The sequence below is a fragment of the Wyeomyia smithii genome, chromosome 3 (genome assembly GCF_029784165.1).
Source record: "Wyeomyia smithii strain HCP4-BCI-WySm-NY-G18 chromosome 3, ASM2978416v1, whole genome shotgun sequence".
In the NCBI taxonomy this organism is placed as follows: domain Eukaryota; kingdom Metazoa; phylum Arthropoda; class Insecta; order Diptera; family Culicidae; genus Wyeomyia; species Wyeomyia smithii.
Window position 1 is genome coordinate 277011107 of NC_073696.1, and position 72089 is coordinate 277083195.

Here is a 72089-nt window from a genome sequence, read left to right on the forward strand (position 1 = left end):
GATTTCAGAATAAAAAATATTAGAAACATTGATAGAAATATTTTAAGCGCAAACATAGAATATAACCAAACGAGAGATGAAATCTTAATCGTTAACATACATGCACCAAATAATAATGCTAATACGTTTTATGCAGACCTAGGAAATTATGTGGCAAGAAACCCGAAAAGACAAAATATGATTATCCTAGGGGATTTCAACTCTCAAATTGGTAGAAATGATATAGAAAGTAATGAAATGGAAATGTTAGGAAAATATATAGGACATGATGAAACAAATGAAAATGGAGAATTTATGAAAATGTTTTTAAGAATGCACAAATTCAAAATTATTTCAATGAGATATGGAAAATCCCTACTAACGACTTGGACTAATGGGAATTCGACATCACAAATAGATCATATTTTAGTAGATATAAAGTCAGAGTTAAGGATTAAACAAATTAGGGCATCATGGACGCATCTAAAAACCGACCACAAATTGCTAATTGCTAGCATTAAAATTCGAAATAGTTCTAAATGTAACAAGAGCAACAAAAACCGAATGAAACTGCAGCCCAACACATTACAACAAGAACAAACTCAAAAGAAATACCATGAAATTCTAAACAAACAACCAACAATAAATGTAGAAAATCTTGAAATAACTGAAGCATATGAAAAATTAGTTAAAAAGATCAACGATAGTGCTAAAAAAATATTAAAAACAAAAGGGAACCCAATAACACCTAAAAGAAAAGCAGCAAAAGAATCACTAATGAAAGCAAAAGCTAAAATTAGACGAGCAATAGAAAAAGGAATAGATACCCAGTTGTTTAGAAAAGAAATGGAAATTAAAAAACAAGAACTTAAAAAGAGAATAAACGATCATAACGAAACCGAAATCATAAAGTTTTTCAACGGATTGAACGATTTCGAAATAGGAGAACGAATAAAAAGAACATATCAATATTTGAAAAAATTTAAACAGACGAGAAAATCAAAAAACCCTATAATACCAATGTCAAAATGGATGAACGTGATGGAAAAATCAACAGGAAATCCGATGATAATACCAGCAGATAAAGAAAAACTAACTTCACATCCAACGAAAAATGAAATACTAAATATAATAAGAAATTTGGCTAATGGAAGAGCGGCAGGAAAAGATGGACTAAGAAATGAATATTTAAAATATGCTAATGAACAAACAATAGATGAAATGTGGCAAATAATGAAGAGGGTATGGGAAACGAATGTAATACCAGAACTTTGGAGAGAAACTTTACAGATACCGATACCGAAAAAGAAAAAGACAGAAAAAACATCTGACTTCAGGAGAATAACACTATGTAACCTTGGTTACAAAATATATGCAACATGGCTAGTAGAAGGACTTAGAGAGTACGCAGGAAACCCTGGATACCACCAAGCAGCATTCGTTAATAATAGGTCTACGGACGATCAGATGTACTATGCTAGAAGATATTTAGAAGCTTATTGGAATAGTGGTCAAACATTAATAGTAGGCTCATTAGACATAAACAAAGCATTCGATAATGTCAAATTAGAATCTATAGAACATATATTACAAGAATTGAATGTACCGCAACATATTATCAATAGAGTTAGACAAGCGATAAATTTTGAGCGTACAAGTATTTTATGGGAAGGCATAGAAAGCAATCAAACAATAAAATCTAGAGGAATAAAACAAGGCTGTCCAATGTCCCCGTATATATTCACTTTGATTATTCAAAAAATATTAAAACAGATTAAAGAAAAGATAGGAACATTAAATATCTTAGAATTGCATGACAAAGGTCTCCCAATTATCCTAGCCTATGCAGATGATTTATTACTGATAACTAAAAATGTAGATGAACTTGAAAAAATAATTATATTATTAAAAGTAGAATTAAGTAAAGTAGGATTAGAATTAAATACAGTTAAAAGTAAAATATTAATAAGGGAGCCTAATTCAGACAGAAATATTCCTGACATTATTGAAATAGATAACGATAAATATGAAGTCATACAAACATTAAGATACCTTGGAACATATTTTACGGAGACATTGGATAGACCAAATACAACAAGAATTAGATGTAGACAAGCTCTCAACACCACAAGGGTAGTTTTAGAGTTTATGAAAAAATTTCAACCAAGCTGGTATATAGCAAAATTAATATACAAGACTGTTATATCACCGGCAATAACCTACGGCCTCAAATCAGCGGCATGGGTTAAAAAGAATAGAACATCGGTTGCTAGATACGAATTGCAAATTATTAGGGAATTATTAAAATTAGCTAGGGATAGGCCAAAAGGTAGAATGAGGGTTTCAAAATTATTAAATGGTAAAACAGCAGTGAATAGAGCAAGAGTAATGAGGCTGAAATACTGGGCACACATACAAAGAAGAGAACAAGGACACCCATTAAAATCAGCTGAAAGATTGGAATTTACGGGAAAAAAGAGAGGACGACCCGCGAAAACATGGAATGACACGATTAGGGAAGACAAAAACAAACTAATGGAAATATCAGAAACAGAATGGCACGAACTAGCGAAAAATAAAACAGAATTTAAGAAAAAAGTGGAAGAAATTTACAATACTATAGGAAGTGAAGAAGAATCCAGCTCAGAAATCGAATAATAAACATGACATGAGATTTATACCAAGACGGCCGAATAAAAAAAATTAAAATAAAACAGATTAAATATACAGACAAAAATTAATGTGTATATAGATATAAAAAGAAATTGGAATAAATATAATTTTATGCAAGTGTGTATGTATACAATCTTAATACCTTAATCGAAGGACGTAAAACGCCCGTCATTATTTATTCATCTAATTAAATTTTTATTTACTCAAAGATATTTTTACACTTTTCACTTCCATTTCAAAAAAGAAAACATATATATATATATATATATATATATATATATATATATATATATATATATATATATATATATATATATATATATATATATATATATATATATATATATATATATATATATATATATATATATATATATATATATATATATATATATACACAGGGTAATTTACCAATTCTCGTCAGTCATGTCATGTTTTAAAATGTCATCCTTCTCCAGTAAGCTGCCTAATTTCATCTATCAATTTTCTGGCATACTTTCCTACTTTTATCTTATTGAAAAATTAAGAAAAGACACAAATAGTTCAACGGAGCTTCTAAATTTAAGTGTGAAAAAGCCACTCTTACAGTTCCTTTTGGTCAACACATTTCCGAAGCGAGGATCTGCCATTGTAAGGTTTGGGATCTTACACGAGGATATATCAATGGGGTCAGTTGGTAGGTTAACCGTAGGCCGTTTGAGTATGAGGAACTCAAGCGCAGCAGTGTACGTTTGGGATCGAGACCGTATGATAGCAGTCAGTTGGAGCTTGATCTGCTTCGTGGTTTCGTGTTTTCTGGGATGTGTTTCGTTATAATCGTATCGTATCTTTAGTGTGATTCATTTAATTAATTTTAGTTATACTGTAGTGTAAGTAAATATGATAAATTTAAGAACTTAGGTTGAGGTTTAGATCAGGGTTTAGTTTAACTAATTCTAGATTTAATATTAAGCTTTAAGTGAATAATAGTTTAGATGCATTTTGAATAATTATGATACAGATTTTAGTTAGACTTTTGGTTGATTTATGATTCAACATGAATTTCAAAACCCTCTTTTGTATATTTTGGTCACTATATGGACTCTATTGGTCACTATTTTAATGCAAAAGTCACTAAAGTCACTATTATTTTGATACTAGCCCTGATATTTCACGAGAAAATCGTAACCAAATATCGCCAGCGCCGAAGATGTGTTGTGTGAAAGTTTTCTTCGGCCGGGAAAAATATCTAGATGTGTGAAAGTGGCAGTTTAAATTTTGTCAAAAAACAATAAAAATGATTGAGTTTTTTAATGGAGTGATTCATTCATGCGAACAGAAAAACTTCAACGCCAAAGGTAAGTTAATACACATTGAGTTTCTGAGTGGAATAAAAGCAGTAGAGCTTGGCAAACTGAATCCTGCCCACAATACATATCACATGATGAAGCCGTCAGTTACCCTATATATATATATATATATATATATATATATATATATATATATATATATATATATATATATATATATATATATATATATATATATATATATATATATATATATATATATATATATATATATATATATATTAAATACGGGTCAATTCTTTTGATATTGATTTGTCAAATGAATTGAAAGTCTGAGAATAATAATAGATTCTATTAGATTCTAATATTATTTTGAGGCGGGGCTTACCGAATGGAAATTGACTTCGGAATGCGCTGCAAGTACTCAGTCATTCTGCAAAGGGTCTTTGGAAGGTCGGTAGAGCTAACACCTTCTAGGTTCCGAAAACAAGACAGACGCAGAAACAAGAATTAACAGCATTGTCTTTTTTCACCCTATCACTGCCAGACAGTGGAATCTAGAAGGTCATACATACATACATACATACATGTGTGCCAAAATCGAACCGTGCCAAAAGTAAAACAATCTCAAATCAAACAGAGCCTCAAAAGAAAATATATAAAATTATTGTAGTCCTACGTCAACTATGCGGTCGTGTCTTGAATACCACCCTCCTACTTTTTTCTCATCAAATCCAAAATGAAATCTGAATCATCTCTTTAATATTACTTCTAATCAAAAAGTTAAATAGCATTTTAAGAATATAAAGATTTATGACGAAAGGAAACAGTCACGCGTTTTGATAATTTCGCAACACAACAAATAACTTCTTGTTACTCAAATCTTGTTACTCTCAAATATTCTTCGTAAAAAAGTCAATTTTGATGCAAGGGCCTTGCGATCGCTTTCCTGTCGCCAATAACCACCAGGCTACAACACACTTTCGAAAGTCAGACGAAACAAAGTACAGTAATAATACACTGGTTTGTGAACATGCCACAGGTAGGAAAATATTGGATACTAGCCAACTTCTCAATTATTTTGGATATTTGCTGCCTTCCCAAATGCATTTTTTGACAATCGGCTTCCGTAGGGACCTTGTTTAGGGTGTTTACCACCACAAGGAACTGTTTTCTCGATTTTGGTAAAAATTGCATATTAGCCAATTTTTGAATTATGGGCAGCTGGGGTCTCTGCCGGGCCCGGGCCATAGTAGTCTGAATGAAAAGTTGGGCCTGGGTTCCGGTCTGCTCGAAAATCGGAACGGGCTCGTTCCGGTCTGAATTGAGTCCGGTCCGACTGGCTCCGTTCCGATTCCGGTCCGGACATTGGGAACAAAAGTTTCCACTTTTTCGACAGCGTTATTTCAGTGAAAAAAGCAATCATAAGGTCTTTTATACATGTCAGCCTCAGCAAATGTTTGATTGTAACAGACAAGCATAAGAATTTTCACTCACTCGCAATATTTCATACAAATGTGTTCTTTGATTTAACACGTATCTTCCAATCAAGTTCACTTGCGTGTAAGTTTTCCATAGAAACGCTGTTGATTGTTTTTCACTTCTGACTGTTGCGAAAACCATATTTACGAAGGGACTAAATTATTCCAACACGATAATATCTATTGTATCCAAGTTCGCTTGCATTCAATAGTATTGCGAGAAGCTTCGAAAAGTTATCGTCAGTGATAAAAAATTATGAATCCAAATGAACGTGCGATAGCGTTCAGCTTTTTGCTCGTCTAAGCAAATAGGTATCGCCAATGCCCAAGGGAATTGTAGCATTTTACATGAGCATGTATTTGACCACCAAATCATAAGGGTGCATCGCGACTAAAGCATGACAAATCCTATCTAGCTGCAAACAACAGTTGAAAGAATCGTTGCAATCGCGCGAGTGCCTTCAACAACTCGTCCTAAGGAAATTATGAGGCACGCATATTTGGCACGAATTTGCCGTAAGAGTTAACGGCTCCACACGTCTACAGGTGCAGGCATTTGTCTGATCGCTTCGACCTTTCCTGGGTTCGGCTGAACCTCGTGTTTATCTATTAGGTGTCCCAGGTTCTCTAAACGAATGGTGAATCCAAACTCTCTTGGACGTTCGAAAACTCGAAAACGGTCGGTACGCTCACCGACGACGATGTCATTGATCTGCCAGCATCGCATCGCCGACTTGTTGGAATGCTCCTAGCGCAGCTTTCACGCCGAGTTTGTCCTTGTAAATGTAAATCAAATTATACGCAAATCTTATTGACACGACAAGACATGTTGTACTCTGTCGGAGACTTTGTGGTCTGTTAGCAACGGTAGCGCTTACTAATCACTGATTCGGCTGCTTCAAATAAAGCCGTTAGCTCATTAACGACTTGCTGAAAGTTACCCCATTTCCGACGGAGAGAAATCAGATTTTACCTCAAAAAGTGACCTTCAAACTCTTATTACTCAGCAACTACATGTACAATTGACACAAACTGGGTTGCGTTTTGTAGATCGATCTGTTCTCAAACCATAATTATTATTATTATTCAAAATCTCCTATTGAAACTGCTGCTATTGCTTCGACAATATTATTACAAACTGTAGCCACTAAATACGCGTATTTTACTTTTAATAAAAGAAATTAAGAATATTCTCCCCAGTACAGTCTAACGTTTAGGTTATTTGCAAGCTATTTTTCATACAGCATAACTTTGTTTAAGTTTGTACATTTCTATAACAAATTTTGTTACCAGCATCAGGCACAACTTACTACAGCACATGGATAAAAAATGGATATTTCGCTATGATTTTTCTCTGCAATATCGAAATTACAAACAGCTCCCAAAAACGTTTACTGATCCATACTTGGCCACATATCAATGCCGTTCCACAATTCATAATGCCGATATTGGCCAAATGTTAACAACACCATGGTAACATGTTAACGTTGATGCAAAACATGAAAAGTACGGAGTTTTTCGGGATGTTATTAGATATCGCCTGAGATATGTGGAAACACAAAACTGGCTTCGGATAAGAAAGGATGTACAGTCATACCTCGATATAAGGCAACCTAGATATAACGTAACTTTTTTCAATTTCCCAAAATTGAAGTACAACAATTATTTTTAAGGTGTATAATGTTCCGAGTAAATGTTTTAAGTATTTTTGGTTTTGAGTATTTATGGCCAAAACCGGTGATTTCACCCTATAATTGTTAAGCTGTAATCGAAGATAATGCCATACGGCATCACGAGCCAGGAATAGGTTGAAATCTCAGTGCGTCTTGAACTGTCAGATCTGATTATTATACTGTTGGCAGCTAGGAACTCGGATGCTCTCTCTAAATCAGTACCTAACTGGTGGTAAGTTTTTCTCAGCTTCTAGTAGACCGATCGGGCTGGAATTTTTTTTTTTTTCAGTATATAGAAAGATATTATCTATTATAATTCCGAAAATTGCCAAAATGGCGGCCATTTTAGTAAAAAAATTGTTTTTTTTTTCATGAAAGATCACTATTTAAAAAATCATAAAACATTGAAAAACTCAGATATCAAAAAACGGCTACGTAACAAGTTAGATAATCCATTTTTACATGTTAAAAAAAAATTCAGCGAAATCGGTTCAGTAGATGCTGAGAAAAATTTACCACCAGTTGAAAAAACATGGTTTCGAGAAAAACACTGCCAATAGCGTAATACTCACTATATTTGCACCCACGGTACACAAAATACATCTTCAAATATACCCTAATCCATAGCCGAAATGCCCGAACACCTTACCTTTCTCTAAACATCCGAAAAAAATATCACGAAAATTCATTATTTTTCAACTTTCCAGTGTAGGGTCCCCCCTTAACTTGACGTTTTTCAGGTCTTAGTGAAATAGTTTGACGAATGTAGGACGGTAAAAGGTTTTGCTTTATACTTTTTGATATTTCTAGCAATTAAAGATTGTTCCACTTGCTCTTTTGCCAAACAATGAAATAGTAATTTTGTTTATTGTTTAAATTGAGCTAGAAAATGAGTGAAAATCGCTTCTAAAGGCTAAAAAGGTAACAAATATCAGTAGTGTGAAATTACTGAAATTTTTTGACGTGGAACTACGTCTTTGTTTACTATACTGGGATGCATTCTGTAAAATTGGAAATGAAACTGGCAAATGTTACGTCAGATTTCAAACGATAATAACAGCATAACCACATGATGGATAACAATAACCAATATGTTGTTGGATAGATAAAATGTAGAACAATTTTGTAATATGCTAGTTATCACTCTAAATTCATTGCTAAGCGGTAAAATTCATAAAAAGTTTCAATGACAAATTCACGAGAATAATGAACCATTTACATGCGTGCATTCCAAGCACAGACGACGTAAATGGACACCATCCGTTCCCTGTGATATTCTCTGTATAAATATCGAAATAAAAATTGACAGAGTCTCCCCGTCCCAATAGGTCAATTTATTTTTGCTTGAGCTTAGACTAATATGATGTCTCGAAGGTAGAAGTTTTCCGAAAAGTTTGAAACAATCCCCATTCTTGAACAATTTCTAAACCTGCTTTTAGAACCAAAAAAAAAACTGATGTCTTGAAAGAAAACATGCCGAAAAAAGCAACGGTACCAGTGGAGCAAAGAACCGCAGGTCTCTCGTCGTCTATGAATGTAGCGGTAATCTTCTATTCGTACATTTCAGCGGTACACTTCTATTCGTACTGCAGCGGTAATATTCGTAGTGCCGTAGTGACGTTTTTTCGGTTGCTTGTGGACTGGTCTTTGACTGCCTATAGCTTCAAAGTTTGTGTTTTGTCAGTGTGTCTTTTAAAGATTACCTGAAAGTTATTTTCCATCAGTCTTTCTCAAGACTACCTACTTTTGAATTTAACATTTGTTTTAACTTTTTTTCGTATCACCTGAAATGGCTGGACGGAAAAAGAAACCTTGCATCGCTGCGGGGAGGAAAAGAGAGGCATCTCTTTCTGACACTTCGAGTGTCTGTAGTGATAATCCTTTTGATATTTTGCCTGAGCAAGAAGCTGGTGAAATGGAAGTTATTAATAATGAAACTATACAAAATATAAAATCTTTAAAAAAGGAGAAAGTTCCACCTATTGTGGTAACTATTTCTTCTGAATTTAATATATTCAAAAAGGAACTTTCAACGTTTGTTTCTGACGTTAAAGTTACCTATCAAATTGGCCGTAGAGGTGAATGCCGCTTATTAGCCGACTCAGTAAAGGGTCGTGATCGTTTTGTTCAGTATTTAACTGACAAGATGTACAAATTTTTTACATATGACACCAAGAACGCCAAGCCGTTCAAGGTTGTCTTGAAAGGTCTCACCAACGATCAAACCGTTGATGAGATCAAACTTACTTTAACAGAATTACTTGGCATAGCCCCTACCCAAGTAATTCTAATGAAACAAAAATCACGAGGCGAAAACAGTCAGAGAACTGGAATTTCCCTTGTTAATTATTTAATTCATTTTAACCGCAATGAGGTTAACAACTTAAAATTTTTTGAAAAAGCACATGCTTTGTATAATGTGCGTGTAAAGTGGGAAATTTATAGGAAGTATGGCGGAGGTGAAAAGCATATCACCCAATGCCGTACTTGCCAACGTTATGGCCATGGTTCCAAATTCTGTAACATGGACCAAAAATGTCTTAATTGTGGAGACTCTTCTCACAAAAAGGACACATGTCCTGTGAAAGAGAGTAAAAATTTTCGCTGTGCGAATTGTAACGGCAACCATATGTCAAATTTTTATCAATGCCCAGCCCGTTTAGCAATTGTTAAGGCAAGGCAAGGTAAACAAAATTCAATTTCTCAATTAAAACCAACTTCAAAACAAAATTCTCCAAGCGTACCAGTGACGCATAGTTTACCTACTCCTTTGCATACCCGTTTAACTTATGCACAGGTTACAGGTCGTTCGAACATTATACCGCCTAGTGTTGGTAGTTCGAAAATGACCGTTAATATGGGTAAGCAAAACACGCTAGAAAATAATTGTACACCTATCACTCCAGCTAATATTGCTGCCGAAAATATTTTTTCTAATGTCAACTGCCTGGGGCCTATTACGGCAGGTAAACTTTCTTTTTTGCAACAGGCAATGTTCGATCTTATGAACGCCATGTTGCAGGCAAAATCAATGTTTGAAGCCATTCAAATAGGCACAAATTTTACTATTAAAATTGTTTCTAATTTAAAATTTAGCAATGTTTTAAATAAAACAATTAAAATATTAAATTGGAATGCTCGCTCATTGAAGGCCAATGAGAATGAGCTTTTTAATTTTTTAACAGTAAATAATGTGCATATTGCAATTATTACTGAAACATTTTTGAAACCTAACATAAAATTTAAATATGATCCCAATTACGTGGTTCATAGATATGATAGGATTCAGGGTTCCGGCGGTGGAGTTGCAATTGTTATTCATCGCCGAATCAAACATCGTGCACTTCCCCATCTTGAGACGAAAGTTATTGAGACTTTGGGAATTGAAGTTCAAACTGAACTTGGGATTTTATTTATTGCCGCAGCATATTTACCATTTCAATGCACACGCGAGCTCAAAAATTATTTTAAAGGTGATCTACAAAAACTCACCAGAAATCGTTCGAAATTTTTCATAATCGGCGATTTTAACGCTAAACATCGTTCATGGAATAATTCTCAAAGTAATTCCAATGGCAAAATTTTATTCAATGATTGTTCTTCAGGATACTATTCTATTTTGTCTCCGAATAGTCCTACATGCTTTTCTTCTGTAAGAAACCCTTCAACAATTGATTTGGTGCTAACAGATCAAAGTCATGTATGTAGTGATTTGATCACAATGCTGACTTTGATTCTGACCATCTTCCAATAACTTTTTCTTTATCCCATGAATCAGTTTTAAACCCTATGAGCTCTGTTTTTAATTATAACAAGGCTAATTGGGAAAGTTACAAAACTCATATTGAGAGAAATTTCAATAATGGAAAATGTGCAATTGTAGATGCCAGGAATTATTCTGTTCCAAAGGCTCAAGTGAAATTTGATTCACCAATAATTGACGAAAATCTTCAACTTCTAATTCGTTTGAAGAATGTCCGCAGACGTCAATATCAACGTTCTCGTGACCCTGTTTTTGAAACTATTTATAAAGATTTACTATTTATAAAGAAAGAGATTAAGCATAGATTTACTCTTCTGAGAAATCAAAATTTTGAGACTAAAGTTGAAAAATTGAAACCATATTCAAAACCATTTTGGAAGCTGTCGAAGATTCTTAAGAAACCTTCAAAGCCTATTCCAGTTTTAAAAGATGGTGAACGTTTTCTTGTATCCAATGAACAAAAGGCTCAAAGACTTGCTCAGCAGTTTGAGAGTGTTCATAACTCAAATTTGAATTTTGTGAGTCCAATTGAAAATGAAGTCACACGTCAATTTGATTTAATTTCTTCCCAGAATTTTTTACCTGCAGAAATAATTGAAACTAACTTGAATGAGATTAAATCAATTATTAAAAATTTCAAAAATATGAAAGCACCTGGTGACGATGGAATTAATATACTAATCAAACATCTCCCTGAGAGTACAATGGAATTTTTAGTGAAAATTTTCAATTGCTGCTTCAAAATTGCATATTTTCCCAAATTATGGAAAAATGCAAAAATTACTCCTATTTTAAAACCGGATAAGAACCCAGCTGAAGTTTCCAGTTATCGATCAATCAGTTTGCTTTCTTCAATAAGTAAACTGTTTGAGAGAATTATTCTTAACAGAATGATGACACACATCAACGAAAATTCAATTATTGCAAATGAACAGTTTGGATTTCGCCATGGGCATTCCACAACTCATCAATTGCTCCGAGTTACTAATATGTTACGAGCTAACAAATCTGAAAGTTATTCCACTGGAGCTGCTTTTTTAGACATAGAGAAAGCATTCGTCAGTGTTTGGCATAAAGGTTTGATTGCGAAATTGCAAACTTTTAATTTTCCAATTTTCCTAATCAAAATTTTAAAAATTATCTTACTGATCGAACTCTGCAGGTTGTCTATCAGAATTCAAAATCTGATAGATTTCCTGTCAGAGCAGGTGTACCTCAAGGTTCAGTCTTGGGTCCAGTCCTGTACAACATATTCACTTCAGATCTTCCTGATTTGCCTCCAGGATGCACAAAGTCATTGTTCTGCGATGACACAAGCATTTTCGTAAAAGGAAAAAGTCTTCGTGTCATATGCAGTCGATTGCAGAAAAGTTTAGATATTTTTTCTTCCTACTTGCAAAAGTGGAAAATCTCTCCCAATGCTTCTAAAACTCAAATGATAATTTTTCCGCATAAGCCTAGGGCTTCCTTCCTCAAGCCAAACAATAATCACGTTGTCAAGATGAATGGGGTTATTTTAAGTTGGTCCGACAAGGTTAAGTACTTGGGACTAATTTATGATAAAAAACTTATTTTCAAAGAGCACATTGAGAGTATACAAGCCAAGTGCAACAAATATACGAGATGTTTATATCCTCTCATTAACAGGAATTCTAAACTTTGTTTAAAGAACAAACTTTTGATTTACAAACAAATTTTTAGACCAGCAATGCTTTATGCTGTACCGATCTGGTCAAGTTGCTGTTCAACAAGGAAGAAAACGCTCCAAAGGATTCAGAATAAAATTCTGAAAATGATTTTGAAGCGTCCTCCTTGGTTTGGTACACTCGAATTACATAGACTTACTAGTGTTGAACCATTAGAAGCTATGTCAAATAAAATTATTAACAATTTTCGACAAAAATCGTTGCAATCCTCAACTGCTACGATAAGCTCTCTTTATAGCCAATAAGTTAGCAATTTAGTTAGTTGTAAGTTTACTTCCCCTTTTCTGACAAGTAGGTTTAAATCCCTACGAATGATAAGTCCCAATTGCGAAAGCAAACAAATCCTAACAATTAAAATTACAAATTTCTAACAGTGTTGAGAAGTCACCATTTGTGATTGGACACACATACTCATTATTTACTAATATTTATCATAAATACTTTAGCTTAGTAGCTTCCCCCCTTAAATCCCCCCTTAAAAAAAAAAAAAAAAAAAAGGTTGAAATCTCTGGGAGTCTCAGGCATGATTAAACTCATAAAGCGTTCGTGTTCAGCTACTCTCAACTTCCGGACTAATAACCTCACTTTGGCTGCTTATATCTTTAGTTAACCACTAATAGTTGTGAATAAGTATAACTCACTTTATTACTGTTTGGAAAACGATAAATATATTTTAATTACTTATAGATAGTCTGTATAATTTAACTTAGTCAAATAGCGATATATGGACTACTCAACAATTATCTATCGATAGATACAGGGGGTAGACAAAATGATTGAGACAGGCAGAATTTTGTCAATTTTTAAATAGCCAGAACTTCACGAAAAACGAATCAATTCTGATGAAACCGGTTTCATTTTACTGGAAAACTATTCTAGTTTCCAAAAATTAGGGAATTTGACGGGACCAACGGACACCGGGAATAATCCGGATTTTAGGAGTGTATGTCAAAATGTGGATTCTTGCAACGCTTATAACTTTTTCTGACATCTCGTTTCTTTTAGGTTTATATGTTTACAATAAACTAGAATTCATTCCGAGTTCATTGGTACCCAAAGGTTGAAAATCTGTCGAAGAACCATCGAGATATGAATTAATTAAGTATGGGTGTTGTTTTTATCAGTTTTTCTCTTGTTACGTACCATTTTCCTTGGGCACCCTAGCATAACTCAATGAAATTTTGTGGCCTTATTGAACGAAGCAACTTTGCAAACATTTTTTTGAAAATTTATTGGGAAAGGTTTGAAGTATTTAGGTCTTTTTCTTATAACTCAACATCGGAATATATATAGTTTTGTAAGCTGTCAGTGGTCACGCACACGCCAAACGCAAGCTACTAAAATTGCCTTCTTTCCTAGCAAACTATGATCCTGAAGTACACCAAAGTTTGTTATTTTTTCGTGTGTGGAAACGCAAACACTACTATCGTGACGACAAGTGACCATTGATTGCATTTAGTCCTCTACACACCTCCTCTCACCTGGGAAGCGTGAGAAAATCAGAGTGAACTGAGTCTTAACTTTTTTAGGCCCACGTGTTATTATTCGCACATGGGTGAATATTCTGATCCAGTGGCATCGACAAAAACGGCCAAAAATATAATGTTTCGCTATAGACAGAGGAAGATGATTTTGGGATGTGAAAGGAACGCAGTGTCATAAATATTCAGCATGTCACAGAGATTTGAAATTCACCAAACAACTATTTGTTGATTATGAACGTCAATCTATAGTTACATATGCAACTAGTCCTGTAACATCATACAGCTTTATAGAAATTAGGTTATTAAGTGACGGCACAAGACAGTACTCGACTATGAAAAAGTCAAGTGCAACATGGGTTATTCAAAACAAGACCAAAATACTGTGTGCTTCAACGTAATCCTTCAACTATACTCCGACGTTTAAACTGTACGGATAAAGTGATAATTCACTTGCCGATATATGGAAATATCACCAGTCATAACGACATTAAATCATAAGATATTACGTCATTGCTTTATAAATACAGATACAGAATAAGATTACACTATTTGTCATTTTTTTTTAAATGGTGTCAAATTTGATCACCGATTTTTATTTTAGATGTTTGAACGCCATGTAGTTTTCGATTTTTTCTAAATCAAACATAGTTGCTGTCCTTCAAATTCGCTGAATATATTTAACAGTAGGCAAACCCTTTCATTAACCATGCATTTGTTTGTAATAGTTTTGAACTGTCACCATTTGTGGCAGAACACACAATACTAATTCTGAATAGATATTTTAGTACATAAATAAATCATTACAAACTCCCCCCCCCCCCTATAAAAAAAAAACCATGCATTTGTTCATTTGTGCTGAAAGAAGAACAAAGCAAATTCCGAAATCGGCTTAAAAAAACGCGTAAATTCCGAAGTTCGCGTTAAAAATATACTTCATTTGCTAAAAGTTTTTTAACCATTTCTGTTAGAAAATAAAATCGAAAAACAATAAACAGCAGTATTATTTCCACCTACGAATCGAATGATATTGATATCAAGGAAAAATATAAAACGATTAGGCCAAATCAGTGAATATTCAGTAATTGGATTAAGTAAACTCATCGGACACTCTAAATAAGCGGACACTCTAAATTATTCTAAACAATCTGCGTAAAATCTGAAATTCGCGTATAAAAACGCGTAAATGCCGAAATCCGCCTAAAAAATTTCTTAGTGTGTTTCCCGTTGGCACTCTCATACAGATTTAAGGCTTGCACCACGCATTTCAGGTTTAACACCAGGAACAAGGTCTCTATGATGGAACGCGGGGGACAGAGTTTTCATGCGCGAAATTGATCATGTGTGAGGTTACATCGGAGTATCTCAGAGTGTTTTTATCTTCCCAATAATGATTAGGAGACGTCAGTATCATGATATTCTAGGCTTTGCTATGACTATCAGAAAGTACGGAGACAAACTTTTGCACGTGTGAATGCTTTCTGGAGTTCGGTATTTTCACATGGACAACTATTTTGCAAACCGTTACTTTTTTCTCAATTACATTCGTTTTAATTTGTTTTGTAAGTTTTACTTGAAACCTAACATCATACAGTTGAAAAATTGGACTCTTATTTAAGTTATACAGTTTAAACGAAAATTTATAAATTATTAACAAATTTTCGAAAACGGGATAACAATGGAAAGAAAAGTTCTGTGCAGTGGCTCCGTATGAGAGGGAAGTTGTTGATTCGTTTTCAAATAAACAACCAATCCAAGCGTTTTCATGGTATACTGACAGAAGGATGTTTCTCACAGTTAAGGTTAAGAGTTGAGTTAAAATTAGCGTTGACCATCTACATCGAAATGGCGAATTGTCATAGTTGAATCTTGATTCCAAGCTAGATTTTTTGAAGAAGGTGATTCATTCTAGAATAAATTCCAGCATTTATAGTAAATTTATTAGTCCAACATGCATTTTAAAAGTGGCTAGCCACTACGGGCCAACTAGTATCTGAATAATGACGAAATAAAGAGAATGATTGTCAATGGATTACTTCTAGTAAATTATCTGAACTTTTATTTAAAAATATTGAAAAATTTAATTTCAGATCCTACACTGAAAAAACATAAATTTTGAAAAACAAAAAGGGGCCATCCACATACCATGTAGAAAGCTTTGGGGGGGGTCTGTGCAATGTCCACGGTCCATACAAAATTTTTAGAATTTATATGGGCAGTTGTCCACGCAGCGGGGGGGGGGGGGGGGGGTTACAATCGTTAAAAAACTGTTCATTGGTATGTGGATGGCCCCAAAGTTATTTTAAAAATATCGGTTATTTTAGATTTTTTTTTAAATGAAGATTTTTAGATAGACAATTTAGTTACCTAAAACTTTTCAGAACAAACCACAGTGCAAACTCTTAAAAAAAAAGTTTTTCCTACAAAAACTTTTTCGTGTACTATGTACCCAACAGCAGAAAAACTGCAAAAAACATACTTAAATTATTCATATCTCGATGGTTTTTCGACGGATTTTCAACCTTTGGGTACCAATGAACCTTGAATAATTTCTAGTTTATTGTCTACATATAAACCTAAAAGAAACAATATGTCAGAAAAAGTTACAAGCGTTACAAGAATGCACATTTTGACACACACTCCTAAATTCCGAAATATTCCCGGTGTCCGTTGGTTCCGTCGAATTCCCTGATAATTTTTAGAAACTAGAATAGTTTGACAATAAAATGAAACTGGTTTCATCAATAATGATTCATTTTTCGTGAAGTTCTGACTATTTAAAGATAGACAAAATTTTGCCTGTCTCAAACATTTTGTCTACCCCCCGTAGATAAACTGGTTGCACTGCCCGCGCAACTAAGTAAAACATAACAAAAGAATCTAACTGACCACATGGTTGTTTTTCCACAGTTGATTCTTCTCTATTGCTGTTGGTGAAACGACTGGAAAGAGAATTGTTTACCAAAACAGTATTGTTGTGATAACCTCACAAGTATGGCATTAGTGCGCGAATATTAATTAGTGTTTATTTTTCCAGATATTTAAACACATCTAACCTGGCAGAGTCTGTCCCGAATAACTCATCATATCGCGAAAACCAGTCCGCGAACGTCATGCCTTCCTCTGCGTCATATCGGAAGACTAATATTAGCACCGATCGAATCCGGAGGTCTTCGGACTCTCCGTAATCTGTAGGTAATCTAATATTCTGGATAGCATCTCGATTCTGGTGCATAAGCAGTTGATGTTGTTCCTGGGCCCCACGTTGGTTGGCGAGCAGCTGATTTGTCACCGTCCTGGAGTTGTCATGACTTCTGTGATAGGTCAAACCGCGTGGGAAACCGTGGTTTTTATTTTGCCATTTTTGCGACGTGTACGTAAACGAAAACACGAAATTCGAGACGCCACTGTTATATTTCAGGGCACTGAAATTAATTCTAAACGAACAAACTTTATACTACTAACCGCATAACTAACGAATTAAAATATTTCACGTTTATTAACAGCAGGTACCTATAAAACAATATGGTCGAATTAACTCATGAGGATTTTGTTGCTGATCGGGCATCTGTCGTAGTGACAGTCCTGCTGTCATAAGGGAGCCCAGCGGGCAAACAGGAAAAAGTTAACTGGGATCTAGTTTCCAGTTGCTTCCAACAAAAACTTAAAAACAAATTACTAGCGTTGCACTGAATAATAAGGCTGGGAAAAAGTTTTTTTGTGGAAACTACCAAATTTTTAGTTTACAGAATAATGGTTTTAACTTGAGCTTGTCTAGGTTGAACGCCGTACAACGCTCTTGTTTTGGCATCATAAGAAAACTTCGTCGGGAAGCCGGTTTTTTTTGGCAGCTGTAGAAAAAAAATTCCAAATTTTTAGTTGCCACCCGTTAGAACTCTTGATTGTCGAAGAATGGTCTTACCTTGATCTCGGGATAGCACTGGTTAGCCATTCTGAAAAACAAAATATCATGGGTAAAGTCAGTTTGCTTTCCAATGATTCATGCTATAAAGTAGATGTAAAGATATTTTTTGTAATGAAAACATCTTTCACAGTTAGGTCTTTAAAAAGTAGCATAACCGTCAAATTGTCCTCTGTATTTCTTATGCATTGATTGCTACAAAGTAAATCGTTTGTAACATTTTCTGGTTCATCCTCTGCTTTCGTCGGCTTCCAGATTCATCATCCGTTCCATACTCATCTTCTTCGAAGGATGAAGATTCTGACTCATCTTTACTATTAGTTTCGGTGTTCTGTGTAATTATCGTGCGTTTTCAGTGATTGTATGGGTCTTTGAGAACACTCATCTAGAGTTGTAAGTTGCATAGTCTGCGCTCCACCTCCATTTTCATGACGTTTCAGCTCCAAGTGTTTGTATCTCAAAAGATCTTCAAGTTATTTTTTGTTTTGTTCACGGATACTCCCCTTGATTACATTGGGATATGATTCCTGAAAGTTTTTATAAAGGCCACCTGTTGACCGTTTCATTGTTCGTTTGTTGCTCATGGAACATGAAATGTAAACACTTGGAGTCATAAATTTACGTACGATTGTTCTAAACACGCGTTTGCCGTTGAGGTTGTACAAAGAATGTAAGTAACGAACGAACTTTAGAGAAAACTCAGCATTTGCCAAAATACTTTCGAAAGCCTGAAAGTATTGTTTGTCTTCTTTTTGACCATATTTTCGTCGCAACAAATTTAGCCGTGAAATGTGTTACCTTACTGAGAAATCGTTCTTGAAGTTCAACTTCTCATTAATTTTACTGAGTTCTATTACAAGAATGGAAAATTTTCCGTCGAATTCATTTAATTGGGCTTGGATTTTCTGCAGCTCAGAGGCGATTATTTGATGATCACATTCTTAAATCACCGTTGGAGAAGCATTGCCCAGTTCTACGTTATTTTGCATGCCTAGGTCATGTTCGTCATGTTTACTAAGGTTGTAGTTGATGTATCGGCCACGTCAGCATCCTTGCTGTTATCAGTGATCACGAAATCATTAGCAAGTTGTGCATTTTGCTGTCCACCTGACCCCATCACAACAGGAACACTGATCTGCTGAGAAATCTACAAATGAATTTATAATAACTTATAATTTATGATGTTTTCCAGAATTGATGGTACTAACCTGTGAAACTGGCGTATTCTCTTGTGGAAAAGGTGTTGTTTGAAGGTTGCAGTGAATACATGGAAGCCTGTCGACCACCGTGAGCACCGATTTTAACGTACATTCTTGATGATAAAACAGTTCGTTTTTATGAGAAGATTATTTAAAAATGTGAAGGTACATTGTAACACTATTGAATATGCAATCGACTCCCTTTACTTAGCAGAATAACTGCGCCTGGGACCTTTCACAGTCTTTACCGTCAGCACCGAAGTCTGCCGTCACCAGAGCTTTGCTTTCCTTTTACCGAAGGGGACCACGTTAGGCCGATGCAAGGTCATCTCTCCTTACAGTTTCTTGCCTACGTTTACCTTTCCGGCTGGGCGCGAAGGTAAAACCCAGTGATGATATATGGGATGATGTTGCGAGAGAGAAAAAAAAAAACCCAAAAAGGAAATCCCATTCCTTCCTCCGACCGTTTACATCTGCGCTACTGGGCTAAGTTCAACGATTTTAAGAGTTTTTTTTTCTTCACTTATTCATTTGTTCTCGTCCTGAGCAAAGGGTGGCGGCGTTGTTTTCCACATCCAAAGTTCGTTGATCCGGGAGTGCGTTGACCGGTCGGCAGCATCCTTAGGATTGTGCGTTTGTGGTTCCCACAGGTTGTATTTGCTGGGGTTTGTTCTGAATTCGGAATCAAAACCATTGAATTGAAGCGCCTTTTTTCGAGTGGCTTACGGGTTCACGGTTATTTTTCCTCCTTGATCCGCTTCACTTTATCGCTGATGATCTGATATCCTCCCATTATTTTCAAACTTTTCATCCTCCGTTTTTTTTTTTTTGGCACAGCTGCCGAAAATAACACGCTAGGGTCCAAAAGTTTAGTGCCAAATAATGAAATAACCTACTTCTGTATCACCCCTTGCACACCCTTGCCTAATGCGTACCGCAATAACAATTTTAGTTTCTCGAGTTTTTTTGGAAAAAATGAACTTTTTATTATCGATTTTCGGCTGATGCAATCGAATGACGTCAGCAGAAAATCAGTTACTGCTGCTGCTGATGATGATGCTGATATTGGGCTTGCCTAGCGGAAGGGGTCTGTGCGTCTGTCTGTCTGCTGTCAAATTGTGCGCACGACGCGGCTTACTACGATTCGGTTCGGGTTGCGCGCTGTGTTTTGCAGCTTCCCCCTTTTATTCCGCTCGTGTTTTTTTTTTCTCTCGTCTGCGCTTGTAGCGCGCAACCAGGAAGGTTTGAACCCCTTATTTTAAAGTGCTGTCTGCTGCTGTTCGTCGGGCCCCTGGCGTACGGAAACCCCTTTTTTCGAGGTTTGGGTGAAACTTTAGGATTAACGCAATTCCGTTCCGTGTGCGGCGCCGATGCCTGCGGGGTAAATCCGTACTTTTTAACGGTTTTGTGCTGCCGCGTGGTGATGAATTTTGTGAGATTGGAAAGGACGGAATCCAGTTTGCTTTGTTAGAATGATATTGTAGTTTTTTTCACTCTTCTTCTTTCTTCTCCTAAACAAGGCTGGCGCGGCATTAAAAATTGGCGGATCACGCAGACAAATCTGTGAATTGAAATAAATTGTAACTGGTTGAGTGTATGATGGGATGTGTATTTTACAACGACTTCTCATATGTTTTTTTATTCTGTTCTTCCGTTCACTGGTAAAACCTGATGGTCGGAGATGTTTTGTTGAAAGCTTTGCAGCTGTCGTTAAATAATCGGGTGCAATATGCTTGGAAATGAGTTTTTTTTTCTAGTCACAACCAGTTTGAACGACTGATGAAGTGCTTTTGAATTGGCTTGATATTATAATTTACTGTCTGATGACAGACAGTCAGAGAGAATTACTTACTTCAATGCATTTTTGGTTACACTCTAAACATTTATAGTTTTCGTTGTAGAAAGATCAATGATGATTATCTCAAAGTGTTATGATTTTTCTATAAATGACGTAAGTGCCATTTTTCGATTATGGGTTTATGCAAAATTGTTCGTTACTCAAATGCCTATCACAGGCAAACAGACGTGCTAAGTCTAAACGCTGACAAACTACCCTGAAAAAAAGGGATGTTTTTCTAATAATAGATTGTGTAAAAAATTATTAAATTTAGGAGAAAGTCCTTATTGATGAGGTTTATCTTATCAGTACAAACAGAATCAAAGGCTCCTCTTATGTCTAGGAATACAGAAGCCATTTGTTTTTTTTTTTCGAGCATTTGGATTTCTGTTGAAAGTAATGCAAGACTATCATTTGTTCCTCTAGTTCTACGATAGCCAATGACCTAAACGATATAAAACCATCGTTTCAAATAATTTACGAATACAGGAAAGCACCGCAATTGGACGATATGAATTATGATTAGAAACAGGTTTGCCAGGTTTTTGGATCGCAATCACCCTTACTTGTCTCCAATTATGTAGAGTGTTTGTTTAGTTTAAAAAAAAATCTGTATAAATCTAACAACAGTCTTTCGGCATTGTCTGGTAGATTTTTCAGTTAATATAATTTAATGGATCCATCACTGATTGTTAAAAAAAACATCACGAATAATGTTTTGAGTGGGAACAGTATCTCAATATACTTTTTTCGCGAAATTTAATATCCATTGGTTTGAATAATCTCACTTTCATTAGCCACAACTCAATTTCTGATACTCTAAACAGTGTTTTAAAGAGCTCTTTAGCATGGCTAGCTCTTTAAAGCTCAATTTCGAATCGTCGTCAATAACCACATTTTTTGCTTTGATCAAGTTTTTGAACATGGATTTTAGCTTCGTGTATCGTACAAAGTCTTAGATTTTTCTTTCCCGAAAAACTTCATACGTATTCGACTTTTAACGTAAATTTGTGAGCACTCTACGTCCAAGGAGTAGGAGGAGGTCGTCTTTTAGTTGAAACGCCATGATATTTCTTCCTTTGGGCTAGGGGCCGTTCCTAAACCACGTGGTCATATTTTGATCACTTTTTATTTGATCACGTACCCCTCCGTGGTCTTTCGTAGTCTTTTGACCAACCCCTCCCCCTCCCCTTTCGACTTTAACCACGTGGTCTTTTCGTTTGTCAAGTGCCAAAAATTTACTTAAATTTTTACATTTTTATTATCAAACTTTCAGTACATTCTATATTTCTAAAATGCAAAAGCTTGCATTCTTGACTTGTTGGCAACAATAAATTTTAAGTCAGGGAAAAAGAAGACGTGGTCACTGCGTTTGCAATTCAATGAATTATATGTAAAAATTTGACCTAAAGCTAGTTTTTGAGGCAAACTATACAATATACGGTATTAAAGTCTTCAGAAAAGTTGTGTATCTTGATGATATCATAAACTTTGAATATGCCAACTCGATTAGATGCGAATCAAACACTATACCTATATCGAAAAAGATTTTGGTCCCTCTTTTTTCAGTTTGGTCCCATTGTGCGACAGCGTGATTAATGACGATTCATGGCGAGTACATAAATTGGAGGAAAGCTTAGAACAAGAAGGCCCTTGTATGTGCTCAAGCTCTTAGACAGTTAGGGTCTACAAAACGCAACACCTGAACCTGATGTGTACCTGGATCCACCGGCAGTTTTCTTATCGGACGATCTACTGGAAGACCCACAACATCTTTTTGAGCGAACTCTTTGAGACACATCGAAGTAGATACTAGTTCCTCGGGCTTCAAGGACCCGAAGGCTACCATTGAGGTACGGTTTGTGAGTCTGTACTAGAACGAGACGGTTTGGAGAGGATAGTAACGGAAACGTACCGAAGCGTCAATGTGGGATTGGGATCATGTTATCATTGTTAATAAAGTTATATATATTTATATATATATATATATATATATATATATATATATATATATATATATATATATATATATATATATATATATATATATATATATATATATATATATATATATATATATATATATATATATATATATATATATTTTTATTTTTTTTTTTTTTGTTTCAGGTGAAGGGGAAATTTGCATCCAAACCCCTGAGGTGACCAACCTCAGGGAGTGTGGGGTTGGTTTGAATCAGTGACCGGACCCACTAAAACCCCTTCAGTCTCCAGCCCATAATACTCCCCGGGAGCACCGCTAGGTATTGCTTCGGGGAGCGGCTTTTGTGCTCTGTGCACCCTCTTGGTTCTTTAGGTCTTTTTGCTAACTTAGCTAACTAACCTGGAGACTGGCCGTTAGCTAACACTGGCGTGTCGGTGGTCAACCTGTCGCCTGTTTTGCAATTCTAAAACTATTTGAGAGGCGGCTGTACAAACCGCCCTCCAAATGTTTGGGTCTTTACACATCCTCCGAACTAGGTTGTCCGGAGTGGTGTCTGGCCCGCTCACTACCATCATGTCGCTCCGCGCATGCACAAAACGAGGGCACACGAAGAAGACATGCTCAGCAGTCTCTTCCGCTTCCGCGCACTCGGGACACATGGGGGACCCCGCATGCCCGAATCTGTGTAGATACTGCCTAAAGCAACCATGGCCTGACAGAATCTGTGTCAGATGGAAGTTTACTTCTCCATGGCGCCTCCCGACCCATCCGGATACATCCGGAATAAGTCGATGCGTCCATCTACCCTTCACGGAATTGGACCACTCCTGCTGCCATCTGATCATCGAGAATGATCTTCTGGTACCTCGTACGCCCCTTGTGTCACGTTGATCGAAGCATTCTACGTCCTCCTTAATGGCTATGCTGATAGGCATCATGCCGGACAGGACGCAGATTGCGTCGTATGACACAGTTCGATACGCGCTCGCAACCCTCAGGCACATGAGCCTGTAGGTACTTTCCAACTTACCCCGATGTTTACTAGTACCTAGTGCTTTGGACCACACTGGCCGGCCGTATCTCAGTATGGACGAAGTCACGCTAGCTAGAAGTTTCCGCTTGCTGCCGTACACTGCTGAGCTATTGGACATCATGCGAGATAATGCTGCAATAGCCATTGAAGCCCTCTTACAGGCATATTCGACATGGCTCCCGAAGGCGAGCTTGTCATCGATCATCACCCCCAGCAGCTTCAGGAAGCGCTTAGAGGCGATGGTGCAATTCCCGACACTGATCAACGCCTGTTGCTTCGACTTGCGGTTATTGACAACTGAAATCTCCGTCTTATGATGCGCAAGCTCCAGTTTTTTGGAGCGCATCCAGTCCTCGACGACGCTTATAGAGTGCGAAGCCGTCAACTCAACCTCCTCGATCGACTCGCCGTAGACCTCAAGTGTGATGTCGTCCGCAAACCCAACGATCACAACCCCTTGGGGGAGCTTTAGTTTCAGCACTTCATCGTACATGATATTCCACAGTACCGGGCCCAGGATGGAACCTTGTAAAACCCCTGCGGTAATTGGGACACATTTTTGACCCTCGTCTGTGCTGTAAACTAGCACACGATTCTGGAAATAATTTTCCAGAATCCTGTACAAAGATACCGGAATGTCTAGTTTCCGAAGCGAGTGGGCTATGGAATCCCAGCTAACACCATTTTTTCACGCATTTTTCACGTCCAACGTGACGATTGCGCAATAGCGAATGCCCCATCTTTTACGCTGGAGTGCTACCTCTGCTGTTTTGGTGACGGACAGAATAGCATCCACCGTAGACTTGCCTTTTCGGAAGCCGAACTGGTTACTCGACAGACCGTTTGCACTTTCGGTGTACCTAACCAGTCTATTGAGAATAACCTTCTCGAGCACCTTACCCGCCGTATCGAGCAGACATATCGGTCTGTATGCCGACGGGTCACCAGGTGGTTTCCCTGTCTTCGGCAATAAGACCAGCTTCTGTCGCTTCCATCTCTCTGGGAATGTACAGTCATCCAGGCACTTCTGCATGACTTCCCGGAATAGTCTGGGGGCCTCTTTGATGGCCTTCTTCACAGCCAGATTCGGAATCCCATCCAATCCCGGTGCCTTGCTCACCTTCAGGGAGTTGGCGATCGCGATGAGTTCCTCGTTCGTAACCGTTTCCGCCTCCTCTGCCTCGGCACGGCTAACGCCGTCACTCATATATTGGGTGTTCGGCAGGTTGGCCGACCACCTCTGGTCTGAGTTTGAGATACTGGAACGTCGGTGAAGTGACTCGCCAGCTGGAGGCCAAGGATTTGGCTCGTGGCGTGGAAAGAGTCCCTCTATGATCCGCTCAAGCATCGCTGGTGATTTTTCTGCGGGCGCCATCGCACCCTTAGTCTTGGCCATCACCATCCTATAGGCGTTACCCCACGGGTTAGTGTTGGCACTAGCGCACAGTCTTTCGAAGCACGCACGTTTACTAGCTTTTATTGCTCTCTTAAGCGCCGCTTTTGCGGAACTGAATGCCCCTCGACGATCTTCCCTTTCTTCGTCGGTTCGCGCACGTTGAATCCTTCTTCTCGCTTGAAGACACGCTCTGCGGAGGTCCGCTATCGCGTCGGTCCACCAGTAGACTGGTGGCCTTCCATGCCTAGGCTGGCGGTTCCTAGGCATAGTGGCGTCGCACGCCCGCGAAAGTAATGCAACAAGTTGATCAGCGCTCAGGTTACGAGTTCTGCTCGCCTCGTGTTCTAGTCTAATTGCTTCCGCAAATACCTCTTCGTTGAAGTGTGATATCCTCCAACCGCGAGGAGCTGGAGTGTTAATTCTACTCGCCACATGCGGTCTCGTTTTACAGTCTACGCTATAACAGACCGCCAGGTGGTCGCTATGAGTGTAGCCATCGTCTACCCTCCAGTTCGTGATCAATCCTGGACTACAGAATGTCACATCGATGATCGTCTCCACGCCGTTTCTACTGAAGGTGCTCTTCAAGCCGACGTTGGCCAGATCTATGTTGAGCTTCGCCAAAGCCTCCAACAAGATCCGGCCTCTCTGGTTTGTGCGTCGACTTCCCCACTCAGTTGCCCATGCGTTGAAGTCGCACGCCACTACCAACGGTGATAGACCGATCAGCTCCACGGTGGCTCGGTCGATCATCCTTGCGAACTGCTCGGTAGACCAACGAGGCGGAGCATAGCAGCTGCAGTAGTACACTCCGTTCACCTTGGCAACCGCGTATCCTTCGTTTGAAGTTGACACTATCTCTTGAACCGGGAACCTGCTCGTCGTCCATATTGCCGCCATACCGGACCCGTCCGAAATCCAGTTACCGTTTCCGGAAGGAATTCGGTATGGGTCCGAGATTATGGCGATGTCCGACAACGACTCAGTGACTGCTTGGTATAGCAGTTGCTGTGCCGCGAAGCAGTGGTTCAAATTTAGCTGTGTCACTCTCGCGCCCGTGGCTTGCTAGTCGGCTTACCGGCCGTGCACCTCGGGCCTCCCATTATGTGCTTTGCGTCACGCTTCCCGGCGCACGCCAAGCACTTCGGGGGCTCTCCGCAGTCTTTGCTTTTGTGGCCTGCAGCACCGCACCGCCTGCATAAGGAGCTCCTGTCGGGCCCCTTGCAGCTAAAGGACTTGTGTCCTTGCTCGAAGCATCGAAAGCAGACCTCCGGCGGCTGGTAGATGCTGAGTGGGCACATTGACCAGCCCACTTTGAGCCTCGCTACCTTTAGCGCCTGGTTTGCGTCTACTGACGGAAGCCTGACAGTGGCGGTCTGGGTTCCTACTGGGCCTTTGCGCAGTCGAACTGACTCTGGTGCCACAACCACTTCGCACTGCTCCTTGAGGGCATCCACGACTTCGCATGCCTCGGTGACTTCGTCCAGGTATTTAAGTTGTAGGGTTACCTGCGACGTGAGTGCCCGAACCTGCACTCTATCTCCAAGCGCCTCTTGGGCCAATGCCCGATAGGCTGGGCCCTTGTTTCTGGCTTCCTTGCGGAGCTCGACGATCATTTCTCCCTTGCGGGATCGGCGGATGCTACGCACATCTGCCCCCAGATCTTTGAGCTTCGCATCGCCTCTCATTGCCTTAAGGACTTCCGAGTACTTTGACTCTTCTGTCTTAAGGATGAGTGCGTCGCCCTTATTTTTAACTTTCTTCGTCGCAGGATTTGTAACCGGGTGCGGTTTTTTGGCCACCACTTTTTGGTTCCTACTCCTTCCCGGAACCGTTACCCACGGGCTACCGGGAGCCTTCTGCTCCTTGGCTGCCACCGTGGGCGTTGCTTGCGCCACTCCTACACCGGTCTGAGGGCTGTTTGCGATCAAACGCTTCTTGGTGCCCCCGGGGGCCGTCTCTCCCGGGGTCTGTCGCGTTCGTTTGGCAGCTGGTCCTGCCGCGAAAACCGCCGCAAACGTGCTGGCGTCCGTTTGGACCGACTTCGTCGCCAGCTCGGTCACCTTCGTCTCCTCTTTCTCCGCAGCCGCAGCTTTCGTTTCGAGCTCGGCATGCTCCTTTTTCGCAGCATCGACGGAAGACCGAAGCATGTAGAGGGCCTGCTTCAAGTACTTCGTTGCATTGCTGCGACTTTTCGCAAACTCGATTATAGCATCGAGCTGCTCAGACAGGGCCACTACCCTCGGTAGCGTGTCCCGCTGTCTTCCGACCGCCTTTAATAGCTGTGGACCAGCCACCGCGATGTCTTGCGTAGATCCGGTAGGCGTACTGCCTTTACCGTCTTCGCAGGCGACCTTCACTGCATCCGTCTCCACTTTTCTAGGCGGAGACCGCTGGATGCCACCTCGCGCAAATGGGTTTTCCAACCCATCTGCCCCCATCTCCAGAGTTTTTTTTTGCTGCATTTTTGTTTATTGGGTCCCCCTACCAGCCGCTATCCTTATCCATAATGGAGTAGTCGCCTAAATGGTCCCAAGGTAGTCTATGCCGGAGCAGTGAGGCCATGGCTAGGGGCGGCTGCCATAGCGCCTCATGGGCAACTATGACACCCCCGACCGGCGCAAGTCAGGAAAAGACATCTGATCCTACTCCTGCCGGGTTCCCACCAGGCAATGGACTCGGAACGTACTGGAAGGCCTGCCAGGTTTTACGGGACGGAGACCCCTGCACCGGTTGTACTCTCGCCGTTTCAAGCCGTTATCACACGACATTACTAAGGGAGCTCGGCGCAGGTGCCAGCCCAAAATCATGGTACGAAAACGAAATCCGACTCTTATCCTATAGTGATGCGACCAGTTGCCGTAGTTGGGAACATTACTGGCATCAGTCCCAATGGGCGGTATAGTGCATTTGGGTGGTGGGAGCGGCACTACTCGCTCCGTCGGAGCTGCTTCCGGCCAGTGTGGCTTTTGCGAGAATTCAGCGGCCCAGTGCCTGAATCTCGCCACGACCTAGGCTAGCTCCCGCTGATGGTCCGGGACTGCTTGCTAGCAGTGAGCACTTCCGTGGCCTTCGGTAATCGCCAATTACCGACCCGTGGTGGCATACAGCTCTGCCAAATATATATATATATATATATATATATATATATATATATATATATATATATATATATATATATATATATATATATATATATATATATATATATATATATATATATATATATATATATATATATATATATATATATATATATATATATATATATATATATATTGTAATCATGAATCCCGTACTTGTAATAGCATGTAGCGCAACACAAAGATACGTAAGCTGTAATTCATTCAGGTACATCATGGAAGTTTTACCACTGAGAGACTGTAAAAGTACGAATTAAAAACCCTGAAAACTATTCGCTCTAATTTATTTTGAAGGAAATTTTTCAGCATGATTTTTTCAGATTATATTTTTCCGAACTGACACATAATATTTTATCGCAAATTTAAATATTAGTTTAAGTTCGTATATATAAAACTTTTCAACTCAACCTAAACATTTTTTCGATTCTATTAGACGTTAAAAGAAATTTATAGAAATATTTTAAATGTCGTAAATCGTTACTTTTAAAGTGTAGAATCTCTGTCCGTTTATTCCATCTCCGGTGTCGCCTTTCGGTTGCAGTTTGATTACCTGAACCAGTTGCAGTCGTAGCAGGCCGAGGGTAACAACTCGCAGAAAGCGAAAGGCCCTTTTGCGAGGAAGCAAACGCAACCACCAAACTAAACAACAATACACTGCAGTAATGAAGCGAAGGGAGAGCGCACAAAAAAAAAACTTTAAAACGCGCCTCATACCTTCGTGGCTACACCGGTTTTAATACTGTGCTGTGCGTAACACTCAGCTGCAACCCGTTTCGAATGCTTTTTTTCTCATTTAATTTTACCACGTAGAAAACCGAACAGCAACAGCAGAAGGGATGATGAGCTGTGCTTTCCGTCAGTGAAAAATTCGCACCCCTTTGCGGATCACAGAGCAGACCGTCAGTTCGATTAGAAGCAGTAGTGCGTGCGCATCTCCTTCCGCGCTTTCTCGGTAACTCTTCGGTACGGTAACAACACACAGTAGGCCGGTTGGAAAAATTTTGCTCTCGTTGTGCGACGCAAGCAAGGACCAAAATCCACCCACCCATTGGCTCACCCACCCACTCGCGTGCCGTACGCTAGACAACGAACGAAAGAGAAAGTGAATGCCGTGTGTGGCTGTGTGTGTATACTGACCCTCACACACGGGCGCCCACCATCAGCGTGTGGCAGCCAGCGGCCGGCCGTATTTTCACCGGACAAGATGGCTGCGTTACCGGTACGCGTACGGTGGGAGCAACAACAAAAATTAGAGGGCAAACATTTGCGATCACTTTTGATCGTCAGCAGCGCCCAAACATTCCAGCATAATTTCGGCTTCTAAACGATTCGTCCGGTTGTTTTATTTCACTAACTGTGAAGAATGAGTAGAAAATTTGGGTGTTTTACTTAATCAAAGATTAGAGGAAAACTAAGACAAAACAAAAGCATATCTGAAGTGTCATTTAGTCGATTTTGTCAATGTCATTTCGGACCTCATCGAGAACGAAGGAGGCGCTGGTGGACGACCGACGTTCGCTTCATGCGCGTATTGTTGGCTACCGGGAGCGACGACGAAGATGGCGTCCGTGAAGTGGAAATTTAGTGTTTGGTTAATGTGTGTTTTGCGGGGCTTTCCGGTGCACTTTGGATAGTTAATCGGTGCCAAATCTGGTGTATTTCCGGCGGACTAAACGGGGTAGAACTGGAGGCAGGCTTCAAGTGAAAGATGCTGTGTTTTTTGTGTGTGCAGAAAATTAACAATGCAAATGGGAATGAAAAACGCAATCCACGTGCTGTTTAGCGAAAGGTAAACATCTTTAAAATTGCTGGAATAAGTTCCAAATAAAATCGGCAGTAGGTTTACAAAGTTGTGAATAATTGCAGCAGCAACATTTTTGGCGAAAAATATTGTTTTAAAGTGCGATTCTGTGTTGCTAAAAAGTATTTTTGCATTCGTTTGGTTGTAGGGTAAAATAACATGTAATCGACTCGTGACTAACTTGAACTCAGCAGTAATTCTGCTTTGTTCCTTGTTCAGGTGTAAAATACTGCTCTTTTAGGCTTTTGAACGTTTCTCAGTAAGAAAATTTGGAATTGTTCTCTACACTAATTTGTATCCAATATAAGAAAAGTCGAATTACAACAAAAAAAAAGTAACAGCTGAGTTATAGATTTTAAGCGATATTTATCCCAACTTGACAACATTTTTGCAACCTTTTCTGGTTTCCAGAAGAAGAATTTTCTAGCCTAATTTAAATTTTTTGCAGGCTGTAAGCGAAATTTTGACGGCAGTTTGTGGCCTTTTCTAGCTTGCAAATTTTTTTTCTGTTATCTAAGGGTAAAAGCTAGAAGATCTCCGAAAGCTTACAATTATTTTCCGTTTTTCTGGCTTTCAGAAGATTTTTTCAGTAACTTTAAGCTTGATACTACGTTCTGCTCTGGGCAAGTAAAAGTTTCCTTTGCTGTGAATTATGGTAGTCAGAAGCCCTTTTCCTTAATTTAAACTTACTTTTGGTTTACATTTCGATCTTTTTCATCATGATTTTTAAGTATTTATCGAAGCTTTTTAGCGGTTTGACTGAAGCCCATCTCAAGGTGGCACTGAGCACTAGAGCGTTCAGGATGTGGGTTCAAGAGTCATTTTTAACGATTCTAGGTCTGTTTTCGGATCACTTAACGTTTAGAATCTCTGGCCTTTATTTTTATATTATTTAAAAAATCATGCAAATTTTTTTCTGGTCTGAATAATCGTTTTTATCAATAATTAGCATAATTTTCATTTTTTTTATTGTTTTTTTTTTGCTTCTAGAAGATTTTTCAATAATCTATTTTTGACATACTTTTTGGAATATTTCTTCCTGTGTGTTACGTATTTCTTATATATGTGGTATGCTGATGTTTAGCAAATATAGAAAATTTATAAATGAGATGAATCCATCGTGTCACCTCTTTTAATGCATTGAGTTTACTACGCAGCATATAGTACAAAATACAGGGCGTTAGGTAGCTCACTTAAAATCTTTTAAAGGGTGATAGAGGACCCTATTTGATGAAAAAAATCCTTACACGCATATGGTCTAAATTCAACATTCAACTATAATCGTGCCTCCAACTAGCTCAACTCCATTAATAAGTTCGAGCATCATGTAATCTGTGTTAGGCAATCGGGGCCAGCCACAAAAGACAATCATTGCTGTCGCAGTGGCTCGTGCCTCCGGATAATCGGGTTCGACCTGTATTTGTGTTCTATTTTCATCTGAGCCGCAGTAATGAAATGTTCGTGTATTAAAAATAACAAATGGAAAAAAAGATGCAACATTAACAAACAGATTTTCAGCAATACAAATTATATAACAAACACATGAAACGTTATTAAACTATTATATGCATTAAATAAAACGTCCTAACCTATTCTTAAGAACTTCAATGGTTACATTGTAATAAAAATAGTCATAACATCTAATAAATAGGGTAAGGAAGGGTATTTTCGGCAGTGATTAGAATAGAATCTCAGGGGTTAGGAACAAACTACGAAGCATTTTTTTTGCATGGTACTTCTTTTCATCTCAATGTACCATAATGAAAAAAAAAAGTTTTGTAAGCTGTTCCTAACCCCTGAGATTCTATTTTAATCACTGCCGAAAATATCCTCCCATATCCTACGCCACACATCGCCCTTAAAGGTTCATTTTGGTCAAAGTTTGTACGTTGGTAGTCGTAGAAAGTCCCATGATCTCAGTTTTCTCGCAGGCACATAAATGCTGAGTTGGGAGAGAATGGCCGGTGCATCAATTTGTCCAGTGCAAAGTTTCCCCCCAAACTCAAAAGTTACACATTTTTGGATTTTTTTGCCTTTCTCCTAGAAAGGTATAGCAATCACTTGCAAAACCGAAAGTATAAAAGTGCTCCAAAGGGCCGAATGGCATATATCACTCGACTCAGCTTGACGAGCTGAGCATTTTCTGTATGTATGTGTGTGTATGTGTGTGTATGTGCAACTTTTTTTTCTCACTCACTTTTCTCAGAGATGACTGGACCGATTTTCATGAAGTTAATTGCAAATGAAAGGTCTCGTTGTCCCATAAGACCCTATTAAATTTTATTGTAATCGGATTTTTAGTTTAGAGGTTATGGTTCAAAATGTAAAATTTATGAAACATCATTATCTCAAAAACTACACAACCGATTTGAACGAAATTGATTTCAAATGAACGGGCTACCTGAAATACCCTTAACTTTTGGTTCAAAAGTTATGACAAGAAACGTATTTTAAAGACTACTTAATCTCACTCATGTTTCACAGAGATGGCTGAACCGATTTTCATGAAATCAGTGTCAAATGGAAGGTCTAGTTGCCCCATAAGACCATATTGATTTGTTTTGCAATCAGACTGTTACTTTTCCTGTTATGTTTAAAAATGTAAAATCCAGCTATGATAAGGAACATATTCCGAAGACTACTTGAACTCACTCACTTTTCTCAGTGATGGCTGACCCGATTTTTACAAAATTAGTGTCAACTAATAAGTCTAGCTGCCTCGTAACACCCTATTGAATTTTACTGTAATCGGACTGTAACTTCGTCTGTGAAGTACCGAAATGAGAAAATCACGGAACTTCATTATCTCAGAAACTACACAACCGATTTGATCAATATTAATATCAGATGAGCGGGCTAGTTGAGGGTTAACTGATGAATTGTGATTGAATACGTGGTTTCAAAGTTTGGCTGCCCTATACGTTCCCATTTCATTTGCCATCTTGGATTTCAAAATGGTATTTAAAATAATTTCTGGCCTCTGAGCGTCATTCTGGTTGAAGAAACAATATGGGTGTAATTCGATCATTTTCCGCTGTTTCCCAGGAACCGGAAGTCGCCAACCTAGAATCCAAAATGGGGTCTGTGGTCGATTTCAGCAGCTGTGTATCATTTGTTACCACTAAAAACATTCACCTGGCAAATATGGTTCCATTTATTTGATTAGTTCGCGAGATGTGCAGAAATTTGTGCAGACACATGTGCTTCCATAAGAGGGAGGAGCGTCGAACCATTATGGACATATTTATCACCCTTTAAAACATCCACATGCCAAATTCGGTTTCATTTGCTTGGTTTGTTCTTAAGTTGTGCAGAAATTTATGTTTCATTTGTATGGGAGCCCTCCCTTCCAGAACTATCATAGGAACCTTTATCGGGACCAAAAACCCCTACATACAAATTTTCACGTCGATCGGTTCGGTAGTTTTCGAGCCTTTATGGATCAAACAGACTGACAGACCGGACTACATTTTTATATGTATAGATTACAACATCAATATTTTAGAACCTAAAGAGTGAATATACATTTATTGGATTGAAGCGTTCATGTAAATCTATTTTTACAAATAAAAGATTGAATGAGAAAGGCTGGGTCTGACCGCTAGGTGGATTAATTTAGGTTTTTCTTCTATTTTTGGACTCGAAAAGAAGCACCCTAGGAACCAAACAAAAAGAACAAATATACCAATGTTGAGCATGATCTGAACGAAAAGAAATCTGTGATAAAAAAGGTGTAACGGCATTTCAGGTGAAGATGAGTTCAGCACCTCAAAATTGGCATATATTATATGGCATTTTCAATCGTTTTAGAAAGACCTTTAGGTTTTTTCCGACTTTGGTTCCGAGACTTGCCACTGTACATCGCCATGATTCAGCTCCGTTATTTCGAATTGCACTAGCATAATTGCAAATATCTTAAAATAACAATATAGTTCACTCTCGAATTTCCCATATATTCCCGTGAAGACAGACAGGGAACACCCCCTCTTGTGGTGAAAAAGGTAACTAAACTCATTGCACAGTGGTACAGTAAGGAAATTTAGCGGACATAAGCTTTTCGTTGCGATTTTGGTTTGCGGTTTAAAGCCATAGTTTTTGTAAAAAGTTGTTTCTTATACATAGTCCTCTATTCATGTGCGAATGAAAATTAGGGTGGTCCTAAAATCAACGAAATAAAACATTCTTTGGCAAAATTGTAGACCAACTAATTCTAAGTAACTTTGTAAAAAAACTTTTTTGTAGACATGAAATTTGGTTTCCAAAAACAGTCTTTTCACTCTATTTTTTCAATTCCAATTTAAAAACAAAGTTTTCTTCGGTAACTTTAATCAAAAATACGCCAATTTTGACGAAAAAACATTGTCGATATATTATACAGATGAAGAGTTTTCACTATTTCTATTTTAAAAATAGGCCCTTTTGATATATTGATGTCTCCGTTTAGGGCAAACATAAATAATATTTTTTGGTATCATTTGATAGAACAAATATTGTATAAATATTGTAAAAAAATACCGAAAGTTGCTTAAAATTAGTTGATCTACAACTGTGCCGATGAATGTATACATTTATTTATGCAAATAAAAAGTTAGTTTTTTCATTTAGTCGATTTCAGGACCACCCTAATTTTCATTTGCACATAAAAGATAGACTAAATATAAGAAAAAAGTTCTTAGAAAAAAATTTTACTCTAAAACCACAAAATCGCATCGAAAAACTCGTGTCCGCCTACATTGCCTTACTGTATCACTGTGCATTGTTGTTGAATTTCTGTGAGCGTGTGACATTCTCACACACGAAACTGAATTTACTCAGTTTTAGATTTAGTTGACTCAATTTCATACTTTCACAGAAAAAAATATGTTGCAGATTTCGTGCGTATATTGTTTGTATGTAAAACTAACGCCATTCGGGGAGTTAAATTTTGATAATATAATAGATGTAGCTTATCGAGGCACGAAGAAGAAATATTCAAATAATCATGCCACGACGTGTAAATGGTAAACAAATCCCAAGTTGCTATATACGTGGTTCCCTGCGTAACTTCACTAGCTCAGATCTATCACGGAAAGCAACTACGAAATGTGCGGCCGTCAAGCTCAAGCTCAATAATCAGGCCACGAAGTGTACAATTAAATGAATATTTCAATTACCTCGTGAAAAAGATAAAAGGAGAAACCGCACAATGGTTGTCAATAGTCGTATATGGTTGTTGTGCAACTTTTAGCTTAGATAACACTTGAATGTTCTATCAATTCAACAATTTAAGTATGGATACATATCATGTTGTAATTGGTTTAAAAGCTTTTTTATATTATATATAAAAGATATTCAACAAAACAAACATAATTAGTGATAACAACTGTTAGGCAAAAACTATTATTTAATGTTTAGTTTTCTTCGTTTTGAAAGTATCTTTGTTTTTTTTTTTATCCCTCCGAATTTTTTGCTTTCGAGTTCTAATCTTCGTATTCATCACTTGCAGCTTTGCTTTAACCAGCATATTTATGTATTTACTAGCTGACTCGGCAAACTTCGTCCCGCCTATTTTTATGTTTAATTCAATAATTTTCAACATTCCAAATTCATTGATTTTTTGCGATTTGTTTATATCGTTTGAAATTATTGGTTTTTCGGAATGACAACATCCTCGACTTTTGTCTTTAGTACATCACCTCTATTCCGAAAACACTCATATTCAGTTATTTCCGTGATTTTCCAGAAACTGAAAGTGATCATCTTCGAATTCAAGATGGTGTCCAGGGTCAATGCTTGGCTTCTATACATTATTTCGATTACGGAAATATTCATATGCAGGAGTATTCGGCTGTTACCCAGAAGTTGCCATCTTACAATTCAAAATGGTGTCTGAGGTCAATTTTTAGCTCCATGCATCATTCTGGTTAAAGAAACACTCATATTGGGTGGTATTTGGTCCCTTTAGGCTATTTTTTTTTTTGGAGACAATTTCTGGCCCCTGAGCGTCATTCTGGTTTAAGAAACACCAATAATAGGTGTTATTTAGTCATTTTCGGCTGTTCTACAGAAACCGGAAGTCACCATCTTAGAATTCAAAATGTTGTCTGTGGTCGATTCTAGCTCCTGTGTATCATTCTGGTATCGAAACATCTCATATTGGATGGAAATCGGCCGGTTAAAGAAATACCCATATTGGGTGATATTTGGTTATTTTCAGCAGTTTCCCATTTACCGGAAGTCGTCATTTTACAATTCATAATGTTATCTGAGGTCGATTTGTAGCTTCAGTGCATCATAACAATCCCGGAACTACCCATAATGAGTGTTATTTGGTCTTTTGCCACTGTTGTTTAGGAACCGGAAGTCGCCATATTGGATTTCAAAATGGCATTTGGAGACAATTTCTGGCCTCTGAGCATCATTCTGGTTAAAGAAACACCCATATTTGGTTGTTTTTGGGTCATTTTCGGCAGTTTTCCAGTCACCAAAAGTCGCCATTTTACTACTCAAAATGTTGTCTGAGGTCGATTTGTGGTTTCAGTGCATCATCACGATTTCGGAAATACCCATATTGGATGGTATTTGGTCATATCTCGCTGTTTCTCAGAAACCGGAAGTCGCCATCTTGGATTTCAAAATGGTATTCAGAGAAAATTTCTGGCCTCTGAGCGTCATTCTAGTTAAAGAAACATCCATATTGGTGGTATTTGGTCATTTTCCTCTTTTTCCAATCACTGGAAGTCGCCATCTTACAATTCAAAATTTTGTCTGATTTTTCAAAAACCGGAAGTCGCCATCTTGGATTTCAAACTGGCATTTCGAGACAATTTCTGGCCTCTGAGCGTCATTCTAGTTAAAAAAAACCCATATTAGGTGGTATTTGGTCATTTTCGGGAGTTTTCCCAGTCACCGGAAGTCGCCATTTTACAACTCAAAATATTGTCGGAGGTCGACAAACGTACAAACCGTGGAACACCACCCATGGATTGCCTTATGCATAGGCGAACTTTATTATTATAAAATATTCGGCCGAGTCCACTTCACAATAAAATGTGAATTTTTTTCAGTGTACCCATTAGGGTAATATTATTGTCAAAAGTTGCTCTATTTCGCATGTCGTGTAGAACAAAATCAGAAGTGGCGCACCTAGCGGTCGAAAAGGTGACTAACGCTTCTGTCATTTTCAATTTGTCTTCATAATTTCACGTAAGTGAACTATATTGGTATTTAATATATTTGATAATTGTCTGCCTTCTGCTACAAACCTTTAAAAGGGTCTTTCACCCGGCGATCCGCAGCCGGCTAGGGAGGCCAGAAGCTTTTGGCATTTTTGACAGGTTATTAAAATTTTCTTCTAGATACCACTGTGAAAGCGGATTTTTAACTCTTCTTAGTATTAGAAGCAAGACGTGGAACAAATCAAACTTGCAGGACGATATGTGACTGAAAAATTAAGCCTCGTATTGCAAAATTTGTATCTGAATTTTTTTTGGGGGGAAGAGGGGGGGGGGGGCACGAAACCCACGAAGTTGGGAAACACTGGTTTAAACTCTGGATCTTACAGATCTTTATTACAGCAACTCCATCTGCTATTCTAAATTGGTTTTTATTTTTTGCAAATTGTTTTAGTATGTCTACTGCTTGTGTTTGTGCTTAACCGGTAAAAGAGGACCAATTCAGCTTTCCACGAGGGGTAATGGCGGATTATGCACGCAGCCCATTTTGAAGCAGGTCAGGTAATTTTCGATCACAGAAATGTAGTAGAAAATAAAACAAAGTCGTAACGTAGCATAGCAACTTCAACAAATAATGGGCGTTTTGTTATTCAAATTTCGTCGTGCGCATGCGCGAACCAAAATAAACAAAACTGTTTATTGAAGTTGCTATGCTACGTTGCAATATTTTTATGTTTTCATTCCGTTACTGCGAGTGATAGTTAGCTGACCTACAGAACCTACAGATTACACCGCTCGTGGAAGGCTGGATAATCCATCTCATGCATGGCTTTCTACGATAGGATGATTCATTTTAAATGCACTGGCACGAAACTAAATAAAGGGGTTTTTGAACATTGTTCACGCTAGTCCGAATGCTTTTGAGTTTCCTGACCTGACCAAAAAAGATTTTTTCCGTGAATTTGAAGAAGATTCAAAAAACGTTTAGTTACCTCGCTCAACTGCACCGCCCATCACTGTGTCGCCTTCTCCAGGGACTGATGAGTCCTGCTGATGTGCTGTCAACCTCCTTATCCGGAATTTGCTTAGTTTCAGTTCCCCAAAACGCACTGCCTGCCGCAGTATGGGAGATCCCGACCCGCTCGAACCAATCGCGCTAGTTGTTTTTCAATGAAATAATTCTGTTTCCTGTCATCGGAGTCGTTCTGGCCCGGTGTTCGAGTTGAAGAAAGGGGCCTCCCATCTCTTCCATAGGCAAGTATGGAATTTTTAGCAACACTCTTATATCTGAAAAGCTTCCGCGTTCCAGTTTACCTTTACCTTACGACCATTCATTTGACGCCGCACAACATTAACCCACGCTCTATGGTACCCTCCAACCCCCTTCCGCCTCTCCCACCGTAGTCGAGTCTTTCCTGCCTGCGTTCATTAGTTCTACGTGCGGCAGCGGTGAACGAGACTACCAAAATGCTTTTCACGGCTAGTATAATACCGTTTCATCTGTTTCCACCACTTTCAGTTCTCGGCATGGTTCTGCGGCTGACGACCTCTTTTCTGGACTTCGGATTTACTAACAAAATGTTCGTGGACTTCGGACCAAAAATGACGATTATTTCTCTACGGCTACCGACCGTGATAACAGCATTATTGTGTTGTTCGAGGCTATTTGCTATCTAGCGATGCGATCGTAATCATCGTAACAGCCACAAAACGCATGGAGGTGGTGTCCTAATTACTGTTTCCAAGCTGTGCCAAACTCAGATGCGTGACGTCAGCGTGCGATGGTCTATGGTGCTTATTACGGGAGTCACTTCACGGTGAAACGGTGCTGCATTTTATTACAAAACTGTTTGCTGAATATCTCGAACCTCTCAATATTGGCGTTTGTTTTTAAATTATTTTTTTTTGTAAAAGATGCTGTTTCTCTGACACATTAATTCCTAGAGGTTCGAGTTACTCGGCAAACAGTTTTGTAATAAAATTTTGCACAACTTTGCAAAAGAAACTATTCGTCTAGCAAGTCACGTTCAAAAGTTAGGTGTGGCGCCCTCTATATGGTGAAAATTGAAGCGGTTTGCATTGGAGCATATAAAAGACAACAGTAAACGAAACAACTTTCTAGAAGATACTGATAACATTGGACTTCAAAATTTCCTATTTCCGTCCTTTCTAGATTTAGCCCCATTGCGGTGTCTGTTCGTTGGGCATAGAACCGGAAACGTAGTGTACGCGCCGGCCTTTGTGCTATAAAGAGCACACAAATGCATGTAAAAATCGGTAACTTCAGTTGGCCATATCTCCAAAACTACAAATAACCCACTGCAGTTTTGTGTTTTTCTGTTAGTCAGAAAGGTACTTTGTCGGATGGCTTCATAGAAGCTTGGATTTGTTTGCGCCTTTTCGTGTTTCAACTCAAATGAAAAGAGCCTTTGAAAACACCTTTTTACAGTTTCTTTTCATGAATACTGTATATAATAACTAATATGTTACTATAAATTGTTCATCTTGATTTACCACGTCACTCTCAATTATGTACAGTCATGTTTCAGGCCTTAGAGTTGAACATATGGATGAAAAACTGCTTATTAAAAGCCTTTTTAGAAAACGTCTTGTAGCTCTGAAATCTCAATTTCTAGAGGTTTGGAGTATTCAGCAAACAGATTTGTAATCAAATTTTACACAACTTTGCAGAAGAAACTATTCGTCTAGCAAGTCACGTTTAAAAGTTAGGTATGGCGCCCTCTATACGACGAAATTTGTAACTAATTCCTTTAAAGCATATGAAGGACAGCAGTAAACGAAGCAACTTTCTAGGAGATATGGATAACATAGGTCTTATAGGTGTAAGTCAATATGACAAAAAATGAAATTAGTTCGTAAAGGAACCTAGGACTTGAAAAAATAGTTTTGCCGTCCGTTTCTCGATTTGGACACACTGTGCGCCGGGTTAATACTGGGTCAAAATCAAGCGAAAGTGGGTGAGCTGGGTGAAATAAAGAAATTGCCATTAGATCGCAACTGGGATTGACACTGAGAACAAATAAATTCGCGCAGTTGAAACAGCTGAATGAGAGAAAAAAAAAAATAATTATAATAGAACATACGGGTGAAAAGACATACATATGAATTAGGGTGGGGAATCGTTATATGGAAAAAACAAAACTTGATAGCAGAAAGCCAGAACCAAATTTTTTTTTTTTTTGTTCTTTTTGGGGCCCCGAACAATCCTGAATTTATCAAAAGTCGATTGGTTTTGTCTCCGCTTGGCGCATTGCATTTTAAATTTATATGGAGATTTGTATGGAAAAACCAACTTTTTCGCCGTTTTCATTCTAAAGAGCTCAAAATGGCTCAAATGGTAGGTTTTTTGATGCCTAATAACTTGGCCGAAGACACTAAAGAGCTAGGGTGTGCCAAAAAAATACTAGAGCTGTTTAAAGTTTTGTATGTCGAAATTAATGTTGCAAATCATTTTTTCTGCCAACACTGCCAGTGTACCGGCGTCAGTCAGATTTCCATCAAAAGTAACCTCTGAAACACGTTGTAGATTCTATTTACGCCTATAATATTACCCTAAACTTGTTTGCATGGTCCAGCTGAGTGTATAAACTGGTTACGACAGGTTACTTCTGATGGGAATCCTACTGACGCCGGTACATTGGTAATGTTGGCAGAAAACAAGATTTTCTGCATTTAAATCGACATACTCAACTTTAAACAACTATAGCTCTTTTTAGGGACATTCTAGCTCTTCAGTGTCTTCTGCAAAGTTGTTGGGCATCTAAAATACTACACTTTAACATAATGTAGTGCATTATTAGAGCATTATTGAACTCTCTAGAAAGGTGAATGCAAAAAAGTAGGTTTTCCCATATAAATTTTCATACAAATTTGAAATGCAATGCGCCAAGCGGAGACAAAACCAATCGACTTCTGGTAAGTTGAGGGTTGTTTGGGACCCCAAAAGGAACCAAAAAAAACTTGGTTCTGGAAAATCGATCATTTTTCCCCAACCTAATATGCATACACACATGTATATATAGAAAAATAATAATAATGAGGGTAATAGTAGTAGTAGTTGTCAGAGAAGTGGGAAGGGTTAGTAATGCTACATTATATGAGTGCAATGGATGGACGTTAGTCACGAGGTTTTGCTAGTGGTTTTAGGGTTAGTACAAACCTCGATTAAGCCCTACAGACCCCGCCAGTATTTAGTTTTGTTGGGTCATGCGAAATTAAAACCGGCGGTGTGATAAGTCAAGCGTAATCAAAAAAAAAAGAAAAAAAACAAGCGAATTGCAATTTTTGTGTTGATCTCAATAAATTGTTACGATTATGTTACTATTATAATGTTATTTATAATATAATTTTTCTAATTAAGCTTTGTGTTTGGAAATACGCTTGACGAATCACCGTCAAGTCCTCCACCCATGTGTAGGGATTTTTTACATCTGAAAATCACATAACTATTATCTGTCCACGCACATCAAGCGTATTCACATAAAAGCTATCAGGTTGCCAGATAAAAAGTATTCCTGCGTTCTAACAAATTTCATCTGTTTTACACATGTAGTTTATCGTGTACATATAACATGAATTAGATTATGAAAAAAGTAATGTTATGTGACGTTTCCAATAACGAATAAGTGAATTCTTGGTTCAGTGTGCCAATAATATGAAGTGCGGAGTACAGAAAACACCTGGGCAATATCACAATAGATCTAATCGCTGGTCGCAGTAATGAGTCCACACAGGAAAAAAAAACAAGTATTGTTTTACTGAGCTCCTACAACTGGCAGGAATTCCGTTTGGAACAGATATCGTAAGCGACTTTAATTTTTTCATTGTAAGTGTGCAGCAGGCATAAGATATCTGAGACACAACGAATAGCCTAGCGAAGACGGGCGCATTTTATATTGACACATCCTATGATGACAGCAGGCTGTCGGTTGTTCTTGGTGGATACTTTCTTCCAATGTTGCATTAAAACTGCATCGATTGCAGAAGACGATATGACCATCCGCGGGGTCCCAACATTGATTCGTGGATTTTTTGCAGGTCCATAAAAAATTCTGCTCAGCTTTCGAGTTCTCAAATTCCCTGAAGAAAATCCCTTTCGGCCATACAGATGGATCAAGTGCTTTATTCTTGAACTCTTTCCTACTCCGAATATCGACAAACTGTTGAGTTCCCACGCATTTTTTGACGAGCTCAGAAATATCTTCTTCAGTGGCATGAAGAGCAATTCTGGGTACTTAAAGCCAGAATTTATCCGTTGGTTTTGCCACAGTCTCGTCTATTAAGTATGTTTTTGCATAACATTGATTTTTGGCGTAGACCTACGTCTCTCGAAAGACTCCTGCGAGAGGGTGTAAAACGAAAATCTCAACATCGAGAGCGTCACGAAAATTGTCTAATTTCAAACGCTAAGCAGTTTTCAACAGATTTCTTCCATTCTCGCAGCAGTACAGTGAAAAAATTAGCTCCGCGTCCACCAGAATGCGTAAATTTTTTTATTTTTTTAATAAACTACGAAGCTTTTGCAAAAATTTGAGCCTTGTTTTAAACGCCACCATATTTTTAACAGATTTTTTTTTTTTAAAATGTTGACAGTGTGAAGAAAGTAATATTTTGGGATTCGAATGGCAGACGTTTTTCTGAACTTTTCCTGCTCGCAATCAAATGTTTATCGATTTCCGGAAACTCGGTAGATGCGAAACGCAGTGTGAGCCAACATAATTTGATTGATACGTGCTGACGCTAGAATATGACTACAAACAATTTGACACAACATGTACTTTTGGTCAAGAACGTAATGAAACCAGAATCGGGTCTTTATTTTTGCGTTTACGTTTTTTAAGAAAAAATAAATTCTGGAAGACAAAACGACTAAATATCGACAGTGAACAAATTGATTTGTTTAGTCATTTGTGTTGTGAGTGCCAAAAGTGATTTTAAAACCCAGATTTAGTGTGAAGATCCAGATTTAGTGTGGAAATGAGCCAGGAGAAGTTTCGGATTGATGTTCTAGATAAGACCCTAGAGGACAAATTTGGTTTTAAGTGAAAGCTAAGTATTCTTACTTTAATTGTTTTTTGTTAAGGCTTTGCGTTGACAAGTGAGGGGCTGTGTGTGGAATGCCTAGCCGCTAAAGGGGACGGCTGAAGGGGACTTAAAGTTTTTATGTCTATATTTTTGATGACAGTTCTTCCTTTTTCAATAACAAGAAACATTATCTTAATTCTTATTTAGTAATCAATATTCCTTCAAGAGAGCGAGTAATGGCGCTATAACCATAACCAAAATGCTAACACTAGAGTGAGTACTCAAGTTCAAACCGTAACAGTTAAAGCGAGTAAAGGTGCTATATCTTTGGTTTCGAAACCTGAACACAAGGAGGAAATACCTATGTTCCATTCCAGCAGGTTGGTCAACAAAGGAGTATACTTTCTTAGCTTTGTCACTCCCACCGAATTATATTACTTCTTGCATACGAATCGGTTGGTACGGATTGTCCCCGTTCTTAGATTATATTGTATTATATTGCGCTACACAGTAGGCCTGGCCGCTGACAAGAAAAATGTATGGAAACCATTTTTTTAAAATGGAGGATATCATTTTCCAGGATCTTTTCAAGTACTGGCTGGGTTAGTGTAGACTAGGTTAGACTAGACTAGAAAACGTAAAAATACTATAATCGTACGATAATAAATTACAATTTATTGTTTAAACAGTTGTTGAGCTAGAAACTGAAAGAAGACAAACCGAATGCAAAAAAAAACATATCTCACAAAACATATTACTTTAAGGACAAATCAGCATTGAGCAAAGCACTCCAGCATCCGACTGAGAATTACCATCCTGATGTCTTGAAGGAAAAAATTTTTTTTTAATATAGAAACCAACTCATTTTCATTTCTTTATTTTAATTGACTGTTTTTTAACAATACATTGCATCAACAGAACTTGAATCTAGTTCCATACTTCTCAAGTGACTCAGTCACGAGCGGCTCCAATTAGGGAAAGAATATACACAAAAAGGTTAATAATATCCAGGTAAAGGCTTAGAGCGGCAAAAACATACTCTTCCGGGCTAATACTGTACTTGTGCTCGCCGCCCATCATGAGCTGAGTGTCATAAACTAAGTAAACACTAAACAGCAGTGCGCCAAGACTGGCATAAACAATAGTGATAGTTTTTCCAGGAAAAAAGATAGCAATGAGACCGAATAGTAGCAAAATAATAATGGCCACGAACAAAATTCCTCCCATAACGGTAAAATCCCATTTGGTTTGAAAGGCGAACAACGTCAGCCCCAGACAGACAGCAGCGGTGATGCCCACAGCAAGTAGTACCTGGAATACACAGGTTCAAATTATAAAAGGAAAAACTCTCCTAGTTATTCTTACCTCTTGTGAACTAAACCTAGCAGTGGTAATACCAAGCAGAAAAGATTCCGCACACGTAAACAGACTTAAAAATATAAAATTCATTGGAGCCTTTCGACGTACACTGCTACAGCATGCCATGGATAGTAGGGTAACAAACATCACACCCAAAGCAATCCACAACATTTGTGGATGCTGTTGGGCCCACAGCTTCGTGGGCGAATGATACAGAAACAGTGCTATGAAGCCGAGTGTTACGCTCAGTTGTGTCTGTGAAGATTAAAATTGATTAATAATTAGAGGTTAGAATTGATGATGATCGCCCACCGTTAAAAATGCATACACTTTGCGAATGAATCCCCTTCTGATTGATTGTTCGCCAAAATCAAACTGCTTATCGCTTTGGTTCTCCGGATCGTAAGCGCCATAATTGCTCGATGACATTGTGTTGGTTGAGCTGTTTAAAAAGTAAAAATTCTCGTAAACTTGGCAGCTTTGATCACAAAACATCAAATTGGTTCGAACTTGAACAATATGTGCTCTGGTTATATTTGAGACCCCTATTTTACGCCCTTCCCTAAGCGCAACAGCGGGAAACGGGTTTGTAACTCGAAACCTACGTCAAACGTAAAATTAACAAAAAACAGAAATAGAATCAAGAAGGATCCTTTTTCATTCAGGCAACCCCTCGGTTTTAAAACGCACCGAATAAATCACAGCCGTAACACAGAAAAAAAACAACACTCTATCAAGCTTGAGACTTCAAGGTGCGCGCCTCTCTCGAAGGTCGCACCAATGTAGGGCATTTCACCCTTTTTGCCCAGCCATCCTGGCGTAAATACGAAAGGTATCACTACCTACGTCTGGTATTTAACGAGAGGGACAAGAGTTTGACGTTGAAAAACAAGAGTCTATCCCGCTGCACTCTCATGGTCTGCTGGCTCTGAAAACTGGATAAACATTACAATTATGATGGGAATGCGGAAGATCTTACCGGTTTTTTTTTGCTGGGGAAGGAATTCACAATGATTAGATGTCTCCACGCAGACTAGTCGGGAAATGCTGCAACAAAATAAATGTATGTTTTGATTGATGGGGAACCGTTCTTCACACAGCCAGCGCGAGTGAATTATTAATCGGCGGTATCCCACCTTATACGAGGTAGCATTGTTATGCTCTATGAAATTGCTTGCAAACATGACTTACCCTTCTTTGCAGCTAATTTCTATATTAAACTCGATAAATAGCGTTCAGAATTAAAAGTGACAACACAAACTTTGCGAAAAAGACGTAAACAAATTGCTTGAAAATGTTAGAGCTCAGCCTACTTTGGTTGACGGATTCAGTTCGATGCTAAATTTGATGAAACTGATTTTAGTTCCAAGCAGAAGGACCAATCCGAATCAACCCACGTCGACATTGGAGACGGCGGAAATGCAACCCTTTACGACAAGTGACATTTTCCTGAATGTTTTATCACACAACACTTATCGGTGAAGCGAGCGAGAGAGAGAGAAAAAGAGGTAAGAGCTGTGTGTATCCAAACAACATCACCGAATCCGATGGAAGCCAGAAACCGCGCGTGGAAGGGTAACCGACGGACGGATCACGACCCTGCCAGTTCTAATAAGTGGCGAATGTACCTACTTCCCTGGGTCGGTTTTTTGGCTCGAATGAAAAACGGAAAACCCCGGAAAGTCAATTGTTGTTGTGGAAGAGTGCAAATCAGCTCCAGGCCCGGGACGTCGAATTTTCAAGGGGGGGTGTAAGAAGAAGGAATAATTTATGCAGAGCATTTTAGACACGAGACGGTAAATGTCAGTTTCCGCACAGCTGCTGTCAGCTTATATCCGCACAATAATTTATTTAATTATGCAGCTTACCGATTCTCACTTACCTGGTCAAAAAATAACATGAAAACTGCATCAGCAAGAATAATCGGTTGCAATTTAGGACATGCAATCCGAAACCGTCGTCTTTGGTGAGTTGGTGTGGCTGTCATCCGGTGATCCGTCAGCCGAGAGAGATCGAAGATGTGTCGAAAGGTTCTGCTCGGCTGAGAGTGTGGATATCACCGGGATTATTGACAGCCCAATCGCAATTATCAATTCTCAGTGCTTTTAGACGGGAATATTTTTGACATGGCAGTCATAAAGATTTCGACACCTGATTCATATGCATAAATCGAGTGCACTTTGGCCCTAATTGAACAATGACATGGTTTGGCAATCAAACCGAATCGAGGTTAATTTGGTTCAATTATCATCTCGTATATGAAATTGTTTAACGGAACTGCAACTGTTAACACGGTGGGATACAATAAATTCATAATTGAAGAATAAATAATTATAAACAGAGAATAACTCTAACTAATAACAATAATAATAATATAACTAATAATAACTAATGAATTCATAATTGAAGAATAAATAATTATAAACAGAGAATAACTTTTTACTTTTCTAGTCAAATTTGTATGAAATTGTTTCATTCTTTCCTTTTGAAGACCTGGGTTCGAAATTTTGCATTTATTTTTTGATTTTTTTGCAATTCTTTTTTTTTCTTCGTTTTTCAAGTAATTTAATGATAAAATGATCAAATCATTTTTATCTTTTTTTTTTTGTCATTTATGCATTCTTTTGGTATTTTTAACGTTTTTTTATAAATTGACGTTTTCGATATTCAGCGTTTTCAACATTTTAACATTCAAGAGATTTTCGAGCTTCTCGACATATTTGATATTATTGATATTTTTTTACCATTTTTGGTGCCCCTACTGTATGCAAAAATGCGTCAAAAGGAAAGTGCTCGTCGGGTTCGTTGGGTTACGGGAAATCTCATTTAAGTCTCTAAAAAAATATTTTTGCTAAGGGCACCAAAAATCACAGAAATGGTTAAAAAGTTATAACCTTTCATTTTTGCCAGTTTGAGTACTAGGGAAAAACCTGTGTTTACCAGTGTTATCAAATCGTAATTACCAAACCAAAAACCATATGCACTTGAATTATGTTTTCGTCTAAGCTTGTCATCTTATGTGCAGGATAGTTTCCCGTAAGGTACCCATACAAACATTACATAGAAGATATTTCCACTAGTTTACACGACAGAGAAAGCTTTCAAATTCATCGAAACTTAATATTCAATCCACAAACTGAATGCATTTCCAAATCGACCCCCGCCAGCACTGCGCAAAAGCATACTAATTAAGATCCCTTCCTTTTCATGCTCTTCTATTTGGTAGGCGGAACCATTATTGTCCAAGTCCAGCTGTGCCCTAGCCAACAACGGACCGATTCGACAGAGAACCACCCTCACGGATATGTTCCATAGGCCACACTCCTCTCTAGCAGCGGAAAGGGCAAAGGACTTTCTGCATTTGTCGAAATGCAACTGAACCCTCCTCCTCTTCCTCCACTCATCCTACCGTCAGTCTTCGTCGATTGTCCATTCTTCTATAGGAAAACAATAAAGAGAAGAGAAGAAAAAAAAAACAAATAAATATCTGCCATCGGCACGTGCCATATGTACAAAACTGTCCGGAAGGAAGCAGAATGCAGTGTCTTTCGCGCAAGCCGGTTGCCATTTGATTGGTGGTTTTCCGGTTCTCGAGCGCAGGTAAGCGAATAAGCAACAAGCATGTAACGAGAGAACGTTCTCGTCGTGCATTTGTGCAGCATTTACTAATTCGGTGTTACATGTTACATGTTTTTCAGTGACGCAAAGCTAAATAAAGCTGACGCGCGATCGGTGAGCTTTTCGCTGTTTGCCGCTTGGTGCAGTCAGTTTGCAATCAGCTGTGCTTCCGGATGGGTTGCCCTCCGGCTGAGGAACACGTGTGCGTTGTGGTCCCAAAACTAGTGTGTGCAGTGTGTGAAGCTCTTCCAATATTGCGCAAACAATGTAAAGTTTGGTGAGTACAACTTGAAAGCTTTTCCTTCTATACGAGGATGACTTGACATGACAGTTCTGTGCTAAGTTAAGGTTTCCCTTAACTTAGCAGGCATTGCTTTTAAGAATCATCCGTCGTTCGAAGCTTTGTTTTTTTTTTTCATTCAGTATTCACATAATTCGTTCTTGTTGCAACGATAAATTGATTACCTTCTGTTGTTTCCGTGCTAATCAAATGAACCGAAGCATGAGTGTAGATAAACGATAAAAGTTCAAAGTTCAGCACTCTCTCACTGTAAACCTAAAAGAGAATACAAGAAATAATGTTTCAATATTGATAGGCCAACAACTACAAATTGTGGTTTTTAATGATTTAATAGATCGATCTAGGGGCTACCCAACTTTATTTATAAAAGAATTATTTCAGTAATATTATACGATATTGGTGGATATATTTTGATATTGGCTGTCAAGGAGTTATGATATAGGTAAACAGTGACTGAAAATGCAACGATAAATATTTTGTAATATCGAATAAAGGCAATATTTCGCAATATATAACAGTTCCGAAAATGAGAAAAACATTTTTGTTAGAGTATGTGATAAACCTCATACTGTTCGAGCACGTGACAAGTGCATGTATTTGACTCTTACTAATCAAGCTTGATGGTTGTTAACGTTATTTAAATTTCTCTCCTTCTTTATTTTCTAAGCAAAACGTGATTTTCAAAAATTACGAATAAGAACTGCTCGAAATTTGGAGCGATCTTTTATTCTTCATTTAAAAATCCGTTATACTTTTTTGGCTGATATATAAAATCAGAAATCCGTGAATAGCTAAACAACCCAATTTCGGAATTTATGGCCAAACTACATATATGAAAAGGACAAGGTCTAATATTGCCTACAATACTCATGATGACAGAAACAAAAATATAGTTCTGAATTTAGGTATTGTAAATCGGGGTGACTTTGATCACTGTTTCGAATGTTTCTTGAATATGTTGAAGATAGAGTGAATAAGATAATTTTTGATAATTTTTAAAGTAATGGCATCCGTTGAACAAGATTCACTCACCACGCCAGTGCGTCTTGAACTGTCCTACAGATCAGACGTTTTTTCGGTTGCTTGTGGACTGGTCTTTGACTGCCTATAGCTTCAAAGTTTGTGTTTTGTCAGTGTGTCTTTTAAAGACTACCTGAAAGTTATTTCCCATCAGTCTTTCTCAAGACTACCTACTTTTGAATTTAACATTTGTTTTAACTTTTTTCGTATCACCTGAAATGGCTGGACGGAAAAAGAAACCTCGCATCGCTGCGGGGAGGAAAAGATAGGCATCTCTTTCTGACACTTCGAGTGTCTGTAGTGACAATCCTTTTGATATTTTGCTTGAGCATGAAGCTGGTGAAATGGAAGCTACCAATAATGAAACTATACAAAATAGAAAATCTTTAAAAAAGGAGAAAGTTCCACCTATTGTGGTAAATATTTCTTCTGAATTTAATATATTCAAAAAGGAACTTTCAACGTTTGTTTCTGACGTTAAAGTTACCTTTTAAATTGGCCGTAGAGGTGAATGTCGCTAATTAGCCGACTCAGTAGAGGGTCGTGATCGTCTTGTTCAGAATTTAACTGACAAGATGTACAAATTTTTTACATATGACACCAAGAACGCCAAGCCGTTCAAGGTTGTCTTGAAAGGTCTCACCAACGATCAAACCGTTGATGAGATCAAACTTACTTTAACAGAATTACTTGGCATAGCCCCTACCCAAGTAATTCTAATGAAACAAAAATCACGAGGCGAAAACAGTCAGAGAACTGGAATTTCCCTTGTTAATTATTTAATTCATTTTAACCGCAATGAGGTTAACAACTTAAATTTTTTTGAAAAAGCACATGCTTTGTATAATGTGCGTGTAAAGTGGGAAATTTATAGAAAGTATGGCGGAGGTGAAAAGCATATCACCCAATGCCGTACTTGCTAACGTTATGGCCATGGTTCCAAATTCTGTAACATGGACCAAAAATGTCCTAATTGTGGAGACTCTTCTCGCAGAAAGGACACATGTCCTGTGAAAGAGAGTAAAATTTTTCGAATGCGAATTGTAACGGCAACCATATGTCAAATTTTTATCAATGCCCAGTCCGTTTAGCAATTGTTAAGGCAAGGCAAGGTAAACAAAATTTAATTTCTCAATTAAAACCAACTTCAAAACAAAATTCTCCAAGCGTACCAGTGACGCATAGTTTACCTACTCCTTTGCATACCCGTTTATCTTATGCACAGGTTACAGGTAGTTCGAACATTATACCACCTAGTGTTGGTAGTTCGAAAATGACCGTTAATATGGATAAGCAAAACACGCTTGAAAATAATTGTACACCTGTTACTCCAGCTAATATTGCTGCCGAAAATATTTTTTCTAATGTCAACTGCCTGGGGCCTATTACGGCAGGTAAACTTTCTTTTTTGCAACAGGCAATGTTCGATCTTATGAACGCCATGTTGCAGGCAAAATCAATGTTTGAAGCCATTCAAATAGGCACAAATTTTACTATTAAAATTGTTTCTAATTTAAAATTTAGCAATGATTTTAAATAAAACAATTAAAATATTAAATTGGAATGCTCGCTCATTGAAGGCCAATGAGAATGAGCTTTTTAATTTTTTAACAGTAAATAATGTGCATATTGCAATTATTACTGAAACATTTTTGAAACCTAACATAAAATTAAAATATGATCCCAATTACGTGGTTCATAGATATGATAGGATTCAGGGTTCCGGCGGTGGAGTTGCAATTGTTATTCATCGCCGAATCAAACATCGTGCTCTTCCCCATCTTGAGACGAAAGTTATTGAAACTTTGGGAATTGAAGTTCAAACTGAACTTGGGATTTTATTTATTGCCGCAGCATATTTACCATTTCAATGCACACGCGAGCTCAAAAATTATTTTAAAGGTGATTTACAAAAACTCACCAGAAATCGTTCGAAATTTTTCATAATCGGCGATTTTAACGCTAAACATCGTTCATGGAATAATTCTCAAAGTAATTCCAATGGCAAAATTTTATTCAATGATTGTTCTTCAGGATACTATTCTATTTTGTCTCCGAATAGTCCTACATGCTTTTCTTCTGTAAGAAACCCTTCAACAATTGATTTGGTGCTAACAGATCAAAGTCATGTATGTAGTGATTTGATCACACATGCTGACTTTGATTCTGACCATCTTCCAATAACTTTTTCTTTATCACATGAATCAGTTTTAAACCCTATGAGCTCTGTTTTTAATTATAACAAGGCTAATTGGGAAAGATACAAAACTCATATTGAGAGAAATTTCAATAATGAGCTTGATTTGCAAAACGAAGTGAATATTGATTCCGCTTTGGAAGCATTAAAATGTGCAATTGTTGATGCCAGGAATTATTCTGTTCCAAAGGCTCAAGTGAAATTTGATTCATCAATAATTGACGAAAATCTTCAACTTCTCATTCGTTTGAAAAATGTCCGCAGACGTCAATATCAACGTTCTCGTGACCCTGTTTTCAAAACTATTTATAAAGATTTACAGAAAGAGATTAAACATAGATTTACTCTTCTGAGAAATCAAAATTTTGAGACTAAAGTTGAAAAATTGAAACCATATTCAAAACCATTTTGGAAGCTGTCGAAAGTTCAAAGCCTATTCCAGTTTTAAAAGATGGTGAACGTTTTCTTGTATCCAATGAACAAAAGGCTCAAAGACTTGCTCAGCAGTTTGAGAGTGTTCATAACTCAAATTTGAATTTTGTGAGTCCAATTGAAAATGAAGTCACACGTCAATTTGATTTAATTTCTTCCCAGAATTTTTTACCTGCAGAAATAATTGAAACTAACTTGAATGAGATTAAATCAATTATTAAAAATTTCAAAAATATGAAAGCACCTGGTGACGATGGAATCTTTAATATACTAATCAAACATCTCCCTGAGAGCACAATGGAAATTTTTAGTGAAAATTTTCAATTGCTGCTTCAAAATTGCATATTTTCCCAAATTATGGAAAAATGCAAAAATTACTCCCATTTTAAAACCGGATAAGAACCCAGCTGAAGTTTCAAGTTATCGACCAATCAGTTTGCTTTCTTCAATAAGTGAACTGTTTGAGAGAATTATTCTTAACAGAATGATGTCACACATCAACGAAAATTCATTTTTTGCAAATGAACAGTTTGGATTTCGCCATGGGCATTCCACAACTCATCAATTGCTCAGAGTTACTAATATGATACGAGCTAACAAATCTGAAGGTTATTTCACTGGAGCTGCTCTTTTAGACATAGAAAAAGCATTCGACAGTGTTTGGCATAAAGGTTTAATTGCGAAATTGCAAACTTTTAATTTTCCAATTTTCCTAATCAAAATTTTAAAAAATTATCTTACTGATCGAACTCTGCAGGTTGTCTATCAGAATTCAAAATCTGATAGATTTCCTGTCAGAGCAGGTGTACCTCAAGGTTCAGTCTTGGGTCCAGTCCTGTACAACATATTCACTTCAGATCTTCCTGATTTGCCTCCAGGATGCACAAAGTCATTGCTCTGCGATGACACAAGCATTTCCGTAAAAGGAAAAAGTCTTCGTGTCATATGCAGTCGATTGCAGAAAAGTTTAGATATTTTTTCTTCCTACTTGCAAAAGTGGAAAATCTCTCCCAATGCTTCTAAAACTCAAATGATAATTTTTCCGCATAAGCCTAGGGCTTCTTTCCTCAAGCCAAACAATAATCACGTTGTCAAGATGAATGGGGTTATTTTAAGTTGGTCCGACAAGGTTAAGTACTTGGGACTAATTTATGATAAAAAACTTATTTTCAAAGAGCACATTGAGAGTATACAAGCCAAGTGCATCAAATATACGAGATGTTTATATCCTCTCATTAACAGGAATTCTAAACTTTGTTTAAAGAACAAACTTTTGATTTACAAACAAATTTTTAGACCAGCAATGCTTTATGCTGTACCGATCTGATCAAGTTGCTGTTCAACAAGGAAGAAAACGCTCCAAAGGATTCAGAATAAAATTCTGAAAATGATTTTGAAGCGTCCTCCTTGGTTTGGTACACTCGAATTACATAGACTTATTAGTGTTGAACCATTAGAAGCTATGTCAAATAAAATTATTAACAATTTTCGACAAAAATCGTTGCAATCCTCAATTGCTACGATAAGCTCTCTTTATAGCCAATAAGTTAGCAATTAAGTTAGTTGTAAGTTTACTTCCCCTTTTCTGACAAGTAGGTTTAAATCCCTACGAATGATAAGTCCTAATTGCGAAAGCAAACAAATCCTAACAATTAAAATTACAAATTTCTAACAGTGTTGAGAAGTCACCATTTGTGATTGGACACACATACTCATTATTTACTAATATTTATCATAAATACTTAAGCTACTAACAAATCCCCCCTTAAAAAAAAAAAAAAAAAAAAAAAAACTCACCACGTCAAAAGTTTAATAATTATTTTGTCATTTTTTTACATAATTCAAACAATGTTCCATCAATTTTTGATCCGAGGTGACTATGACCACTTCTTTGGTTTGATAAATTTGAAGTGAAATATGAAGTTTTCACTAGAATAAACAGACTAAAACATTTTAGATGAGGAGCCATCATCATTCCAAATTTTCGGAACATATTTAGTCGGTTATCCATGTATAGCCCACTAAATGTTTTATGTCGCAATCTTCTTGCTGAATGTTTTTTTGTGTGATCTGTTTGTTGTCAGCTTCTTTTGGGATCGCAGATTCTTAGTGGTGCGTCTGTTCGTTTCTATCTTGACAGTCTTGGTCGGGTCGTGCTTCGATAAAAGATGTGGTGTTCATTGTTCACCAGCTCCAATTTAAGTTTTTTTTTTTTGAGAAATGAAAATCCATTCAGCGGATGTAGGGTAATCGCTCCGTTATTTATCTCAACAGCTAGGTGCACCTATATTCATCTTATTTACCTCATTTGTCCAATTTACCATCAAATTTCTACAAATTTTGAAAGTAAATCTATTTGCTTCTCGATTTTGTCAAGTGATTTAAAGTTTTACATTAAAAATATGGTAAAATTTGACGATGCATTGATCAAATAGGCGTGATGAGATGAATATAAATACTGAGATGAATTTAGGAGCGATTACCCTATGCCACAAGCCCTGAATCCGGATTTCATGTTGTTAGTACTGTTTGTTTCGATTTTGTCCAAGACTTGGTTTAGCAATTTAGAGGAAAAACGTGCTTTGGAGCGTATCTTGTATTGTTTTTTTCCAAGTCTCCAATGTGGGGTTCCAAGCCTACTGTATATGATAGATGAGATGCCACCTTGTCGTCGACGACTCTGGATTTCCTATTCTTCGAGCTTCGGAGGTAAGGGACAGCAACAAAAAAAAAAACAATCATCGAAGACAACACCATCAAATCATCCTGAACAAAAAGGTTTTAAATATCCATGAATCGAAAATCGGTTTTAGTATAATAATAATATAACGACCGCCCATTGTCCATGTCGATGAAGCGCAGCATAAACTACGTAAGGTGGTAACATATTCCCATTGATGGATCCAGCGAGCATTACCGAGTACGATGTCTCTGAGTGGTCTAGCACATCTTGTAACTACAGTGAAACCTCCAGGAGTCGAAATCGAAGTGACCATCGACTCATAGAATAAATTTTTGAAGACGTCAATTATTCGTACAATACATTGCAAAGAGTTGTGTACACTATTTTTTGTCATTTTAAACTCAAGATATTCTACAATTTTAGTAGCAGCAGGTGTCTAGAGTCAATACATGTTCCTTCGCTTCGCGAATCGATCGGGACCGATTGTTTCCGATATAGCTGCGAATTTGTATGATAATGATGAGTTTTTATTCTATGATATTGATTGATTATTTAAAATCACAATTCTGAAAAAATAATTCGAAAATGTCAATGTGTAAAATATAATATCCGAAAAAATGACATGTTTTATTGAAATACTGTAATCGACAATGTTATAGATAGTTAAATTGCAGAAAAAATGTACCATGTATAAGTAACTTTTCCTTTGATAGCAAAAGTTAAAAATAAGTATAAGAAGTGAGGGCATTTTTATATGTCCGTTGATTTTTTATACTTTAAATCTAACATTTTTTGATAGCAAAAGTCAAAATTTGCAAAGAGAGGCGTTTATGTGATTTGCCTCTGCTATTAAATGATTTCTTGCTGCATCATAAATTTAGTTAGATAATGTTGAAGCAAGATTTTTGTAACTGTAGAGCTTCCAGTATTATTGCCCTAGAGATTGTTTTTTTCTTTAGTTTCGCTAACAAAAATAATCAAAATCCTATCTAGCCTATCACATTTTAACATCAGTCAGCACATTATTCCTTCATTTCTCAGTTTTCTTCAACGTGAAAGAGTGAATGGAATTGAGATTCCATTCACTCTTTCACGTCAGAAGAACTTGGAATTCGAAAACAACTTCGGCTCATAGAAACCAAACAATTAGCATAGTTACCATACGGGACCATCGAGCGAAGGAGGCATCAAATATCTTAAAATAACAATATAGTTCACTCTGGAATTTCCCATATTTTTCCGTGAAGACAGACAGGGAACACCCCCTCTTGTGGTGGAAAAGGTAACTAAACTCATTGCACAGTGGTACAGTAAGGCAATTTAGCGGACATAAGCTTTTCGTTGCGATTATGGTTTGCGGTTTAAATCCATAGTTTTTGTAAAAAGTTGTTTCTTATAGATAGTCCTCTTTTTATGTGCGAATGAAAATTAGGGTGGTCCTAAAATCAACGAAATAAAAACTAACTTGTTTTTTTTTTTCGCATAAATAATTGTAAACATTCTCTGGCAAACTTGTAGACCAACTAATTCTAAGTAACTTTGTAAAAAAGCTTTTTTGGAGACATTAAATTTGGTTTCCAAAAACAGTCTTTTCGCTCTATTTTTTCAATTCAAATTTAAAAACAAAGTTTTCTTCGGTAACTTTAATCAAAAACACGCCAATTTTGACGAAAAAATATTGTCGATATATTGTACAGATGAAGAGTTTTCACAATTTCTATTTTAAAAATAGGACCTTTTGATATATTGATCTCTCCGTTTAGGGCAAACATAAATAATATTTTTTGGAATCATTTGAAAGAACAAATATTGTATAAGTATTGTGAAGAAATACCAAAATTTGCTTGAAATTAGTTGATCTACAAATGTGCCGATGAATGTATACATTTATTTCTGCAAATAAAATAGTTAGTTTTTTTTATTTAGTCGATTTCAGGACCACCCTAATTTTCATTTGCACATAAAAAATAGACTAAATATAAGAAACAAGTGCTCAGAGAAACATTTTACTCTAAAACCACAAAATCGCATCGAAAAACTCATGTCCGCCTACATTGCCTTACTGTACCACTGTGCATTGTTGTTGAATTTCTGTGAGCGTGTGACATTCTCACACACGAAACTGAATTTACTCAATTTTAGATTTAGTTGACTCAATTTCATAATTTCACAGAAAAAAATATGTTGCAGATTTCGTGCGTATGTTGTATAACATAATAGATGTAGCTTATCGAGGCACGAAGAAGAAATATTGAAATAATCAGGCCACGACGTGTAAATGGTAAACTAATCCCAAGTTGCTATATACGTGGTTCCCTGTGTAACTTCACTAGCTCAGATCCATCACGGGAAGCAACTACGAAATGTGCTGCCGTCAAGCTCAAGCTCAATAATCAGGCCACGAAGTGTACAATTAAATGAATATTTCAATTGCCTCGTGGAAAAGATAGAAGGAGAAACCGCACAATGGTTGTCAATAGTCGTATATGGTTGTTGTGCAACTTTTAGCTTAGATAACACTTGAATGTTCTATTAATTTAACAGTATGGATGCAAATAATGTTGCAATTGGTTTAAAAGCTTTTTTATATTATATATAAAAGATATTCAAAAAATCAAACAGAATTAGTGATAACAACTGTTATGAAAAAACTATTATTTAATGTTTAGTTTTCTTCGTTTGGAAAGTATTTTTTTGTTTTTTTTTATCCCTCCGAATTTTTTGCTCTCGAGTTCTAATCTTGGTATTCATCACTTGCAGCTCTGCTTTAACCAGCATATTTATGTATTTACTATCTGACCCGGCAAACTTCGTCCCGCCTATTTTTATGTTTAATTCAATAATTTTCAACATTCCAAATTCATTGATTTTTTGCGATTTGTTTATATCGTTTGAAATTATTGGTTTTTCGGAATGACAACATCCTCGACTTTTGTCTTTAGTACATCACCTCTATTCCGAAAACACTCATATTCAGTTATTTCCGTGATTTTCCAGAAACTGAAAGTGATCATCTTCGAATTCAAGATGGTGTCCAGGGTCAATGCTTGGCTTCTATACATTATTTCGATTACGGAAATATTCATATGCAGGAGTATTCGGCTGTTACCCAGAAGTTGCCATCTTACAATTCAAAATGGTGTCTGAGGTCAATTTTTAGCTCCATGCATCATTCTGGTTAAGGAAACACCCATATTTGGTTGTTTTTGGGTCATTTTCGGCAGTTTTCCAGTCACCTAAAGTACCCATATTGAATGGTATTTGGTCATATCTCGCTGTTTCTCAGAAACCGGAAGTCGCCATCTTGGATTTCAAAATGGTATTCAGAGACAATTTCTGGCCTCTGAGCGTCATTCTAGTTAAAAAAACATCCATATTAGGTGGTATTTGGTCATTTTCGTCTCTTTTCCAATCACTGGAAGTCGCCATCTTACAATTGAAATGTTGTCTGAGGTCGATTTGTGGCTTCAGTGCATCATAACAATCGCGGAAATACCCATATTTGGTCATTTGCCGCTGTTTTTCAGAAACCGGAAGTCGCTACTTGGATTTCAAACTGGCATTTGGAGACGATTTCTGGCTTCTAAGCGTCATTCTGGTTAAAAAAACACCCATATTTGGTGCTATTTGGTCATTTTCGGCGGTTTTACAGTCACCGGAAGTCGCCATTTTACAATTCAAAATATTGTCGGAGGTCGAAAAACGTACAAACCGTGGTACACCACCCATGGATTGCCTCATACATGGGCGAATTATTATAAAATATTCGGCCGAGTCCACTTCACAATAAAATGTACATTTTTTTCAGTGTACCCATTAGGGTAATATTATTGTCAAAAGTTACTGTTATTCGCATGTCGTGTATAACAAAATCAGAAGTGACGCACCTAGCGGTCGAAAAGGTGACTAACGCACACCATCAAGCGTCTCCTCCAGGTTGTCAAAATATACAGTGACGCTGTAGTGGCTCGCTTCCGCTTTGGAACGTTGGATATTTTGAGACTAGCGAATCGCTGGCGATGATTTATTCCGTGTTGAAAACGAATACAGCCATTCTTCTACCGGAATATTACCGATAGCATATAGCACAGCAACGATAGCTTTCGCCACAGTTTCGGCTGTGTACTGTGCATACACCATTTTCTCATAATTTCGAGGCATTTTCGGCATATTAAGAAAGTTTAAAATGATTTTTGATTCACTCACAAGAAATTGCTCAAAAAACAAACAAAGAAAATCATCGGCTGACAGGTGAGAATATATCCAACATTCGCGGGTTACTTTGTAGTCCAACGTTGAATAGGAGGTGCTCCTTCTTACAAATTCAAAAAAGTGGTGAGTGATCAAATCACCCCAGTTTTTTCACCCCAGGTTTCGCATGTAGCTTTTATGGTATCAGGTAACAAGTAGGTCGTCTAAAAACCACGCGTTTCCCTCGCCTGTGAAGACGCTTTGTTCAATTTTGTTTGACGGCTGGAATGAAAATTCATCCCCAGCCTGTCATACTCAAATGAAGCCCAGGCGCTGATCTTTTGCATTATTCAAGACTAAAAAATAGGAAACTAGAGCTCGGGATCCACAAACTCATTTCGAACAAGCTCGTCTGCCCATTCGATACTAGTAATGTTCAATTATCTGGGGATCCATAGAAGATTAACAGTAGGTATTCATAATACATACTAAGTTTTTGTACTGCGAAATGTATTGTGAGAGCCAAGTGCTTTGACAGCAGCTTGACTGTCAGAACAAATTTAGATTACTAGCTGACCCGGCAATTTTCGTCAGGCTCATTTTTTCTCTATTTATTCAATTCTTTACGACGACACAACGACGGATCGTTTAAGACCGAACGAATTAGAGATGTCCAGCTTCTTCTTTCTTGTGCAGTCGTTTTTCAGTCACCTCGTACACCAATAGATCGTGCATCTTTTTCCACCTCGCACATCCACCGAGTGCGAGGCCGACCTCTTCCTGGTTCTCTGCTAAATATAGTTTTGGCGGCTCTCGCATCAGGCATTCTGGTCACATGTCCAGCCCACTGAAGCCCGCTGTAGATTACCTTCACTATATCAGTATGTTTGTATACCTGCTGCAACTCGTGATTCAAGCGTCTGCACCACACTTCATCTTCCAATTTAGCGCCAAGTACCGATCGCACAACTTAACGCTCAAATACTCCGAGCACTCGTCGATCAGCCTCCTTCAGCGTCCATGCTTAATGCCTGTAGAGGGCAACCGGGAGGATCAGCGTCATATACAGCGCTAGTTTGGTGCGAGTTTGCAAACTACGAGACCTTAGCTGGCTACGTAGTCCATAGAAAGCCCTATTCGCAGGCGCAACTCGTCGTTTTACTTCGCGACTCATATCGTTGTCACATGTCACAAGCGTACCAAGATAAACGAATTCATCAACCACTTCAAATCGTTTGCCATCAACACCACCGGAACTCACACGCTCCCTGCCAGCCACCATGTACTTTGTTTTGGCAAAGGTAATGTTGAACCCCAATCTCGCCGCTTCATATATTATTATTTATTTGTTTGGCATTCCGTCATAATCACATGGCCTGATTTCCAAAGTTTCTCCAACTCACTCGGTTATTGGCTGCCGCTCTCCAATTTCTCTGGGACACCGTATACTCTCTGCCAGATCTAGCTCTACCTGGTCTACCCATCTTTTCCGCTGCACCCCTGGTCGTCTCTTCCTACCTGATTCTAAGCAAATACCATATTCGCAGGGTAGTTGTCCGGCATTCTTGCAACATGTCCTGCCCAGCGTATCCGTCCAGCTTTAGCCACCTTCTGAATACTGGATTCACCGTAGAGTTGCACCAGCTAATGATTCGTTCTTCGCCTCCATATTCCGTTCTCCTGCACGCCGCCAAAGATCGTCCTTAGTACTCGTCGTTCGAAAACTCCGAGCACTCGCAGGCCCTCCTCGGGTATTGTTCACGTTTCATGCCCATAGAGAACAACCGGTCTTATGAGCGTTTTGTACAGGTTACACTTCGTACGGGGGCTCAGTCTGTTCGACCGCAATTGCTTGTGGAGCCCATAGTAGGCACGACTTCCGCTGATCTCTCGACTGGTATCATTGTCCTCAGTAACCAATGAGCCAAGATAGACAAACTCATCGACTACCTCGAACTCATCGCCGTCGATCGTAATGCTACTGCCTAGGCGTTCTCGGTCGGCTTCGGTTCCGCCGGCTAGCATATATTTCGTTTTAGACGTATTTTTGTGCAACCTAATCCTCGCTGCTTCCAGTTTTAGTCTGGTATACTATTCTGCCACCGCCGCAGTTGTTCTGCCGACAATGTCCCTATCATCAGCGAAGCAAACGAATTGACTGGATTTGTTGAAAATCGTACCTCGCGTGTTGATGTCCGCTCGAGTCATTACACCCTGTAGCGCAATGTTGAATAGCAGGCAGGAGAGACTATCACCCTGTCGAAGCCCCTGGGGGATTCAAATGGACCCGACAATCCACCCGAAATCCGCACACAGCACTGCGTCCAATCCACCGTAGCCTTTATCAGTCTAATCAATTTCCTCCAAAGCCATTTTCGTCCATGACCTTCCATAGCTTTTTTCAGTCGAAAGTGTCATACGCGGCTTTGAAGTCGATGAATAGGTGATGCGTGGGGGTTTTGTGTTCACAGCATTTCTATAGGATCCCCAATTCTTGCAATCAGCCGGAGCAAACGGGTGGCCAGCTTCTCCGGGCCCATCCTTCCCAGCCGATTTATTGTTTTTCAGCTGCTTGATGGCATCTTTAACTTCGCCTATCGTTGGGGCTGGCACGTCTTCTATGTTTGTCGGGATCGCTTTCTCCACCGCCATGGTCTCCTGCCTGGGCGCCATTCGGGTGTTCGTCAAAGTTCTGCTTCCGGTCGGTCACCTCACGGTCGTCCGTCAGAATACTACCATTTTTAGCCCGGCACATTTCGGCTCGCGGCACAGAGCCTGCGTGATGTGTTGAGCTTCTGATGAAACTTTCGCGTTTCCTGGAAATGATGCAGCTGTTCCAGCTCTGCAAACTCCTGTTCATCCGGGCGGCGCTTCTTCTCCCGGAAGATTTGGGCTCGCTGCATCTTCTTCTGTCTGTGTTTTTCCACTTTCTGACGAGTGGCACTGCGCATGTTAGCCGCCCGCGTAGCATTCTCTTCATCCATCCTCCTACATTCGTTGTCGAACCACTCCTTTCGTTGGGTTTGTCCCACATGCCCGATGACGTTCTCCGCTACGCTGTTGATGGCTGTTTCAATTGTTTTCCAACAGTCCTCGAGAGGGCCTTACTCGAGCTGGTCCTCTTCCGGCAGCGCAGCTTCGAGCGAGAGCGCATTAGGTTGCTCCAGTCGCGCGAGATCTAACCGGAGCGGGTGTCGGTACCGTATATTGTTAACAACGAAGAGTTTTGGGCGCATCTTAACCATCACCAGGTAGTGGTCCGAGTCGACGTTAGCGCTCCTCGATGATGTCTGAGAAGTGCCGACAATCAATCAGAACGTGGTCGATTTGTGTTTATGTCCGATTTGGTGACCTCCAGGTGTACTTGTGTAGGAGGTTGTGCTGGAAGTAGGCTATGGAGGCGGCAAAGTCGATGAGTCTCAGGCCCATTTCGTTGGTCAGCTGGTGCGCGCTGAACCCTCCAATCACCGGTTTGTATTCCTCCTCCTGACCGACCTGAGCGTTGAAATCCCCGATGACGATGTGTCGTACTCACGTTCCAACTGCGCCTAAAATTTATCCTTGTCGTCTTCGGTACTTCTGAGGTGAGGGCTGTGCACGTTCATGATGCTTATGTTGAAGAACCGGCCCTTGATTCTCAACCTGCACATTCGAGGGCTGATTGGCCACCACCCAATCATCCGTTTCCGCATCTCGCCCATCACTATAAAAGCTGTCCCCAGCTCATGTGTGTTGCCGCAGCTCTGGTACGACGTCGAACCTGCGGGATTTCAATACTTCGGAGACCACTCGAGTACTCCCTTGGAAATTGGGAGATCGGCAGTTCCACGTCCTCGTTCATTACTTATGAGCGTTTTAGGGTGGCGGCTTGTAAGGCCTGCGCACTAACCCCCTGTCTCGCAACACTTTTTAGAGTTCCACGTTGGCACGAGAACGGTAACCGGCCTCTAACCTGGAGTACAGACGCCACTGTGAGCCGCTCCTAACATGGAGGACAGACGCTTGGAAACTCAAAAGAGCCCCCAGCTGGCACCGCGTGGGGGTTGGGATAGGAGTGGCTGGATAAGAGGCTAAGGACCACGTGTGGGGTCTATTTTATTCCTGTAGGTGCACTTGGCACCGATGGTACGCATTTTCCAGCCGTTTATTAGCCGTTCAAAACATATCCGGACTACTTCGTGATAAGGGCGAGTCCTTGCTTGTTTTCCTATCTAGTTTCGCCCTAATCACGAAGTAGTCCGGATATATTTTACTTTAAACGAATTGTTCACACAACTTTTATAAAAGTACTTGAAATCAATAATGATATTTTTGAAGAATAAATAGTTCACACCATCAAACAAATTTACAACTGATTTCATGATATTTGCTTCCGTTGTCCGTCTATAGTAATATATACTCAAAAAAAAATTGGTTATGATCTTGTTACAAATCAGTTTAAACAACAATTCATAATGTATATACAACTTCAAGCTGTAATTCTGATATACACTAAGGTTGCTTTTTACGCGGTTTTTTTACGCGGATTCCGGAATTTACGCGTTTTTTTACGCGGATTCCGGAATTTACGCGTTTTTTTACGCGGATCCCGGAATTTACGCGGTTTTTTTGCGCGGCACGTATCCCCCGCGTAAAAAGCGACTTTAGTGTATAACATCAATACGAGTGGATTGAAACTTAATTTTTTTTCTGCAATTTATTTATAGCTTGTTTTTTTTTTTTTTTAAGGGGGGATTTGTTAGTAGCTTAAGTATTTATGATAAATATTAGTAAATAATGAGTATGTGTGTCCAATCACAAATGGTGACTTCTCAACACTGTTAGAAAATTTGTAATTTTGATTGTTAGGATTTGTTTGCTTTCGCAATTAGGACTTATCATTCGTAGGGATTTAAACCTACTTGTCAGAAAAGGCGAAGTAAACTTACAACTAACTTAATTGCTAACTTATTGGCTATAAAGAGAGCTTATCGTAGCAATTGAGGATTGCAACGATTTTTGTCGAAAATTGTTAATAATTTTATTTGACATAGCTTCTAATGGTTCAACACTAGTAAGTCTATGTAATTCGAGTGTACCAAACCAAGGAGGACGCTTCAAAATCATTTTCAGGATTTTATTCTGAATCCTTTGGAGCGTTTTCTTCCTTGTTGAACAGCAACTTGACCAGATCGGTACAGCATAAATCATTGCTGGTCTAAAAATTTGTTTGTAAATCAAAAGTTTGTTCTTTAAACAAAGTTTAGAATTCCTGTTAATGAGAGGATATAAACATCTCGTATATTTGATGCACTTGGCTTGTATACTCTCAATGTGCTCTTTGAAAATAAGTTTTTTATCATAAATTAGTCCCAAGTACTTAACCTTGTCGGACCAACTTAAAATAACCCCATTCATCTTGACAACGTGATTATTGTTTGGCTTGAGGAAAGAAGCCCTAGGCTTATGCGGAAAAATTATCATTTGAGTTTTAGAAGCATTGGGAGAGATTTTCCACTTTTGCAAGTAGGAAGAAAAAATATCTAAACTTTTCTGCAATCGACTGCATATGACACGAAGACTTTTTCCTTTTACGGAAATGCTTGTGTCATCGCAGAGCAATGACTTTGTGCATCCTGGAGGCAAATCAGGAAGATCTGAAGTGAATATGTTGTACAGGACTGGACCCAAGACTGAACCTTGAGGTACACCTGCTCTGACAGGAAATCTATCAGATTTTGAATTCTGATAGACAACCTGCAGAGTTCGATCAGTAAGATAATTTTTTAAAATTTTGATTAGGAAAATTGGAAAATTAAAAGTTTGCAATTTCGCAATCAAACCTTTATGCCAAACACTGTCGAATGCTTTTTCAACGTCTAAAAGAGCAGCTCCAGTGGAATAACCTTCAGATTTGTTAGCTCGTATCATATTAGTAACTCTGAGCAATTGATGAGTTGTGGAATGCCCATGGCGAAATCCAAACTGTTCATTTGCAAAAATTGAATTTTCGTTGATGTGTGACATCATTCTGTTAAGAATAACTCTCTCAAACAGTTTACTTATTGAAGAAAGCAAACTGATTGGTCGATAACTTGAAACTTCAGCTGGGTTCTTATCCGGTTTTAAAATGGGAGTAATTTTTGCATTTTTCCATAATTTGGGAAAATATGCAATTTTGAAGCAGCAATTGAAAATTTTCACTAAAAATTCCATTGTGCTCTCAGGGAGATGTTTGATTAGTATATTAAAGATTCCATCGTCACCAGGAGCTTTCATATTTTTGAAATTTTTAATAATTGATTTAATCTCATTCAAGTTAGTTTCAATTATTTCTGCAGGTAAAAAATTCTGGGAAGAAATTAAATCAAATTGACGTGTGACTTCATTTTCAATTGGACTCACAAAATTCAAATTTGAGTTATGAACACTCTCAAACTGCTGAGCAAGTCTTTGAGCCTTTTGTTCATTGGATACAAGAAAACGTTCACCATCTTTTAAAACTGGAATAGGCTTTGAAGGTTTCTTAAGAATCTTCGACAGCTTCCAAAATGGTTTTGAATATGGTTTCAATTTTTCAACTTTAGTCTCAAAATTTTGATTTCTCAGAAGAGTAAATCTATGTTTAATCTCTTTCTGTAAATCTTTATAAATAGTTTTAAAAACAGGGTCACGAGAACGTTGATATTGACGTCTGCGGACATTTTTCAAACGAATTAGAAGTTGAAGATTTTCGTCAATTATTGGTGAATCAAATTTCACTTGAGCCTTTGGAACAGAATAATTCCTGGCATCAACAATTGCACATTTTAATGCTTCCAAAGCGGAATCAATATTCACTTCGTTTTGCAAATCAAGCTCATTATTGAAATTTCTCTCAATATAATTTTTGTATCTTTCCCAATTAGCTTTGTTATAATTAAAAACAGAGCTCATAGGGTTTAAAACTGATTCATGTGATAAAGAAAAAGTTATTGGAAGATGGTCAGAATCAAAGTCAGCATGTGTGATCAAATCACTACATACATGACTTTGATCTGTCAGCACCAAATCAATTGTTGAGGGGTTTCTTACAGAAGAAAAGCATGTAGGACTATTCGGAGACAAAATAGAATAGTATCCTGAAGAACAATCATTGAATAAAATTAGCGTTAAAATCGCCGATTATGAAAAATTTCGAACGATTTCTGGTGAGTTTTTGTAAATCACCTTTAAAATAATTTTTGAGCTCGCGTGTGCATTGAAATGGTAAATATGCTGCGGCAATAAATAAAATCCCAAGTTCAGTTTGAACTTCAATTCCCAAAGTCTCAATAACTTTCGTCTCAAGATGGGGAAGAGCACGATGTTTGATTCGGCGATGAATAACAATTGCAACTCCACCGCCGGAACCCTGAATCCTATCATATCTATGAACCACGTAATTGGGATCATATTTTAATTTTATGTTAGGTTTCAAAAATGTTTCAGTAATAATTGCAATATGCACATTATTTACTGTTAAAAAATTAAAAAGCTCATTCTCATTGGCCTTCAATGAGCGAGCATTCCAATTTAATATTTTAATTGTTTTATTTAAAATCATTGCTAAATTTTAAATTAGAAACAATTTTAATAGTAAAATTTGTGCCTATTTGAATGGCTTCAAACATTGATTTTGCCTGCAACATAGCGTTCATAAGATCGAACATTGCCTGTTGCAAAAAAGAAAGTTTACCTGCCGTAATAGGCCCCAGGCAGTTGACATTAGAAAAAATATTTTCGGCAGCAATATTAGCTGGAGTAATAGGTGTACAATTATTTTCTAGCGTGTTTTGCTTACCCATATTAACGGTCATTTCCCAACTACCAACACTAGGTGGTATAATGTTCGAACTACCTGTAACCTGTGCATAAGTTAAACGGGTATGCAAAGGAGTAGGTAAACTATGCGTCACTGGTACGCTTGGAGAATTTTGTTTTGAAGTTGGTTTTAATTGAGAAATTGAATTTTGTTTACCTTGCCTTGCCTTAACAATTGCTAAACGGACTGGGCATTGATAAAAATTTGACATATGGTTGCCGTTACAATTCGCACAGCGAAAATTTTTACTCTCTTTCACAGGACATGTGTCCTTTTTGTGAGAAGAGTCTCCACAATTAAGACATTTTTGGTCCATGTTACAGAATTTGGATCCATGGCCATAACGTTGGCAAGTACGGCATTGGGTGATATGCTTTTCACCTCCACCATACTTCCTATAAGTTTCCCACTTTACACGCACATTATACAAAGCATGTGCTTTTTCAAAAAATTTTAAGTTGTTAACCTCATTGCGGTTAAAATGAATTGAATAATCAACAAGGGAAATTCCAGTTCTCTGACTGTTTTCGCCTCGTGATTTTTGTTTCATTAGAATTACTTGAGTAGGGGCTAAGCCAAGTAATTCTGTTAAAGTAAGTTTGATCTCATCAACGGTTTGATCGTTGGTGAGACCTTTCAAGACAACCTTGAACGGCTTGGCGTTCTTGGTGTCATATGTAAAAAATTTGTACATCTTGTCAGTTAAATACTGAACAAGACGATCACGACCCTTTACTGAGTCGGCTAATAAGCGGCATTCACCTCTACGGCCAATTTGATAGGTAACTTTAACGTCAGAAACAAACGTTGAAAGTTCCTTTTTGAATATATTAAATTCAGAAGAAATAGTTACCACAATAGGTGGAACTTTCTCCTTTTTTAAAGATTTTATATTTTGTATAGTTTCATTATTGGTAACTTCCATTTCACCAGCTTCTTGCTCAGGCAAAATATCAAAAGGATTGTCACTACAGACACTCGATGTGTCAGAAAGAGATGCCTCTTTTTTCATCCCCGCAGCGATGCGAGGTTTCTTTTTCCGTCCAGCCATTTCAGGTGATACAAAAAAGTTAGAACAAATGTTAAATTCAAAAGTAGGTAGTCTTGAGAAAGACTGATGGGAAATAACTTTCAGGTAGTCTTTAAAAGACACACTGACAAAACACAAACTTTGAAGCTATAGGCAGTCAAAGACCAGTCCACAAGCAACCGAAAAAACGTCTGATCTGTAGGACAGTTCAAGACGCACTGATTTATAGCTTGTTTATAACTTGATGTTGCAGGTGTTACTTGAGTTATTTAAGTCATATTTGACTAACCGTAGAGTATGTGTGAAGGTAGGTTTAGTCATTTCTGACCGCATCACAGTGGGACGGATTCAAAAAAAGGCGGACATTAGATTTTACGGAGAAACTATTAGTTTTATGATACTGATGTCTTCACAAAAGTTTCACAATTCTTTGAGTATTTTTATGCTGCAATGTAATATTTGAGATTAAGGGGGTATGTGTTAAGATCTCGAATAATTTTTTTTGTTTCGAATTGAAATTCAAATTCTTTTATGAAATGTGGAATATTGAGTTATTTGGAGAATTTTTGTCGAAGAAAAAAAAATTCTATCTGTTAAGGAAAAAAAGTTATTGACCTTCTAATTAATGACCCCCTAAAATCAGTTTTTTTACTTCGACTTTTCTAATTCAATTTTTACATAAAAATTATGTTCTAGAAAAATAAGAATATTGTAAAAATACATCTTTTGCAACCAGAAGTGTAGTTCTATCTATTTTGGTTACTGTTTTATTGCGGATTTTAACTTATTTTTAGGCAATCTTTAAGGGGGTTTATTTTGAAAGTGCGCAAGTATGCGCAGCCAATCTCAGTGACCTCCAATAGTGTGGTTAAATACCTTTCATTCCATATACGTATCGCGATGGAACCTTGTGGAACTTTTGAGAAAACTGCAAAAAAAATCTGTTGATTTGTAAAGCAGTTTATGTTATGTTAACTCACACAAGAATACTGTACCATAATGATATTGTGTTATGGATGTCTGTTTGGAGCATGATATCGTGTGCATCTAAGTAAGCGTTGCATTTCAACTAGGTACATGCATAGTTTTACCGCATTCATTTTTTCAATTTGTTTACATTCAGTGCTGTGTGTTGTGGTTACAGTGAAAACGAAAACATGTTTAATCCAGTTCGATCGGTGTTCCATAGCAATTACACTCGAAGACTTTTAACTAAGAAGCCTGTGAATTATTAGGCTGGTTGACAGCACAATTTTCTCTATTCATATTCGTTCCAACCTCAAAAGAATATAGACGTTAAAGCTACAACTAGTCTTTTATTTGTTGGAGACTACAACAATTCTTGGCGACGAGGACAATTTTAAGCTGCTTCAAGACTCTTGCAAGATGTCCGACCAGGATTTGAAAAACGCGATTCTCCGACTAACCGAACTGGTAGTCAACCAACAAGAGCAGATTCAACTCCTCAAGCGAACCGGTCAAGCCAGCCAACCGGGAAGCGAGAAGATAATCGAATCGTTGGCCACGGGAATTGAAGATTTTTACTACGATCCTGACGGTGGAGTGTTCTTCGACGCGTGGTTTGCTCGCTACGAAGATGTCTTCAAGGTCGACGGCAAGAATCTAGACGATCCAGCGAAGGTGAGGCTACTCTTAAGAAAAATCGGCACCCAGCTCCACGAGCGATACGTAAATAGTATCCTGCCAAGACATCCCCGCGATTTTGGCCTGGACGAAACGGTGAAGAAACTTAAGAAACTTTTTGGTCATCAAACCTCGCTGTTCAACGATCGTTACCGTTGTCTTCAGTATACTAAAAACGAAGCAGACGATTTTTCAAGTTATGCTGCCTCTGTGAACAAGCATTGCGAAGCATTCCAACTCACCAAGCTCACCGATGACCAATTCAAGGCGCTACGTTTTGTTTGCGGTCTACAATCTCCCCGCGATGCAGACATCCGAACTCGATTGATCGGCAAATTGGAAGCTGAAGAGCATGCTCCGCCAGCAGATGGCACAAAGCTAACCTTCAACAATCTAAAGCAGGACACCAAGTTGGTAGAGAAGCCCGTTCCGGAAAAATCCGTCGTCAACGCTGTTTCCACCAAGCCTGCTAAGGAAAAACAACCGAAATCTCCGTGCTGGTTTTGCGGTGATTTACATTTCGTAAAGGAATGTTCCTATCAAGACCACAATTGCAACAAGTGCAAACGAAAAGGGCATAAAGAAGGTTACTGCTCATCCGCTGAATCAAAATCAAAGCCAGCAAAGAAGTTCGAAAAACAAAAGTACAAGGCATTTGTGAAGTCCAAAGGAATTTCAGTGAAACGCATCGATCTTCAAGGGAAGAGGAAATACGTTACTGTTGGAATCAATGGCAAAGAAGCTGTCCTTCAGTTAGATTGCGCTTCTGATATCACCATTATTTCTACGCAGACCTGGGAGGCGATAGGCAAACCAGCCATCAGAGAAACTGACATAACCGCCATCAGCGCTTCCGGAGACAAGATTAACATGGCTGGTGAGTTCCTTGCAGACATAACCATCCGAAGCGTGACAAAAGCTGGCATTGTCTATGTGTCATCAAGCCCGGATTTGAATGTCCTTGGAATTGAAACAATCGATCTATTCCATCTATGGTCGATTCCTTTCAACTCACTGGTCAATGCTGTGCATCAGAAGCCGGAAGACATTGAGCAAAAGCTGCGTACGAAGTTCCCGGAAGTGTTCCAGAGCACACTTGGCCGGTGTACCAAGGCAAAAGTTAAACTCTACCTGAAGCCCAACGTCTGTCCCGTGTACTGTCCCAAGAGACCAGTTGCATATGCTGCTCTTCCCAAGGTGGATGCCGAACTTCAACGTCTTCAGGACAAGGGAATTATCTCACCAGTGAAGTTTTCCGACTGGGCAACTCCAATAGTAATGGTCCGTAAGTCAGACAACGTTTCCGTCCGTATCTGTGGCGACTATTCTACAATGCGCTAGAATCAGATGCCCATCCGCTACCACATCCAGATGATATTTTTGCTGATCTAGCTGGCTGCCGTTATTTCTCCCAACTCGATTTTTCTGATGCGTACCTGCAAGTCGAGATTGAAGAGGAATCACAAAAGTATCTGACGATAAACACTCATCGAGGACTGTTCAAATACAACCGTCTGCCGCCTGGAATCAAGTCCGCTCCTGGTGCCTTCCAAAGGATTATTGACAGTATGGTCGCTAGTATTCCTGGAGTAAAACCGTATCTAGACGATATCATGATTTCTGGTAAGACAAAAGAAGAACACAATCGAAGCCTTCATGAGGTCCTGGAGCGGATCAAAACGTACGGTTTTCATCTGAAGATCGAAAAATGTCGATTTGGTCTATCACAAATTAAGTTCCTAGGCCATATCATCGACAAAGACGGCTTACGACCTGATCCCGCGAAGACAACCGCAATTTCGCAAATGCCAGCTCCAACCAACGTATCACAGCTTCGATCGTATCTTGGAGCTATACATTATTATGGGCGTTTTGTCAAGCAGATGAAAGAGCTAAGAGCACCTATGGATTATTTACTGAAACAAAACGTGAAATGGGAATGGACTGCGAACTGTCAGAAGTCGTTCGACAAGTTCAAAATGCTGCTCACTTCCGACTTGTTGCTGACACATTTTGACCCGAACAAAGAAATCATCGTCGCAGGTGATGCATCCAAAAATGGCTTGGGCGCTGTTATTATGCATCGTTTTCCGAATAGATCAGTGAAGGCTATTTCGCACATTTCAAGATCTCTAACTCCTGCGGAGCAAAATTACGGCCAGATAGAAAAAGAAGCTTTGGCACTGGTTTTTGCTGTAACACGGTTTCATAAGATGGTTTTCGGCCGGAAGTTTACCTTGCAGACTGATCACCAACCACTTCTTAAGGTGTT

General features: G+C 38.3%; 2 protein-coding genes and 2 long non-coding RNA genes across 8 annotated transcripts in view; 2 read left to right on the top strand and 2 right to left on the bottom strand.

Annotated features, from left to right (window-relative positions):
* Window positions 1–16303: 16303 nt before the first annotated feature.
* LOC129732336 (uncharacterized) lies at window positions 16304–20705 on the bottom strand. 2 transcript variants are annotated; one of them, XR_008729237.1, is made up of 4 exons: window positions 20063–20705; window positions 19176–20003; window positions 17968–19114; window positions 16304–17896 (listed from the first exon to the last, which is right to left on the bottom strand). It is a non-coding gene; the product is annotated as an uncharacterized LOC129732336 (long non-coding RNA). The 2 variants fall into 2 exon arrangements; XR_008729236.1 differs by having other exon boundaries at window positions 19176–20705.
* An 8767-nt stretch (window positions 20706–29472) lies between these two features.
* On the top strand, window positions 29473–41810 carry LOC129726879 (uncharacterized). The gene is made up of 3 exons (XR_008728427.1): window positions 29473–30309; window positions 38995–39576; window positions 39649–41810. It is a non-coding gene; the product is annotated as an uncharacterized LOC129726879 (long non-coding RNA).
* A 2360-nt stretch (window positions 41811–44170) lies between these two features.
* Window positions 44171–46919, bottom strand: LOC129726877 (protein lifeguard 1-like). 4 transcript variants are annotated; one of them, XM_055684068.1, is made up of 5 exons: window positions 45570–45850; window positions 45390–45480; window positions 45192–45321; window positions 44886–45134; window positions 44175–44831 (listed from the first exon to the last, which is right to left on the bottom strand). In XM_055684068.1, exons 3-5 carry the CDS (start codon window positions 45306–45308, stop codon window positions 44472–44474), a joined length of 726 nt encoding a protein of 241 aa, XP_055540043.1. In that variant the 5' UTR covers window positions 45309–45321; window positions 45390–45480; window positions 45570–45850; the 3' UTR covers window positions 44175–44471. The 4 variants fall into 4 exon arrangements, with proteins under 4 accessions (XP_055540041.1, XP_055540043.1, XP_055540040.1 ...); XM_055684067.1 differs by lacking the exons at window positions 45390–45480; window positions 45570–45850 and adding exons at window positions 45859–45926; window positions 46071–46477 and having other exon boundaries at window positions 44184–44831; XM_055684066.1 differs by lacking the exons at window positions 45390–45480; window positions 45570–45850 and adding an exon at window positions 46762–46919 and having other exon boundaries at window positions 44171–44831.
* A 22640-nt stretch (window positions 46920–69559) lies between these two features.
* Window positions 69560–72089, top strand: part of LOC129729322 (uncharacterized protein K02A2.6-like) — a 4223-nt gene continuing 1693 nt past the window's right edge. The window contains exons 1-2 of the mRNA XM_055687833.1: window positions 69560–71102; window positions 71159–72089. The exon at window positions 71159–72089 is cut by the window's right edge and continues 1693 nt beyond it. Coding sequence (XP_055543808.1) covers window positions 69560–71102; window positions 71159–72089 — 2474 coding nt within the window. The remainder of the gene's footprint in view (window positions 71103–71158) is intronic.

Coding starts and splice junctions, on each gene's coding strand:
- LOC129726877 (XM_055684065.1), bottom strand. CDS start 45,374: ATGTTTTGTGATCAAAGCTGCCAAGTTTACGAGAATTTTTACTTTTTA. Junction 45,135..45,191: donor AAGTGTATGCATTTTTAACG/GTGGGCGATCAT, acceptor TAATCTTCACAG/ACACAACTGAGCGTAACACT. Junction 44,832..44,885: donor CTAGGTTTAGTTCACAAGAG/GTAAGAATAACT, acceptor TGTGTATTCCAG/GTACTACTTGCTGTGGGCAT.